The sequence below is a fragment of the Cimex lectularius genome, unplaced genomic scaffold (assembly GCF_000648675.2).
Source record: "Cimex lectularius strain Harlan isolate CLEC.00 unplaced genomic scaffold, Clec_2.1 scaffold8, whole genome shotgun sequence".
Classification (NCBI taxonomy): Eukaryota; Metazoa; Arthropoda; class Insecta; order Hemiptera; family Cimicidae; genus Cimex; species Cimex lectularius.
In genome coordinates this window covers 3,383,268-3,455,356 of record NW_019392656.1, presented here as the reverse complement: position 1 = coordinate 3,455,356, position 72,089 = coordinate 3,383,268, and the positions used below count along the sequence as shown (strand labels likewise).

Here is a 72,089-nt window from a genome sequence, read left to right as displayed (position 1 = left end):
TAAGAGACACAATGTTATTCCTGGCAATTCAATATGCCTTTCCGGCCCTCATATCTGCCGTACAATTACTATTAATCATTGTCAGTTCTAAATCGAATCGTTGGGGGAGGCGGCGGATTGTTATCTCTTCCCCTTTCCGTCTCCCAGGGTTGCCGTTGCCCGGTCGCCCTTCGAGAAAATCTCTTTTATACTAAAGTGCCGAGGGCGTGGGTCGTGCGTTTCCGAAGGTGGAGCTACGGGCAATTTCCAGGAAGGGTTGGTTGATGACCCGGCACGGAGGGCGAACAACCCTGAAATCCATGGCATCGCTTATTTACGCCTTGGGATGAGTTTGCGTCCGTAAATAGTGGATAACAAGCGTAAAGTCTCGTAGAAAAGTCAACAAACATGAAAATGAACAGGACACTGCCTGCCTTGTTAACCTTCCTGGGTTAACGAACTCATACATAAACTCTGCTTAGTATTTCCAACTAATTTTGCTTGAATTTATTAGATTTTAAATGTTATAGGCTTTCAAATCGTGGACAGACGTTCATATTTTTTTTAAACCTATTTATTATCAATTAAAGTTTCAAATGTCTAAAATACATTCCTTGAAAATTCTATGACGGAATTGTCTGTTTTCTGTTTGACTGGCCTCATCTCTGATTTTTTAATATATCGCACTCCTACAAGAAAAGTGGCACGACTCAAAAAAAGAAAATTTTACAGGAGAGACAGATGGAAGTTTACTTGTTTTACGTACACGCAATTAGGGTTGTTGGCAATAAAAACTGTATGATTCATCCATTTTGTCTTTCGTTTGTCCAAGACTTATGTGCAAAACTAAAAATTCAGCTGTACCACCTTAAAAAATCACCCCTTTTTGAGTTATGACACTTTTCTTGCACATATTGGCTCTCAGTAATTTAAGTTTGTTTGCACTTATGAAAATTGTGGTCAATGAATGACTGTAAGGACGTTCATATTTTTTAAAATTATCTATTAATATTGAAGTCTCAAATGCCTAATATATATTTCTTGAAAACTCTGAAGGTATTGTCTGTTTTCTTTCTGATTGGCCTCATCTCTGATTTTTTGATAGATCACACACTCACAAGAAAAGTGACACAACTCAACAAAAAAGAAAATTTTACAGAAGAGAGCAGATGGAAGTTTACTTTTTTTTACTTATGTATTAAGTACACGCAATTACGTTGTTGACAATAAAAACTGACATGATTCATCAATATTGTTTTTCGTTTGTCTAAGCTTATGCGAAAACCCAAAACTTTAAAAATCCAGCTGTACTACCTCTAAAGAACTATCCCTTTTTGAGTTGTGACACTTTTCTTGCATGTATTGGCTCTCACTAATTTAAATTTGTTTGCACTAACGAAAATGATGGTCAATGAATGACTGTAATTTTTATATATTAATTTCTTTGAGATATTAACAGACCACATAAAAAACCTAATGAACAAGCAAAAATATCCATGCAGTAAGTTTTACTAAGATTATTTTTGACCCAAACTAATGTGCTTTCCTCCTGGAGTCAGGGATAATTAGTTATTTAAAATATAAAATTAATTATTGAAATAAAGGATTTACCGATTATTAAACATGTATAATTAAAGCACTCAAAAAATCTGTGATTCTTAGTGACCTGTTGTTTCAAAATTAGTTGAAGTCGTGAGGAGCGGTCAAGAATGAGATAGTTTAGAAAAAACACCTTTTTCTTTTTATTTGCCGACGTTACGACCTTTACTCGGGTCATCTTCAGGGCTTGGATAAACTCGGCAGTAACAGCGGAATTTGCTTTTTTGTTCAAGACCGTACTTTGATCAAGTGTTCATGAGAGAAAAAGTGATCGTTACTTCTAATATTAAAACTAAAATAATTCTAAAACTCGCATTACTTTGCTCTTACAATGAAGAGAAAACGCAGCATAAGAACTAGGAACACTGTTAGTATGATTAAATTAATTAAGGCTTTTAGTTGAGATGAAAAAAAGTTTATGGCACGAGCAGGATTCGAACCCACGACCTTCGGCTCGAATTGGGTTTGAATCCCGCTCGCGACACTGACTTTTTTCATTTCAACCAAAACCTTGCATAAAAATGTTAATTAATTGAAAGAAGTAATTTGGTCAATCAGACCACTAAATATAATGGGGTTATTCTCAATATCACATGGAATGAACAAATGCTCCTGGTCAAACACCGCTGGCAAAACGAAAATATTACAAATTTGGCGGATGCAAAGGAACATGGATTATTTTATAATGTTATTATATATTGTAATTCACTACTTTCGTGGTCCGCTTGACCAATTAATACATGACAATTAATTAAGGCTTTTAGTTGAGATGAAAAAAAGGTTAATGGCACGAGCGGGATTCGAACCTACGATCTTCGGCTAGATACGCCGCTGCTCTATCACTTGGTACTGGTCAAGCGGACCATGAAATTAGAGAATTTAATGAATTAAAATGAAGTATACTTCACTAAAGCTCTCCGTCGCCATTTCATTTGTCGACGAGAATCCAATCCGATTACACGACATTTGAAAAATGGCAAAAAGGAGGGAAAATTCAAAAGATGGGGTTGAGATGGGAAGTTAGTGTCCGAGTGGATCGAAGTCAAGAGAGCTCAAGTGGTAGAGTAGCGGCGTATCTATCCGAAGATCGTGGGTTCGAATCCCGCTCGTGCCATTGACTTTTTTATCCCAACTAAAAACCTTAATTAATTGTAATATATAATTGGTCAAGCGGACCACGAAATTAGTGAATTTAATTGACATAATTTGCACATTTTAATTAAAATATGTACTACAATTTCAGGGGATGCAAAATCTAGAATGATGATGGATTATTTTATGAAGTATTAATATTTGTGAATTTAAATCATCCATACCTTCTTCTGGTAGCTTGTCAGTATACAGCCCTACATGAATATACAGGGTGAATTGCTACTCGTGCTACAAACTTCTCCAGTAGATTCTTCACCCTAAAATGAACAAAAAAGTTCATATTGTCCATGGTCCGATTATCAACCATTTCAGAGTAATTTCGCTTTTTATCGATTTTGAAAGATATCACGTCCTGGCGTCGGAAAATCGTGATATCTTTTAATCTAAACATTTCTCTTAAAATCTATAAGCACCGTTGAAATCCCCGTTAATTTTTAGAGAGAATCAAAATCATAATTCCATTGAAATTTTTTAATTTAATTTAATGCCCATTTAGTATGTAATGCTTAAGAAGTTTACAAACAGCTAGAAGGTCAAGGAAGAAAGACCCAAACGTTTTGCCACCTTCATCTTCTTATTGAAAAATTAACGGGGATTTCAACGGTGCTTATAGATTTTAAGAGAAATGTTTAGATTAAAAGATATCACGATTTTCCGACGCCAGGACGTGATATCTTTCAAAATCGATAAAAAGCGAAATTACTCTGAAATGGTTGAGAATCGGACCATGGTCAATATGAACTTTTTTGTTCATTTTAGGGTCAAGAATCTACTGGTGAAGTTTGTAGCACGAGTAGCAAGTCACTCTCAAACATTAGCAATCCTTGAACCACCATTTTTTCTCTTTTTGTCATCAACATCTTGGTCTCACAACCACTAAATAAGAAAATGACGAGTGCGTTGGAAGCGTTATTAAATCAGGTAGTTTTCCTCAAATTTGCTGCCTTCTGAGACTAAAATTAGAAACTCTGGATTACTTTATACACTTTCCGATTTACACAATTTTCCACTCTTTTTGTAGTTCTGGCTGAAATAAAACACAAAAAATTAGCCCAAACATTTTGCCACCGTCATCTTCTTATTGAAAAATTAACGGGAATTTCAACGGTGCTATTAGATTTTCAGAGAAATGTTTAGATTAAAAGATATCACGATTTTCCGACGCCAGGACGTGATATCTTTCAAAATCGATAAAAAGCGAAATTACTCTGAAATGGTTGAGAATCGGACCATGGACAATATGAACTTTTTTGTTCATTTTAGGGTGAAGAATCTACTGGAGAAGTTTGTAGCACGAGTAGCAATTCACCCTGTATACATATATATTTTTTTCATTTACGTAATAATTATAACATTGAATTGATGTTTCTAATCTCAATGTTTACTTTCAACTTTTGGTAGAACATCTAGCTTTGATTTGGATCAAAAACTATTGGATGAAGGTGTATTTTGCCGAAGGTCGTGGGTTCGAATCCCGCTCGTGACACTGACTTTTTTTATCTTAACTAAAAACCTTAATTAATTGAATGATATTAATTGGTCAACGGACCACAAAAACTAGTGAACTGTTAGTAGTTAACAATGTTAAGTAACATTAGCATAAAATATAATTGTGGTAATTCAGTATTTACAATATTTTGATTTTATTAACATTTTTGACCTGCATCTTTGAAGCTGTCCCTTCATGCTCACCAGATTTGTTGGTGAAATTTGAATAGCCAGAAGCATTATAGGTCAAACTTTTCTTCTCATTACCCGTTATCAAAGTGCGACGAAAAGATCCATTATCCATAACATTTTGCCCTACAGTTGCCAAAGGGGTGGAATTTGAAAACTGACAGATTTTATTATAATTATTGATGGCAGTTTCATTCTTGTTGGTCGTCAACAAATTTAGAATCAGTTTGTCTTCGTGATGTGAAAGTCATTTTTACAAATATTTAATATGTATAATAGATATGTATATATAATATGCAAATAAATTCTAAATCATGAATATATCTATGCTACAAATTGCGATCGTTTATCCCTTGACATAGAGGAATAGTTTATTTAAAAGATTGGTCAGTTATTATAACAACTGTCATTTTTCCTGATAAATACTCACACTGATGCTATAAAGCACGACACAGAACTATGACATGTCACTTTCGTGAAAGGTTGTATCAATTTTCCTGTAGCACACCCGAATACTAGAAAAAAAACCACACAAAATAATCCGATTTTTCGATTTGTGCCACTTTCCTTGTTGGTGCTTTTTGCACTTTTCTAGCGATATTTTTAAACTTAGGGAAGCAAATTGGACGAAAGACCGCCAAATAAACAATAGGACGGGATCGAGGGCGTTGTCAGGGTTGAAAAAAAAAAATATGGAGGGTCTCGTTAAATCTAAGGGCGGGACGCCACCTGAGACCAGGCCTCAATTACTAAGCGAAACGATTCACCCCTTTCACCCCCGAGGGGATGGGGCTGTTGCCCGGAGGCGGAGTGCATTAAAGCGATATCAACACGAGTGCAGGACCATTGTTGACACCCGGGTTATTACAGTCTATTGATTGTACAATAACAGATGTTATCATAACAACCCGTGTAATAAAACAGTTGACTGAAAGGGTTGAAAAGGATTTATCGCCGGCCTTATGTCCGGCCAAGCATTATGCTCATATGTTTGATTTCAATTATTACACTTTTTTTTGTAATACATAAAAGGTAGAGAGCCGTCTTGGGGCTATTTCACCTTGATTCAGTACGTCATTTATTTCTTTGTCTGTTTTATTTATTCATTGTTTTCTTTTAATTTAAATTTATTATTAATTTGTGATCATTTTACTTTGTTTATTCGTTTTATTTTATTTAGCTTTATTCCTTTACCTATATATTTTTATTCACTTATTTATTTATATTTTGTTATTTTTTAATTTATTTTATTTTATATATATTTACAAGTGTATTTTGGGAGGTTAAATACTTCTCTGGCTGTTTTGAAAAGTTGACATTCAGTTAGTATATGTTTTACAGTCAGAGATACGTTGCATTGTGGATTTATTTCTCTGTTCATGAGGTAGCCATATGTGTATCTGGTGTGTCCGATCCGTAGCCTGGTCAAAGTTACTTCTTCTTTTCTGCTTTGTCAGAAGGGCGAAGTCCAACACTTGACAGAATGTTGATGTTTCGTTGTTTATTTTCTAAGATGTACCAGGCTCCCAATCTAACTATATTTTTTTGTTTTAGTGTGATTCTAAATCCCCACGTGGGTACGCTATCACTGTTCTGTATCTGTTCTGTAAAAAAACTCAGTCGCACCTTGTGGTACGCCAGGTTTGATTTCAAACAAAGCAGAGTATTTGTGTTATTTAACTTGCAATAGTCTTACCAAAGCCAGATAAATCAGGATTAAAAAATAGAAAATCAGGCTCAATCAGCTGAAATCAATACATGTAAATTTCTCGCATAAAAAATAATTAGACCGTATTGCGTCGATCCACCCTTTACCAAATTTAATCAAATGGGTCGGTGTATACTCAGTATTTCAACGACGGCCTTATCGCAATACACATTCACGTTAATATATACAATCACAAATCAGAATCAATCAGAAATTAAAAAAAGAAAATGAAAAAACTTATTATCCTTATTGTTTGGACTTTTACATCAGCAACAAAAGAAAATCACATTAGTTGGTTTACGAATTTATGTAATGTCTTCGTCGTTGGTCTGATTGCCGGCAGTACAGAAAAATATGAACTTTCTCGGTTGGTTTTGTTAGTAACTCACTGTGCGTAAGTTCATTATGCTGTCTCATGAATTTATAATACTTATGAATCTGGTACTTAACAGTCGGGATTAAATGAGTTCGGAACACGACCGGACGCCTGGGCGAGCATTTGGGCCAAATAATGCCCTTTTAAATGGTAACTGCAACTTGTAATTGGCCAATAAAACGGGCAATTAAGCTTCGGAAAGTCAGTCCGACCGGGAACAGGATAAAGCGGATAAGTCAAGGATAAGGCAATGTGCAACTAATTGTTTAATAGGACCGGAGGGTGGTCCTTTCATCCACCCCAGATTATAATATGATAATAGACGGCCTCACCCTCTGCCACATGTCCCCAAACAAACCAATTACAGGGGCGGACCGGATTCACCCCAAACGTCCTGGATAAACGCTATCCGTTTGGGGCCTTGATTAAGTGGTGACGATTTTTCAAAAAATTCCTTTTTTTAAATCGATTTAATGGGTTTTATTTTAATTGACACTCTGCAATTTGATAATACAAAGGGGGTGATTTAAAAACAAGCTTGATCTTCAAAACTATTAAGTAGGCAATGAATCCGGTTGATCGGGAAGATTGATCAATATTGTCTGTTGGAATTAAACTAGGAATTCATAAAAGATTATGACTTGTGCGGCCCTCTATGTCTGCAAAGTGTCCATACACTTGGAGAGCCACCGGAAAAGGAAAATTTGTACTTTTCCTGGCCAACTTCGCAAGGCAGGTTGGCTCTTTTGTCCAGTTCTGATTCGTTTCGGGAGGCCGTCCGGCAATAAAACTGGCACTATTTAGTCAACAGCCCGAGGGGGGCTTCCTGTGGCTAATTGAGAGCCCTCAACCTCCCACAACCATCCTTTTCCGAAATCAGGACAACAAAGGCTGTCTCGCTCCGGGAGACGTGGCCGTTCTTCTCCCTTTTAGCCACATTTGTGCGGTCTTTCATCGTACGGAATGGGACAATGGTCAGACCGAAATGGTCAAACTCCCACCAACGCCTTTTCCAGATTGTTTGCTCTCGACTATAAATTCTTCTGAATGGACAATATTAAAATGACGATTCCTCGGCAGGACGTAAATCGCGAATTTTACCTTAAATTTTTTGGTCGATTCTGAAGATTTTGTATATCCTCGCTTTTCTGGTCTGTCAGATGCATCAGATGCGTTTTATCACCTTTAATTGAGCTTTCAGAATTGTGTTCGTTTTTGTTTAGTCTGGTCCCATTTGTCTTACCTATGTCTTTGGTTGATTATGTCTGAATTACATTTTTAAGTGTTGTAAGTAATGTGTAGAGATTAGTGACCGTTAATCGATAGTTATTCAGATATCGTGAGATGCGGTCGGGTGTGATGTAGGTTTCAGAAAAACATTTTCTTTATCGTGCCAACGTTTCGATCTTTTATTGAGATCATCTTCAGGGCATGGGATTTACAAACAATGTTTACATTTAACAAATACATTTAGGATTTGGAAAAGTGAATTTATACCATGCAAAATATATTTTATATTCAAACAAAGTATTTCTACACACTCAAAGTGTCTGTCTGCGTAATTGTGCCATCCTTGCGTGTCGTGTTGAGTGCCAGTGAGATTTTGCTGGTTTATGTTTATATATGTTTGGTTTTGAAGGGGTGGGGAAGGAAGTCGGTATATAAAAGACAATTTTGTGTAAGGCGTCGGCTTCTTTGAAGTGAAAAAAGTTGAAGTTGTAAGTAATGTGCAGTATTGTTGATTTGTGCATTCATGACGTTTTTTGAATGTCCTGTGTATATATATTTCTAGGCTATCTATTTATATGTCCATTTTTCTTCCTTTTTTTACGTCATGTAGTAGTTTTAAGATTGCCTGAATAGTTGAAGTTTCGCGGTTTTTATTGAAACGAGTTTTATTTTCGGCTGTTTTGATATAATGCCTAAAAAGCTTTATGCTCTTTGTGTAATTTATTTTCCTTTCTGTCTGTATGTATGTTCTCCTCATTCTGATATTGTATAGATGCCGTTTTTGATTAGTGGATTAACCTTGTCGAACTTTTGTCACGAGGACCTTTCCTCTTTTACGCCTAATTTGTTCAATATATTAGCTAGCTTTTACGATACTTGTTATTCTTATGTCAAATTTATTGATTTGATATCAATTTGAAAAGTATCGTTTTGGTTTTGTGTGTGTTTGGTTTTAGTTATCGATTGTCTATGATGAAGCCGTCGTTTTGATACGTATTTCGATTGTTTGTAGTTCTCATTGGTTTTTGATACTATTTTAGTCTGTCCGTCTTGTATTCGTCTGCTGCCATTTTGTTTCTGTTAGTCTGTTTCGTTTAGCTTTCTGCATTTTTGCAGGAATTTGTTGTCAAGTTTCGTAATACAGGAGTTAAAGGAGTTTTCCTGTTATTGTGTTCGGTTTCTTCAGTGTTAAGTTTTAAAGTAAAAAGTTGTTTTAGGTCTATGTTTTTTTTTCTATGACGAGTATCATCCACGCTTGTGTTATGTGTTTTGCTATAAGAAGTACTACTACTACCAATACTACTGCTACTACTGCTGCTGCTGCTGCTGCTGCTACTACTCCTTCTAGTGCTATTAATACTACTATTACTAATGCTGCTGCTGCTACTATTCCTCATATTAGTGCTACTACTACTACAACCACTAGTGATACTACTGCTACTACTACTACTACTACTACTTACTACTACTATTACAACTCATATTAGTGCTACTACTATTAGAACTACTACTCAAGTAATACTACTACTACTCACATTAGTGCTACTACTACTACAACCACTAATGCTACTACTGCTACTACTATTACAACGCATATTAGTGCTACTACTATTAGAACTACTACTCACGTATTACTACTACTACTCATATTAGTGCTACTACTTACTACTACTATTACAACTCATATTGGTGCTACGACTACTACAACCACTAGTGATACTACTACCACTACTACTACCACTACTACTACTACTACTACTACTACTACTACTACTACTACTACTACTACTACTACTACTACTACTACTACTACTACTACTACTACTACTACTACTACCTACTACTACTACAACCACTAGTGATACTACTACCACTACTACTACCACTACTACTACTACTACTACTACTACTACTACTACTACTACTACTACTACTACTACTACTACTACTACTACTACTACTACTACTACTACTACTACTTCTATATTAGTGCTACTACTGTTACAACTACTAGTGTTACTACAACTAATAGAGTGGAACTACTGCCATTACTACTTCTACTACTAAAATACTACTAATGCTACTAGTGGTACTACTATTTACTACTTCTACTAATTACTACTACTATTACTACTACTGCTGCCACTACTACTACTATGAACTACTACTATTATTACCATACTATATTACCACTACTTCTACAGTTGGGTGTAGGTAATACGATTAGAAATTGTAGTGATTCTATCCTAATCGTAACAAACCAAAGCGTAAACCTAAAAACGTTCAAAAAAAGCTCACTATCAAATTTATTAGCAGAACGCAGACTGTGATTTTGTTGTACATAAATTTTCTGCCTTGACACAATTGTTCAGTTTGCGTGAATATCCCTTTTATGTTTGTTTTCTGTTTGTGAAGCCCTAAGCTTCGGTATTAACTATTTCAGGCCTGAATAAACTATGAGTTTATTTGTCTTTGTCTCCAGAGTTGAGACGAAAGGCATTAACATTGACAGTAACACCCTTTTAAAATTGAAACGTCCGGCGAACAAATAAAAAGGTCTTTCTCGTATCACCTATTCGCTACGATCTTATAAACGAGGATGAGGAGGTATCGTCGCCCGTGGCCCTTCACAACCATGAAAGGGGGAATGGCCATAGATTGAATAAGGGATGAAAGTGGATTTAAAAGGGGGATGAAGGCGTCATAGGTGCCGTCGACGTATATTGAGCCTCTGATTTACACCTGACGCCTGTGATTGGACCGCTGATTTGTGGCCTGCCAATCCTCCATATACTTAATTAATTTATTTCTCTCCCGTATTCACTCTTCGGGTTATTTATCGACCAATAGTGTCCATACCTTTCACCCACACCATCCTATTTTGATCCCTCCGAGACGACAGGGATTCGTTAATTTTTTTCGATCCTATTTAACGAAATTTTGCCATGTCGACGCTCAAATTCGGATTGTGTTTTGATTATATCGTCAGAGAGGTCGGATTATGTTTAATAATGTGTCAAAAAGTTTTGCGAGTGGTTAATTACCAAATTGTTTTAAACGATTCTTGTAATTCTTACTTGATATAGAACATACTACAAATTAGTACTTATAGACCTTCAATGAATAAACATAATAAACATAAACACAACAAGAAATATAAATTATTCGGTATTAAACATATTTGTGCAGTACATAAACGGCACATTTGATAAAATAATCTTTTGTTTAATTTTTAATATAAAAATATAGTAAAGTGCTACTTCTTCAAAATGGCGTCATCTTCCTCCAATTTAGCGGTTTTTAGCTAGATACAGGTACAATGAGGACATTTTTGAGGCGTAATAATAAGCTTTACAATATAATCGTATAGCACAGATTAAATTTAAAAAAATCATAAAACCAGCCTTGCTCAATTTTCTTCTTTTTCTTGGTATAAGTCTTCGAATGATCATCAATTTGTATTTTATTTATATTTTGCAAATTTTTTATTGTTATTAATGAAAATAATAAAAAATAACCACAACTAACAATAGGCAGAACAAATTTCAAATAATTTTTTTTCGGTGCAATGGTAAAATGTCAATTTCCAAAAATGTGAGTAGAATAAATAGGTTGATAGATAGATGGTGGATAGATATCGATATATAGATTGAGGGTGTGCGTAGAGGAGAGAGAAGAAAAGAGGAGCCATAAAAAAGAAATAAAAGCAAAAAATCAGGGACTGAATTTCAATATACAAAGAGGGAAAATATAAAATAGAAATAAATAGAAAATGACACAGAATGAGAAACAGTGAGAGATAGATAGATGGGAGATAGAAAGGGGCAAAAAGGAAGATGTATTGATTGAAAGATTTATTTATTGATCACGCAGAGATAGATGGATAGATAGATAGATAGAAAGAAAATTATATGAAAAAAAATGAAACCCTGGACAGGTAGGCATATATATAAAAAGTGGGTATATGAAGAATAAAAATGAATTAAAATAAGAAAAGAGGGATCGAGAAAAAAGCAAACGTTTCTATATCACAAGAAATAAAAAAATGTAACTGCACATTAAAAAAAAAATATATAAAAAAAAAAAAAATAAAATAAAATAAAGAAAATGAACATGGGAGAGCCCAAGATAGTGAGGAGTGATAAAGATAGATAGAAAGAAAGAAGAAAATGAGATTTTGTATAAGAGAAATTAGATACGACGTAGATATACAGGGTGATTCAAAAACTATGCGTGAAACTCAAGGAGATGAGTCTGCAAAGAATAAATTTTTTTAAAATTCTCAATAATTTCGGAGTTATTTATAAATCAATTTCTTTTCTCCAAAACGCTGTTTTTAAGTTAAACCCATCATAATTTTATTTCGCTTGGGAATATAGAAAAACTGATAGCATCATTAGAAAGAGGGATACATTTCTCATTAGAAAGTGACAAATAAGTTTTTAAAATGATTCCTTTAAGCATTTTATGTTTAATCATGAAACAATCCCGTTTTTATTATTTAAGCTAGATTTCTAGTCTGCATTTAAACCTGAACTATTGTCAACTATGGGCTATCCAAGTAAGAAAAACTTCTTCATGTCATAAGCTTGAAAACCACGTGCATTTTTCCTAGGATAACATGATCAATAATGGAAAATGGGGTTTGAATAAGAATAATTTATATACAAATGAATAAATCAAATAAATACAAATATTTACAAAAGATGATTATTCACAGATCGTGAGATGCGGTCTGGTGTGATGTAGGTTTCAGAAAAACATTTTCTTTATCGTGCCAACGTTTCGATCTTTATTGAGATCATCTTCAGGGCCTGTGATTTACAAACATTGTTTAAATTTAGCAAAAACATGTAGGATGTGGAAAAAAGTGAATGTATACAATGCAAAAAAATATTTTTTTATATTCAATCAAAGTATTTCTAAAAACAAACACTTTGAGTGAGTAGCAATGAGGCAAACATTTTGAACAAGAATATATACCAATCTTTGTGAAACAAAAAACAAAAAGTGTATAAAATTTGAACAATGGTGTTTCTTTGAAATGTTTCTACGTATATCTGTTGAAATAACCTCATTTATTGAAAAATAAAACAAAAAACCCTGCACATGTGAATTTGTTTATACATAGTGGGATAGAGACTTTACTAACGGTTACCTACTTTCGTTTGTTATTTTTGTAAGTTTTGTTTATTTCTAATTCTGTTGTTAGTACAGAGAATATCCCAATTTACGATAAAAGAAGGAGATTTTATTGATCAATTTATTGTACATTTGAACAAGGGCGAATCAGCGATTTAATAATAAATAATAAAAGGTTCTCCCTTATCCGATCTTTAATCGCAGAAGAGATCGCTCTTTAGATGTCTCGCTCGGTTAAACTTGAAAATTGGAGATTTGGAAGTCCAATTAATTCAGCAACTGATAAGCAAGCGGCAGCAAGCCTGCGGTCCGAGCCTTGAGAAATCGTATAAATCCAATATGAGGAAAAAGGGGAGAAGAATGGGTTCCTATAAATCTAATAGGTGTTTATTTCTTTTTACCCCAATATATCTTAGGGGTGGAATGAGGGAGCAGGAGGAGGGATGATGGGGGGCCTTCCCTAGCGGCACCCCCAGGAATGAACAAGTATATTTTCCTTTATCAACCTCCAGAAACTACATGATTACATTCCATTGTTATTCATAGCATCCTTGATTATCTCTTCTACTTCCAAACTGGATCCAATTATTCTGGAATCTCTCCCGGCCCTCCCTTTCCGCCATTTAACATAAACAGACCGGAATTGTAAAAGTGAATAAGTTTAAAGAATTGGCTCTTGCCGAGTAACGTTAAAAAACGACTTTTGACAATTTTCTTCTCAAGGGAATTGGTTTAAATACTCGATTCTTGGCTCTGTCGAGAGATTTTTACCTTCCGAGTCGTTTCGAGGTCCGGTTAGTTCCGTTCTGTTGTAAAACGGGTAAGAAGGGAAGCGGGTGCAGTAAAAGCATAAAGTCGGACTGTGATTATTTGAGCCGGTGACAATTGGACATTGGGGTTTACAATCAGGACCCAGACATGTCCCTTATAAAAATATATAGTCACTAAACCACCTCGGTAATGGCGTCTTCAATAAACTTTCCTCTAGATTAGCTCATCGGTTCTTCGGAGAAAATCGACGGGCTTTTAGCAGGGGTATTGGCATGATTGAGCACAATGATTCAGCGTAATCATGATTCCATATCAGTAGACATTTTGGAAAACAATTTGTCTCTGGAAAACGCTAGACAAATAAACGAATGTGGTGCCTTCTAGTAGTAGATAATCATTCATTTGATCAAATATCGACCCCTACAATTTAAATTTCTAAACTTAATTTGTCACAATTAATTATATTACGGTTACATTATTAACCAATACTAGTACGACAAACAAATAACACAATCGACTCCTGACCTTTGTGAAACTCCGAAATACGCTTAACGAGACACGACAAGAGTGTCTATCAAACTTCTGAGAAAAATAAATCTGTCCTCGTATAAATTTATGATTGAGCACAACGATTCAATGCAAACATGATTTGATATCAGTGACCATTTAGGATAAAGAACAATTTTGCTTTCCAGAAAATGCAAGAGAACAAAAAATGGGGGCGTTGGCAAGGGGCTCATCACTGTAAGGTAAAGGTCCCGGGTTCGAATCCAGCGGCTCTGTATTCCAACCCGACATACAAATGGACTTTTTTCAAATGCAATGACCCCCCACCGATATAAAATAATATATACATATATTAGTAAATAAATATTTATTTTATAGTAATTATACTACTTGACTACTACTAGCAATAAAAGTAGCACTATTACTAGCAGTGCTTCAGTACTAGTAGTAATTCTAGTAATAAACGAGATTTCATTATAATATGGATACATTTATAAATTATTACATATACGAGGTAATTTGTATTATTACAGTGTTAAAATTATTAATTCCATTTATGGTTAGTGGTCTAATTGACCATATTATTTATGTCAATTAATTATTCTTTTTATGTAAGGTCTTGGTTGAGATTTGAGACGAGCGGGATTCGAACACACGACACCAACCCCCATCTCACCCCGAAGCTCGTCGGTTCGAATCCCGCTCTTGGCACTTCTTCATTTCAACCAAGACCTTATATAAAAAGAATAATTAATTGAAATTATTAATATAACTCATTTTTAAAGAATTTTTCATATATTTTTATATTGCTCTATTATATTATGTTGTCTCTCTATACCTCTATATCTCTCTCAAACACACAAACACGTACTCTCTGCCAATATATTTATCTATTTATTGAAATATCTATCCATCTTTTTCTATTTTGCCCTTCTTTATCCCTTTATATATATCTTTTTTGGATTTTTTGTAAATTTATTTTCCTTACACTTTTTTCTTCTCATTCTATCTATCACACTAGATCTTTGTCTTTCTATTTTTTGAGTTTTCTCTCATTCTACATACACTCCAACCTCTGTTTCTTTTTCTTTATATTTTTTCACTTTTCTTTACTCTCTCACTCTCTCTCTCTCTCTCTCTCTCTCTCTCTCTCTTGCTCTCTCTCATTCACTATTTCTCACTCTCTATCTTTCTAACTATTTATTTACATATCACTTATTACTTATTTATCTATTTATCGTATATATTTTTGGATCAATTCTATCTCTATTTAGATATCAATATCTTTATCTATTTCTCTCTATCCCTTCTCTCTCTTTCTCTGTCTTTATCTTCTCCTTTATATTTCTATCTATTTATCTATATCACTTATTTCACTTTTACTTATTTATTTTCTCTACCTGTGTATCTATCTTATATGCATGTATATCTTTATTTCTCTCTCTCTTCCTCCCTCTCTCTCATTTACTATTTCTCATTTTCTATCTTTCTATCTATTTATATTATTTACATATCTACCTATCACTTATTGCTGATTTATTTATCTGTTTTTGGATCAATTCTATTTTTATTTATATATTAATGTATGTCTTTATCTATTTATATCTCTATCCCTCGTCTCTCACCACTCTCTCTCTCTCTCCTCTCTTTCTTTATTTACCATTTATCTTTCTATCTATTTATATATCTACATATCACTTATTGCTGATTTATTTATCTGTTTTTGGATCAATTCTATTTCTATTTATATATCAATGTATGTCTTTATCTATTTATATCTCTATCCCTCGTCTCTCTCTCCTCTCTTTCTTTATTTTACCATTTATCTTTCTATCTATTTATATTATTTATATATCTACATATCACTTATTACTGATTTATCTATCTATTTTCGGATCAATTCTATTTCTATTTATGTATCAATTATGTCTTTATCTATTTATATCTCTATCCCTCTTCTCTTTCTCTCTCTCTCTCTCTCTTCTCTCTTTCTTTGTCTTACCATTTATCTTTCTATCTATTTATTTATCTATATCACTTATTTTACTTTTACTTATTTATCTTCTCTACCTGTGTATCTTTCTTATATGCATGTATATTTTTACTTCTCTTTCTCTCCCTCCCCCTTCTCTCTATTTCTATCTCTATCTCTATCACGCTCTCTCTCTTTCTCTTTTACTATTTCTCACTCTCTATCTTTCTATATATTTATGTATCTACATATCAGTTATTACTGATTTATCTATCTATTTTTGGATCAATTCTATTTATATTTATATATCACTGTTTGTCATTATTTATTTCCCTGTATCCCTCATCTCCCTCTCTATCGTTCACCCTTTCTTTATCCTACCCATTATCTTTCTATCTAATTATTTATCTGTAACATCTATTATTATTATTACTTATTTGTCTTTTCTATCTGTATATCTATTCTGTATCTATCTGTATATCCATGTATATCTTTATTTCTCTGTCTGTCTGTCTGTCTGTCTGTCTGTCTGTCTGTCGGTCTCTCTCTCTCTCTCTCTCTCTCTCTCTCTCTCTCTCTCACTCACTCTTTCTTTCCTCTCCCTCTTTTCTCCCTGACGTAAGTAAGATTAAAGGAAAGGAAACAGACGTTGACTTGTTCGTAACTTTTTGTGAAGGACATAAGCTGAGTGGACAGCATGAATTATTACGAATTTATTATTAGTACAATAAAAAAAAGCAATTGAAACACTTAGTTTTTTTTTTCAAACGATAAAGTTAAAATCGGTGCTGGAATTGCACATGAAAAGCCAGGAAAAGAAAATTGGAATATATATTGAAAACAGTGGAACATATATTGCTACAAAAAGTCTTTTATTTCTCGGCTGGCCTAATAAAATCGTGGGGTGGCCGGGATGCTTAAAATAGACAATTAAGAGTGTAACCGTGCTGAACGTTATTTCAAATGCGTCGTCAGTATGCTTCAACTCGGGCCAGGACGTAAAAGCCAATTTCCATTTAAATAGGCCAATTATCATTCGGGCCAATTAATTACAGGTGCCTCCATAAAACTCTTACAATTCTATTTAACATTGTGCGGATAAGGGATTTAATTAAATTAAAAGAGGTACGGCACAAAGAAGTTTATTTTGCAATTGTTCCACCCATGTTTTAACAACGAATTGGCATACAATGTTTAAAAGAAAAATTATCTATTTCATCAGTATCATTTTATTTTACATATAAATTCATTTCTGTGCAAAATTATTAGTTTTGCAAAGCATTTATATAAAATTACCAGTTTTCTCTTCAAGAAAATGCATTTCAGAAGGACAATCCAAAAAGGTGGGTAACGTTGGAAGTTAATGAATGGGAAACGTGATGAGAGAATATAAGAAGCTCAAGGACTTTGTAGTTATTAACAGTTACCGATCAAACAGTTTCAAAAAATCCAAATTTCAACATGTTTAGATTTTCTGAATTGTTTTGTACCGCAAATTTAACATTCTTTCAGGTGGCATAAACCAGATTTATCTACGGTCAGTAATTTTGAAGTTATACGCAATTTAATGAACCTAAGTCGAAAAAACCCATGAAATTACTTCTTTACCGTTGAGAGTCGGACAGGGGGTTTATAGAAATTTTTGTTGTTGCATATGGTGAGCATAAACACCTGAAATTTTCGGCACATAGTCAGTCACCCTTTATATTATATCTTCGGCAGATAATCTACAAGTTCTTGTTGTACTTGTCGATACGTAAAAAATGTAGTTTGAATAAAACATATCTATCCACCATACATAAACGAATATATCGATAATAAACGAAATAAGGTAGTATTCGATTCTCGGCAGCCATCCTGATTTTGACATCTGAAAAATGACAAAAAGAAGGGAAAATTCGAAAGGTAAGTTGGGATGGGAAGTTGGTGTCCGAATGGATTGAAGTGACGATAGCTCAAGTGGTAGAACAGCTATGTATTTAGCCGAAGGTCGTGGGTTCGAATCCCACTCGTGCCACTAACGTTTTCATTTCAACCAAAAACCTTCCATAAAGAATAATTAAAGTTAATAATTACAATTGTTCATATTTTCCTCATCATATTTCTTTTATATATCTAAAAATATTTTTCTGTTTTCTTATATACGCATGTGTTTTTTTTAAGCATACAATTATATAAATAAATCATTGAATAAATCGTTTTCCTGTCTTTTTTCGCCGGCCACAATTCGATATGATTTACGACCTTGCACACTGTAATTGTGTCGAGCTAAAAAATGCGACGGGTAGTCCTTTTTTAGGGTGTAAACATGGGGGCCAAGGGGATTCGCTACTGTTGGACCTAGGCGTCCTACTTTCTCCAAATATTGACCCACTTTCGAGAAAAGGAACCACCCCTCAAATTTTTCAAAGGGCCGTTTTTATTTTCGACGTTCGAGACTACAAGTGAGACTAATGATTTGGTCACAGTTTTCTCTTTCTGTGTGATTCACTTTTACAAAAACAACTTTCTTAACTAAAGGACTTTGGTGTGAGAGACGTTTGGATATTTATTGGGTCAAGTCACATTTTAAAAGCACAAGAATCTAGGACAATAGGTAGTACCGTACTAAATTCTGACTACGTTTTATACTCGATAATCTATTTAACTACCAGTCAATTTAAAATTGGTCTTATTTAGTTTATTGATTATTTGTACAATTTCATGGTTTAACATTACTAAATAATCAAAATCAGCATTTGCCATACAGAAATGTGTGATGTTTAGTGACCGTTAGCCAATGATTATTTGGAGATCGTGAGGTGTGGTCTCGTGTGACGTAGGTTTTAGAAAAACATTTTCTTTTTCGTGCCGACGTTTCGATCTTTATTGAGATCATCTTCAGGGCCTGGGATTTATAATCATTGTTGAAATTTTACAAATACATACAGCGTATTTAGCCGAAGGTCGTGGGTTCGAATCCCGCTCGTGGCACTGACTTTTTTACCTCAACCAATACCTAACATAAAGATGTATAAACATTGTTTAAATTTTACAAATGCATGTAGGATGTGGAAAAAAATGAATTTATACAACGCTAGAAATTCATTTTTTGTTCACATCGTACATGTTTTGTTAAATTTAAACAATGTTTATAAATCCCAGGCCCTGAAGATGATCTCAATAAAGATCGAAACGTCGGCACGATAAAAAAAATGTTTTTCTAAAACCTACATCGCATCAGACCGCATCTCACGATCTCCAAATATTCTTTTGTCATACATTTATGTACGAAAACTAACTTCAAATGATCTATCTGTCAGAATAATTTTTTAACTTTTTATTTACAATTTAACGATTTTTTTAAATTGTTCACAAGACCGTCATACTCGGTTGTCTGCAAGCAATATTTACAATATGAGGGGTGAATGTATCATGATAAAATAACTATTTTTGAAAATGAATTTCGATAATGATACAAGTGTAATAATGTCAAGAATGAAAAGTTGTGAGAAATTAAAGTAGACTCCGTTTATAGTAGGAGATAAATCAATGTTAAGGAGTAACAAAACGGATGTCGGCCCTGCAGGGAAGTATTGATGAGCCGCCCGCAGGATCCGTACAGGGAGCGTGTGTTGCGGTCCTGGGTTAGACGTGTGCAAATAACAATTAATGGTCGGGAAAGGGAGCTGGAAGCTATTAAAGGAGCTATTATGCGTTGTAGCCTTCCACGCACCTGCTATCCTGAATTTATCCTTTTCATCCCCTTTATCTCCCCGCCTGAGGTTGCCATGGCCACCGGCCTATTCATTACCCTCGCTCGTCGACGGTCGATATTTAAATGATGGCTGCGTTAATTTGGCACCCGATATGAAATGGCCTTCCTCCAACCCTACCTGCTTCATCCCTTATTCATACATTGCCTTATTTCGGTATCACTTCGTTCTGATTGTCTTGATTCACTTCTTGATTGAAAAACATAACCGTAAGGCCTTACACTGAGAAATCTATATTTTTCAACTACATATTTTCTTTTAAATTACTTCCACTTAAAGTGCAACAAAATCCTGAAGAAAGTTGAAAATAAAGAATGAAATAAATTAGTCAGCAAATAATTTCAAAATGTACGTGTGACCAGAACTCAACACACTTTCTTTGCTAAATAATCCAAGTATCGAAAAAATATAAATTATTTTTTAAAAATAATTTTTCCTCTAGGTTGGAACTACTTTGGGAAACTACTTATTCGGCAGACCTCTAAAAGTAAATATGAACTCGTAACAAATAATATTGTAATAACAATTTAATTGGTGCTTTGTAAGTATTCTTTGTTTGCATGTGTTTGCCTGCCTGTCATTCTAGCCCTCTATGTTTATCTCTCTCTTTTATTCTCCCCATGTTCGCTTTCTTTCTAACTTACCTTTCTTGTCTCTATTTGCAGTTTCTTATATGCGTGTTTTTTAAAATTTATTATACTTTTCTGTACTACTATATTATACTTTTCTTATTTTTCTCTTTTCACTCTCGCTCTCTCTCGTCTCATATTCTTTATTTTTACTTTTCTTTTTCCCGCAATATACATACATACCTACATTTCCAGCCCTTATTTTTAATTTTTTCATGTAGGTTGGTGTGCTCTTTCTCTTACTTGCATGGTCTCCCATCCTTTATCTATCTCGATCTCTCTCGCGCGCAGTCTGTTTATTTCTTTTTACTGTATCTGCTTATCTTCTCGCTTTCACTCTTTCTCTCTCTCGCTCTTTCTCTCTCTTGCTCCCTCTCGATCTCTTTATTGTCTCTACCAAATTGTTTTTAATTTTTAATTTAATCCCACTTGCGATTGCCCTTCAAATCCTTCCCACATAATTTTTGAATGTCCAGAATATGAAAAATGAAAGAGACAAACTGCTAAAAAATCTGAGCAAAGTCCCAAACATTCCAAAACCAATAAACTTAGAATCTGTCCTAATAAGCAACAATCCATCAGCTTTCAACATAATCTATGGATTTCTAAAGTCGATAAACGTTTCTTTTTGATTATCTTCAAGCATGAAAATTTAGAAGATGAGAAGATGATGGAGCTGAATGAGTGGTGCGGGCGCGCGGCGAAGATCTGGCCCTGGTCGGCCGATCACGCTCGACAGTAAAATGAAAATAGAAGAAAACTTCATGGGTAATATGCCAGCGTAAATTCAAAAGAAAAAAAAAATTTTACCTTCCGCATTAATACACATCTTTCTATAAGTTCATTTTTTCCATTTATTTTTCTTAGTACGTTATTAATTTTTTCTCTATCTGTCACTCTAGATTCCTGTCTATGTATTTTACTTTTTTCCCTCTTTCCATATACAACACCAGTCTATTTCTCTCTTTTTGTTTTTATTTTAATTTTTCATTTTTCTGTACTTCCTTGTTTTCAGTCACAATATCTCTCTCTCTCTCTCTCTCTCTCTCTCTCTCTCTCTCTCTCTCTCTCCTTTCACTCTCTCTATATCTCTCTCTCACACACAAACAAGCACTCTCTGCCAATATATTTATCTATTTATTGAAATATCTATCCATCTTTTTCTATTTTGCCCTTATTTATCCCTTTATGTATATCTTTTTGGATTTTTTGTAAATTTATTTTCCTTACACTTTTTTCTTCTCATTCTATCTATCACGATAGATCTCTGTCTTTCTATTTTTAAGTTTTCTCTCATTCTACATACACTCCAGCCTCTGTTTCTTTTTTCTTTATATTTTTTCACTTTTCTTTACTCTCTATCTCTCTCTCTCTCTCTCTCTCTCTCTCTCTCTCTCTCTCTCACACTCTGTCACACACACACACACACACATGCACACTTATCTATTTACTTAAATATCTATCCATCTATTTCTCTCTATGTATGTACGTACCTATCTATAAATTTATCTATCTATCCGTTCTATTTACCTATTCATCCTTTTTTTCTATCGTTGCATCTGCCTGTCCCTCATTTATCGTTTGCTCTCTCTCCCCCTCTCTCTCTCTCTCTCTCTCTCTCTCTCTCTCTCTCTCTNTACGGTTCAAATATTGCATATGTCTCAATTTGATCGAACGAACTGCCCTACTCTGAGGTCTGCGATAATGACGGACAGTGATTGCAATTGTTCTCCCTCTGGGGATGAATACTTCAAAAACGTACTGTTTAAAACCTAAATAAGCCAATAGATATTGTTCACTATATTCCGAGTATCAATATCACACAGCGTAGGTTCGCCGTCAAATCGACAGCTTCTCATTTTCTTAATCGTCAGGAAGGACGAGTAAAAGTGCTATTTGTTTTCCGGCGGATTTGTCACGCTCGGTCAAATTTGTCCGGCTGTCCACGCCTGCGATTGACGAGGGTTGACAAGCCCGGTATTTCGGAGTCACCTCTGAGGACGGCCGAGGGTGGTGCCGGCGGCCCGTTGGATGAATTTGTTACGCTACCGTTACGGATCCGGCCCAAACAAATAAACACTGCTCCTAACGAAAGAAGAGTTACTGTCATTGTAAGGAAATACAGCTTTTTTTTCACCCTCAATATTTGTCCCACGGCTACCGCTTATGGCACCTTCCAGTCAGAATTGAAGCACAACCAAACTGAAACTTACTGAAATGTCACTAAGGGGTTGAGCATCTCAAACTAGACGATGAGATCGTTGGTTTCTTAAAAATAACCTCATGTTTTGTTAAATGTTTAGCTTAAAAAGCCTAACTTTTGTCTAGAGGTTTGATTAAAAAAAATTACAAAAAAAAAATTAAAAATTATAAACTAATAACACAAAACCTTGCTGTTTTCCCTACATAAAGTGAAATAAAATATATTATTAATAACTCAACCTTTTAAATTTTCGGTAAATTGCTAAGAACAGTCGACACATCATATTCTACCAAAAGTTTTAATGATATTCTTCCTAAATTATAAATTTCAACTTGTGGTGTGCGGGGTGGTTAACATGTAGTTTGGTCGTTTACGGTACTTTTGGCATATGCACAAGCATCACCGTTGTGGTCAATCGGACGAGTTTCAGAGGTGAGGTTTTTTAAAAATAAAATCATGGGTTTATGTAGTCGGATTTTGTCATTATACGCACTTTCACGAACTTGTAAAAGGGTCTCACAGACTGACCGCTGAAGATGGCGAGGAGCCGAAACGGGTCTGTCAGACCAAAATAACGAGAATCTGTATGCAAAAATTATGGGAAAAGACCAAGATATACATAATTTAATTTCAAATAACTTAAAAACATAGTTTAAAAAAAATATTTTTAAATGATGTAATGATTGCTTTAATCTTTTATACATATTTTGTTGCGAAGTCGCATAACGTATTTTAGTTAGGGTGACTTTTCGAAAAATATATGTTTTTTAAATTTTTCTTTTTTTTGTTTTAAGGAACGATTCATTATGTGAAAAAACATTTGTTTTAATTATAGACAGATCAAAAGAAAAGTTTAATGTCGCATGTTTGCTACGATTCAGTTGGCATTGATTTAGTGTCTGCGAAGTGTTTTATTTTTTTTTTATTCCTCCATCTAATCCCATTGCCGAGTTTTTCTCTGGTTTGCTGAGTGGTGGCAACCCGGTCGTCTGAAATGAAGGTGTACTCGTCGAATCGTTTACCTGCGGTGTACAGTCTTTGCTTTCAGCGCCGCCTCCAGGCCCTCCATCGCCTCCAATACCGCCTCCACATCCCCCTCCTCCGCCGCCTCCTCCACCTCCTCCTACTCCGGCACCGCTGCGACCTGATTCTCCAGGCCGACCAGCCGAACCTCCTTTTCCTCCTGCACCTTCGGGCCTTTCTTCTTCAACAGAATATTGGCTGGAATCGCTGACTCTTTGTTGCGAACTTTTTTGTTCAGCGATTTCGGCGTAGTGGGTAGGGCTGCCGGGTTGGCTGGGTCCGGTCTGTTTTATGGCGTGTCGACGTTGACTTTCGGTACACCCAGGAGCACCTTCATTTCCTGTACCGCCTCCGCAACCTCCAGCTCCACCTCTGCTGCCACCGCCGCCGCCACCGCCGCCGCCACATCCACCATCATCATCCATAAAATGTTGTTTATTCTTCTATTTTATGATCGTATCGGTACTATTTATTTTTCTTGCAACTTACAGATGAAGTATATTGTTCCATTTTGTATCAATCGAAATTTTTAAAGAGTGAATTACGAGCTAACATGCATGGATTTGTCTATTTCACATTTATTACTTTTGAAGTTGCAGAAACATAATCAACCAAAATGTAAACCGTATGTTAGTGCAGCGTACCACCAGGTGATCAACATAGTTATCTATTTAATTTCCTTTATGAGTTATTTGAAAGAAAAATTACCAATGTTGGATTTACCAGCGAACTTTAAAATGCATGTACAGTAAATATCGTTTACAACGTATATGAAGCGACCTCGGGTTTTTGTACGTTGTAACCGATGTCTGCTGAATCGAATACATCGTTTACAACGTACATTGCTAAATCCGTTCGGTAGTAATACGAGTGGATGTGTTGCGGAAGATGGGGGGTGTACCCAAACAGAATGTATGTACATATGTATGCATTGATTGAAACAAAAAATCTCCTTTAATGCATAAGAAATTTCTTCTACATTTACATTCTTCACTTAGGTAGGGTATATGATCAAAATTTTTTACATATTTTATACATTTATAAAGAATTCAGTGATTTTCTTTTGTGATTTATTTTTACATTCTCGATTGTTGACGAGACGATCGAAAACGCTTCTCTAACGGCCTGAGAGGTTTCGTTGGTGTGTATGAATGCCCGGAGTGTCGAGCACGCTGCACACGCTTCAGCAGTCGATGGAATTTTGCCGAAAACGCCCTCGTCGTCTTCTGTTTTGGGTATGAATACAGCGTGCTGTTGATGAGGCAACTTTCCCCTTCGAAAGAGAGATTAACACTAAGTTATCATGTGCGGTGTTTGGTGTCTGTTAGTTAATGATTATTTGGAGATCGTGGGATGCGGTATGGTGTGACGTAGGTTTAGAAAAACATTCTTTAACGTGCCAACGTTTCGATCTTTATTGAGATCATCTTCAGGCTCAGAGTGTTTGTTTTCCGAGTAGATGTGCCATTCTTGAGTGACACTCCCAACACGACAGACAAGAATGACACATCTACAAGGAAAACAAACATTTTGAGCCCTGAAGATGATCTCAATAAAGATCGAAACGTGGCACGATAAAGAATATGTTTTTCTAAACCTTCGTCACACCGTACCGCATCTCACGATCTTCACATCATCACCCAGAGCCAGAATTTGCGTGCGTTGTACGCTGTTACCGATATTTCCCCCCAGGACCCAGAAAAGTGTACGCTCTAAACGGCGTTAATGTAATTTTTCCTGTACCATTTCACGGTGCTGGAGATTTGGTATGCTTTAACCGGTTGAAAGTTCTATCCCGTGGTGTTATAAACGATATTTACTGTACTGTACTTATACTTTTAAATATATCAAATGCTAAGGAAATCTGGTCAACCGAAATTCTAGATTTTTTCTAAGACAAATGTGCGAACCGATTGAAACATTACTAGCCTGGAGTTCAGAAAGAGATTTCTATTCCAACTAAAATAATACCAGTTGTCAAGATCTCGTTGAAAATTTTAAATTTTAACAAAGAACGCATAAAATTTAACCAGTCCCGATTTTATCTTAATTTTTTATATCTACCGAGAGGCTATTGAGAAACCCACTCGGCTATGCCGGAGGGCCCCACTAGCTCCTACAAGACTAACACGATCCACAACCCACTAAAAGTGACACCTCCTTCTAGACACACATGAAATTGAAGTGGTTAGTATTGGGAAAATCGATATTAGGACCTAGGCAATATCCACATTGGAAAGCTGTGACTAGGCCGAGTGTGATATTAAACCGAAATCACCTAACAGGAAAGCCCGACGCGATTAAATGCTGCTACGAGACAGCAACTGCAGCGTTACCGAAGTTGTGTACACAGATGGGTCAAAGTCAGACAAAGGAACGGGCGCAGCAATAATGACAACAGAAGGCACAGTATCTCAAAAATGGAAGCTTCCGGAAATCTATTCGGCAGAGAGCATTGCCATAACTACGAGCTCTTAAGTCTCTAGCCCCAGAAAAGCTAACACACGACGACGCAGCCATCGTATCAGACAGCCTTAGCGTACTAACGGCTTTAGAACAGGATAAAACTGACGAAAACCCACTGATAGAAGAAATACTAGAGGTACTTGCCGAATTGAGGACAAACGAAGTAGAAGTTCACTTCATATGGGTCAAAGCACACGATATAAATAAATACAACAAGGAAGTAGACCTATTGGCAAAACATGCTGCAAAAAAATGGTAGCTCATTGAAATTGATAACAACATGCGATATCAAAGCACATATCAATAAAATGGCCAAACAGAATTGGCAAAAAGAATACGTCGAATCTAAACGAATTAAAGGGAAATACTATGCAATAATCCAACCCGCCATTCCCTACAAGCCATAGTTCCACAGAATTACTAGACCAAGGAACTTTTCAACTACCATTATCAGACTTAGACTTTACCACAACCAACTTCCACACCATCTAGCAAAAATATCCCTCATAGAAAACGCAAATTGCTACTGTGACGGAGAAACATATGCCGACCCGGAATATGTCATATTAACATGTACCAGCAGAAACAGAGGTAGAGAGGAATTATATGAGAACTTAAGAAAGCTCGGAGAAGCGTTCCCAACAAATGTGGCAACTATAATGAGCGACACTAAAAATATTCCAGTATTTGACAGTTTAATAACCTTTATAAAAAAGAATGACATCAAAATATAAAAGGCAACAACAACACGTAGTGAAAGAAACATAGTAAATTCTATAGACCGCGGCGACGCCGAAGGAAAACGCATGGCCGATGCATTGAGGAAAGCCAAGAGAAAAAAAAGAAAAAATCTTAATTTTTTATTTGCCAATTTAATACTTCTAATCTAGGCAACTTTTCCTAATTGAGAAGTATGTTAAAATTAGTTTTCCGACAATTAAATCATCTCTCCCCAACTTTTCTCAAACCTCATGACATATTGAACCCTATAAATTTAAACCCGATTCACCTATGACAACTAAAATGTCTATAATATCTGCCATCAATAACTTCAAAATAAGTATCACAAGAAGTAAGACCACTTTTTAAAAATATCACCTAGACATAATTTGGCTGAAGCTCTTCAATAACTTCAAAAAAGCAGTAATATCTCTTACCTCATTATTTACTGCAATATTGAGAATGCATGCAATGGAAACTTTCTTACATAAAAATAACCCCAAAGCCTCATAAAAATAGCTCCTATCATCTTACCGACATGTTAGTTTGTTATCCTTTCTAAATTATTCGACAAATTAATTCACAAAAGAATATCTCTATTGTTAATTCGAACGTATTACCGGACTTAGATTTCGAGCCCATCATTCAACGTCATCAACTTCACAGTTACAGATTGTATTACTTCTCAAGCATTGTACGCGTTTGGAGTGTTTTTAGATGTTTCTCAGGCTTTCGAATAAGTAAGCCATGAGGGACTATCATACAAATTAAAAATATTTTTACCCCAGGACTATTGCTTTCTACTCGATGCCCCAAGTAGTAGAGAACTTCATGCACGACGTCTAGAAACGTCTCTGATGACTGTTTTAGAGCTCACACTTACACTGGGGACCGTTTGAAGATGACCTATCAGGGAAGCCGTTAAATGAAGGTTCCGTAGTGCGGTAAGAACAATAAAACGATCGCCTCTAGCTGTCGTACATCGCGGTCGACCATTACCTTCTCATCGATCCGGACTACTAGTGCCCCTAAACCAGCGTAGACCATCGTGAATGGCAGAGTGCGGCACACCCATGACTTTGGGCTATGTTACGGACGCTCGTTAGCCAAAACATCTGCCCGGGTGTGATCTCGACTTCAAACTTTTATGAAATGTATTCCATCACTGTTTAACAATGATGTTCCATCAAAGAAAAAAAAACTTATTAATTCACTCGACAAGTTGATTGATTTTCTTTATTATTATCTCTATGGTGTAAAAGGATTAGTAATAACAATCTAGATAGACAACAAGCTATTAATGTTGTGTTTATGTAAGAAGTTATTTAATCTTTATACCTAGGTCTTACAGAAAATAAATAAATACAAGTGTCCGGTCTTTTGTCTTTGAGTGTATTATAAAGTGTTCGTCTACTCGTGTTACAAACTTTGCCAGTAGATTCTACATTCAGAAAGGAACCAAAAAGTCCTAATTAACTATGGTCTGAATCTCAACAGTTTCGGAGTTCTTCCAGTTTTTATGATTTTTTAAGATTTCAGGACCTTGCTTCAAATAAACAATGATAACTTCAAAACTAAAAGGTTTTTTGACTAATCCATTGATACCATTGAAAACTACGTTAAATTCCCAATAAAGTGAGATCAATACGAAACTTGTAAACATTCGGGAAATGAGCGTTTAGTAGCCAGATCTTTGAAAAACATATTTTTTTTCAAAATTGAAAAAGTTACAATTGCGATTCTAAACTACTATTTCCAAACCTAGAAAAGAGCAAATTTCAGAAAACGTACTCCATTCAATATCCTTTTTAGTGGTGCAATTACTTTTTTAAATACTTGTTCAATGATGAAGAAATTAATGAAGGAAAAGAAAAAGCCGTGGTTGAAGGATTCATAAGATGGAAATATCAATAATAATAAAAAAAACCTTGAGGAAATTTTGAATGAATTTATTAAACGTTTTTTTAATTTGGGTTCAAAACCGAAATAGTGTTTACTTATTTGATCAATTTCTTCATCTTTGAAAAAAGTAATTAAAAAAACAACAGCAGCAATAAATTCATTCAAAATCTCCTGAAGGTTTTTATTATTATTAATATTTCCACCTTATCAATCCTTCAACCACGGTTTTTCTTTTCCTTCATTAATTTCTTCATCATTGAAAAAAGTATTTAAAAAATCAATTGCACCACTAAAAAGGATATTAAATGAAGTACGTTTTCTGAAATTTGCTGGTCTCTAGGTTTGGAAATAGTAGTTTAGCATCGCAATTGTAACTTTTTCAATTTTGAAAAAAAAAATTTTTTCAAAGTTCTGGCTACTAAACGCTTATTTCCCAAATGTTTACAAGTTTAGTATTGATGTCATTTTATTGAGAATTTAATGTAGTTTGCAATGGTATCAACGGATTTGTCCAAAACTTTTTAGTTTTGGAGTTATCATTGTTTATTTGAAGCAAGGTCCGGAAATCCTAAATATCATAAAAAGTGGAAGAACTCCGAAACTGATGAGATTAGGACAATGATTAATTAGGACTTGTTGGGTCCTTTTTGAATGTAGGGGCAAAGTTTCTAACACGAATAACCGAAGTTCCTTCTAATTAGATTTTTAAATTTTATTAGCATTAATTTCAATTCAAGAATATTCTGGCGTCTTTCGACAAAAGGGAAAATTTGATTACAGATTGTTAAATACATCTTTAATATAAATAAATAACAAATAAAAAAAAAAGTATTTTTCTATTTTATTTGAATAAAAAGCGTACACAAATAGAGATTATATTAATTATAACATGTAATTGAAAAGCATACAGGGTTGTATAATAACTCAAGCCGCAAGGTGAGATGGGTTCCATTGAAAAATAATCACTTTCATAAAAGCCGCTTAAGCCGGATGAATCCAGCGGTGAATTATGTCAATCATAGTCGGGTGGGCGTAGGAAGGGGTTGATAATAGGGAAAACGGCGGGGGCGGCTGGGGGTGGAAGAAGATTTAGCCAAATTAATAGTGTAGACGGTCGTGGATGGAGAGGGTGGGTATGGATTATTTCGGGACGCCATGTTGAGCAAGCGCACTTCTCTCCAGACCACCATCATTTTATTACGATAAGTCCCTTTCGTAGAAACCTCGTCGACTCTTAGATCTAATCCGCAGCGGAAAGCCCTTTTTCCCTCGTTAAACCCGCCTTAGGGGCTTAAAAGGAAAAAAAAGAGTTTGTTTCTGGAGGATCTTTTTTATAATCGAAGATAAATTATAATTCTTAGATACAGCTAATGTAATTACTAGATAGTTGAAGATCTTCAACATTTAACTCATGCGATTGTTGTTTTAAAAGCTGTTATTTATGCAGAACATGGTCAACAGATAACTAAAAATCAAGTAGACTAATACATAACAAAGCATACATCAAACAGACAGACCAGCCAAATCCTATTCTACATTTTAACGAATGATTATTCGGAAATCGTGAGATGCGGTCTGGTGTGATGGAGGTTTCACAAAAACATTTACTTTATCGTGCCAACGTTTCGATCTTTATTGAGATCATCTTCAGGGCCTGGGATTTACAAACATTGTTTAAATTTAACAAATGTAGGATGTAGAAAAAAGTGAATTTATACAATGCAAACAAATATTTTTTATATTCAATCAAAGTATTTCTTTGCATTGTATAAATTCACTTTTTTCCACATCCTACATGTATTTGTTAAATTTAAACAATTTTTGTAAATCCCAGGCCCTGAAGATCTCAATAAATATCGAAACGTTGGCACGATAAAGAAAATGGTTTTCTGAAACCTCCATCACACCAGACCGCATCTCACGATTTCCGAATAATCATCGACTAATCACCACACATTTTAACGAATGTTGCCCATTATTATTTATGTAAAACTAACTTAAACTTACCAAAAACCTGAGTTCGACCCTCCAGAGGAAGATAGAATCTACCACAAGGTTGAATGTCGGTTTAAACCTCAAAACTCAAATGGTACCATAATCATTCGGTAGATACGATAATAGGCTAGTATCAACTGTCATAGCTGGAAACGAATTACGGGGATCTACATTAACAAATCTTAAGACTGTGAGGATGAAGAAGGAACTACTACAGGTACAAGTAAACGGATGCAGGAGAGGGTTTAAACTCCAAATGGAACTTCAAAATTTGTAGTATGTTCAAGTTGTATCAGTAATATACAAGAAGAAACTAATCTGAAGAGTCTGATAGGAGAAGAATCTACAAGTAAGATGGATGTAGGAGACTGCTTAGTATATTATTATATATAGAATAAAATATATTTTATCTAAATAGTATTTTAAGTACCAACTACTGACCTCAAACTTGAAATTAAGGCCTAATCTAAAGTGGTTTCATCTAAACTGGCTAACACAATACCAATTAATAAAAACAATCTTAGACCAGTAACAGACCTGCTGTCAAAACAGGAAGAGATCTACAAGAATAAACTAATCTGAAGACTCTTTGCAGGGGAAGAAGGTTAGGGATAGTCATTAAATTCACTAATTTCGTGGTCCGCTTGACCAATTAACATATTACAATTAATCGAGGTTTTTAGTTGAAATAAAAAAGTCAATGGCACGAGCGAGATTCGAACCCACGACCTTTGGCTTGATACGCCGCTGCTCTACCACTTGAGCTATCGTGACCTCGATCCACTCGGACATCAGCTTCCCATCTCAACTGCACCTTGTGAATTTTCCCTCCGTTTTGCCATTTTCCAAATGTCGTGTAATCGGATTGGATTCTCGACGACAAATGAAATGGTCACGGAGAGCTTTAGTGAATTATACTTCTATTCAAATCATTAAATTCACTAATTTCGTGGTCCGCTTGACCAATTAACATATTACAATTAATCGAGGTTTTTAGTTGAGATAAAAAAGTCAATGGCACGAGCGGGATTCGAACCCACGACCTTCGGCTTGTTACGCCGCTGCTCTACCACTTGAGCTATCGTGACCTCGATCCACTCGGACATCAACTTCCCATCTCAACCCCACCTTTTGAATTTTCCCTCCTTTTTGCCATTTTCCAAATGTCGTGTAATCGGATTGGATTCTCGACGACAAATGAAATGGTCACGGAGAGCTTTAGTGAATTATACTTCATTTCAAATCATTAAATTCACTAATTTCGGGGTCCGCTTGGCCAATTAACATATTACAATTAATCGAGGTTTTTAGTTGAGATAAAAAAGCCAATGGCACGAGCGGGATTCGAACCTACGATCTGCGGATTGATACGCCGCTGCTCTACCACTTGAGCTATCGTGACCTCGATCCATTCGGACTTCAACTTCCCATCTCAACCGCACCTTGTGAATTTTCCCTCCTTTTTGCCATTTTTCAAATGTCAAATGTCAAATGTTAGGGATAGTAGTAGAAACAGAGCCGGACCCAACTGAGAACCCTGGAAACGCTCTCATGGATTTCAAATTGAAAAGAAAGTACAGACTTAATTTTAAATTTTGTAGGCGATTGTTTAAAATGCGAAGCACCAAAGGGGCCACCGAAGCCCGAATCGGAAATGCTTCGCAATAGAAATGATAAAAGCGTGGTGAGTTTGCTGTTTAATCCCTTTAAAAGATAGTTCTTACTCACAGTTTATTGTTTTCAACAACCTTTGAGTAAGAAATATCATTTAAGGACACTATTTAGTACTACCTAGTATGCCAGTCTCGAGCATAAGCCAGAAAACACTGAAGGATCTGTGAAATAGGAAAGAGGAGTTATGTACCAACGATTTAAACTTTTTCAGTTTAACTGGGTACCTCATTAACAGACAGTAGAAATCTATGTGACAGCCTGAAGGCTACGAAGAAGAAGGATCTGCACCAGTAGATGGGTCTACAACATAAATCCAAAGCTCGAATCGGTTCTGTTAATACTACCCAGTAAGCGTACTTATCGATGAACTGAGGAAACATAAAAAACCACGATCGAAAGCAATCTTACACTTCTGATAAGCCTTTTATAAATGGAGGAAGCATAAAATTGATGGTTTTACAAAAATAGTAGCGAACAGTTCTGTTGGAAGACGGACAATCAATGATTATGGATTGTGATAGTGGATCAACTCTCGAATCTCAAACGGTACACCCAAGTACATACTACCTATCAGACTCTCTCTAAAAAAAAATAAAATCTCAAGATAGCTAAAAAAGTTTAATATCTAATAATAAGATCATTTCCAATCTTGATTGGATTTTTGATCTAATTACTTTATTTGTGATGTATGAAAAATATCCACTTGAAGCGTTAATTTATCATCTCTGAGAAATCCATGAAGTTCTTCTATTATCCTCTGAGGATGTTTGGAGAATACAGCTAGGTAAACTCTGGGTTATACAATAAATCTTCTGAAAATCATATAAAAAAAAAAAAAAAAATGCAGCGACGCTTTTATTTTTACACTTATCTTCTCTGACCAGTATTGTCAAATTTAGGCTGTTGGTTTGATAAATTTTTCTAGTTTTTGATAATAATTATGAATAATTTTATTAGTCTAGGAAAAATAGACCCAGGGGAATATAATTATAGATGAACGGCGCAGAAAAGTGCTTGAAGCATGTCCCGGAATGCAATAGCAGGGTTGAGATAGAGGAAATAAAACTGAATATCACTAGTGGGGCTCGCTTATTTGGCGGGATGTTATCATCCGATCTCCCAGTCGTCCCTTCCGAAACGAAATAAAAATGTAGTCGACGAAACAGGGCTCGTAAAAGAAGGCAATAAAAAGGGAAAAGGGATCCAAGGAGGGGACAAGGCATCGGGAGAAAGGGGGTGATAACAAAATTATCGCACCCTATTTACTCCGCTCAGCTCCGCCTTCATCTCAGGAAAATAAGGGTTAAAATAACAATTTCCTCCCTCTCAGGAAACGTTTCTCTATCTTTGAATAACATATTTCGAATTGAGCAAGAGTGGATTTGGTTTCCCAGGTGAATTTTTGAATGAAATCAGCAATAACGTCTCAATGATGTCTTTTTATCTTCAGAAAGTTTTCAGAATCTTAAAAACCCAGTAAGCTATTTTTGAAGTGTTTGTTTCATAAAAATCCTCCATATTGCTTTAAATTATGTTAAAGTGAAACTCAGGGAAACTAATCAATTTGGTTGTGAATATTTTTGTTTTTAATTGATTTGTTACCTATACATGATAGTATACTATACAAATTTGTACACATGATTAATATATCACACATCGCAACACTAACACTAATGCCAGCTCTGCACCGGTAGAACACATGCTTTGAGGATCCAGCCATTGCTGGCACTCAGTGTGTATGATTAGGGGTCAAGGAGGTCCCGAGGTCATCGTCGGTTAAGGCGACGTGGTGGGTTGTCAGGATGGGAATGAGTGGAGAGGGCTCGAGCATTGGGATGGTGTGGAAGGTTTCGAATCTGGACCGGATTAGTTCGTTGTCAAAAGGAATGTTGAGGTCTTTGTGGATAGTGAAGTTAGTGAAATAATAAGATGCTTTGACAATTTGTCTAAGAACTTTCAATTGGAAGGATTGGATGCGCTCGATATTGGAAAGCTTGGCAGTACCCGACAATTCCACTCCGTATGTCCATATTGGTCTTGGTAAAGTTTTGTACAGTGTTAGCTTTGTCTTAATTGTCAAAGTCGATTTTGGTCTTAGAGGTCTTCGTAGTAGTCCAAGTCTTGTGTTAAGTTGCTGTTTTTTAAGTCTCGTGTGGGGATTCAACATCAGTTTGCTGTCGAGATATAGTCCCAGATATTTGACTTGAGTGGAAACTGGTATCTCTTTGTTGTTGATGTACAAGACTGCTTTTTCAGCGTAAAAGTACACTGAGTGCATTTTTCTTCGTTCAGCCTTGTCCTCAATTTTTTACACCAGTCTTCGATAAGCTCAAGGTGTTCCTGGATGTTGGAGGTAGCTTGGACAGGATTCGAGTTAGAGGGTAGGATTGCGGTGTCGACCGCGTAGGTAATGATAATAGTGTCAGGATGTATTGGTAGGTCACAGTATAAATGATATGTATGATAAGACCAAGGATACTACCTTGCGGCACACCGGCCTGTATCTGTTTGACTTCCGAGAATTCATTGCCGCGAACCTGAAACAGCGATCAGTTAGGTAGGATTCAATAAAAAGTAATAATGAGAGGGTTTTACAGGGTCTGGCATCTAGGCATATTTTTAAGCTTAAGCTTCCTAACCTCTCATTATTTAAAAAATCGCGGTGTCAGTAGTTAGGTTTACTACGAGAAAAAATGAAACAATATGCAATTGGAAACTAGGAAAATTTGTTTATTATAAACTTTTAGAATTTTCCAAACATACGTAAAATATTCTAGGCAAAAGGTGAGTGATTTATGCATACTGTTTGTACTCTGCTTGCCAATGCAGTCAATTAGGTTTTTCATACCTCCAGAAGCCCAGACTAGAATATCATTGTTTGGTTATTACAGTAGCTAAGAATGCGATATTTCGTAGACAGCTTTGTACTTCCAATTATTTGATGATTTTCCAAATTAAAGAAACAAACCAACCTGTGACACCAGGTTTATCAGAAATCTAAAATTGTTTCTGCTGATTGATAATGAGTTACAAAAATTGAAATTGACTAAAGGTCATTACTTTATTACTCCTGGTTTATATTTTATCAATCCATTTTAATTTTTTCGATAGACTTTTCAACCAATATTCCCCAGGGAAACATAGATAGGTAGTGCAACCATAGTGATTATTTGGAGATCGTGAGATGCGGTCTGGTGTGACGTAGGTTTTAGAAAAAACATTTTCTTTATCGTGCCAACGTTTCGATCTTTATTGAGATCATCTTCAGGGCTCAAAGTGTTTGTTCACATGGCACTCTCAACACGACACCCAATAATGGTACATCCACACATAACACTTTTAGCCCTGAAGATTATCTCAATAAAGATCGAAACGTGGGCAGTTTAAAGAAATTTTTTTTTCTAAAACCTACATCACACCAGATCGCTTCTCACAATCTCCAAATAATCATTAACTAACGGTCACTAAACACCACACATTTATCATACTAATGGTAGATTCTCCTTCGATCCAAAGACTGTTTCGTTCTTGTTTCTGTATTATTATCATTCTTCTACTCCCTGCCCTGGTATCATGCCTATCGGAAATACAAGATTGTTTACATTGATTGATCATTAACCAGATTAACTTTAGATTATTTGCTTATAACGTTGATCTTCAAGAGGTCACTAGGAGTAGTTAAAATGTACTATTTGGGTTTAGACGTGAAACAGGTTCGTACATCTTTAAGAAGATACTTCTTCCCCAAAAAATCTTCAGATTGGTTTTTCCTTGTAGATCAAGGGTGATTTGCTTCGTGTCAGACAGCAGGAAGCAGGACTCATATCGAGTTAGTTTAGATTAAAGTCAAATCATTGTCATATAATTAATAGAAAAAAAAAACTACTTTCAACACGACAGACAAGAATGACACATCTAGACGGAAAACAAACACTTTCAGTGAGCACAAATACTTTGGTTGAATCTAAAATTTTTTAGCATTGTATAAATTCATTTTTTTAAATCTAAAATTTTGTAGCATTGTTTAAATTCATTTTTTCAATCTAAAATTTTCTAGCTTGTATAAATTCATTTTTTCAATCTACAATTTTCTAGCATTGTATAAATTCATATCTTTAATCTAAAATTTTTTGGCATTGTATAAATTCATTTTTTTATCTAAAATTTTCTAGCATTGTTTAAATTCATTTTTTTAATCTAAAATTTTCTAGCATTGTATAAATTCATTTTTTTAATCTAAAATTTTCTAGCATTGTATAAATTCATTTTTTTAATCTAAAATTTTCTAGCATTGTATAAATTCATTTTTTCAATCTAAAATTTTCTAGCATTGTATAAATTCATTTTTTTTAATCTAAAATTTTCTAGCATTATATAAATTCATTTTTTTAATCTAAAATTGTCTAGCATTGTATAAATTCATTAATTTTTTGTCAACTCCTACATGTATTTGTAAAATTTAAATAATGTTTATAAATCCCAGGTCCTAAAGATGATCTCAATAATGATCGAAACGTTGGCATGATAAAGAAAATGTTAAAAAACCTACGTCACACCAGAACCTCACGATCTCCCAATAATGAAAAAAAGTTGAATATCTGCGAAAGGGTTGAGAATTGGACCACGATTCATACGAATTTATTTGTAGCATTTGAGGTGTAGAAGGAACTGACGAACTTGACCCTGAGTGATCAAACGGCTAGCGAGTGACCATCTCACAGTCAAAACCCCATATTTTCCTTTTAATTTAGAATTTAGTAAATGTACATTGACACCGGCCTGAGTGCTTGAAAGTTAAGTCGCCTTTAATGTTGAATGCGATAACTAAATAACATATGAGAAGGCGCTTTATTTTCATAAGTAGCTGTCGGCCGTTTATCTGGTGATAACGTCGATAAATCTTTTGTAAGATTTGTTGTAGACTTTGAACGATAAATCGCGTTGTATTTGAGGTCTTTTTCGATGAAAAGCTGGTTGATCCTGGAAGATGAATTTCGACAGTCATTTGCAACGCAAAACACGATGACGTTTTTCAATTCATATACTACCGAAATAATAAAAATTGGAAGTTATAATGAATTTATTATGAATTGTCCTGTTTGGTTTATACGATGGTGTAGATTGTTATTTCGTTTATCGCTCAATCGACCTAATAATAAACATTTGAACTTTCATCTCTTTAGTATTATTTCTATTTTCGTTTGGATCCTCCGATTGGAATTACCGGATTGTTTTTAATATTAACTTGTAAAAGGCAAAAAACACCTGTATTATTTAATCCACTGACAAGTTTCGAGATAATATATATACTATAGAGAGAAAAATAGATACGGAGAGTGGGCGAGTGAGAAAGAAAGAGTGAATTGAGAAAAATCGTGATTTATATGGTTCGATGTAATTAAAAAAAGTGTATGCAGCTTGGAAGCATATTAAACGAAGAAGTTGCTATGAAATTTTCCAAGCTCTACCTTGAATATTTCCATCGAGGTTGCTAATTTAGTATTTTTTAAATTTTAAATTTAGCAGTTGTTGAATGATTTGCTTTTGTATCAAAAATTAAAAATTAAAGTTTGAGATTGGCCTTAAAGGAAATTTAACGGCGTTAATTTTTCAACTCAACCTCGCTGAATAAAAAATAATAAATCAATTATATTAATGTGTTATTTAGCGACCGGTTGTTCGATAATTTGTTGAAGTAGTGAGGAGCGGTCAGCAATGAAATACAATATTTTATGGGGAAAAACAACACGAAACAAACATGACACCACAAGAATAGCACCACATTTTATGTGAACATGAAATATTTGGTTCATAATTTATATTTATATTATTTTTGTATAATTATGTTTCCCAATCAACCTATGTTTTGTAATTCACGCAGGTCGTTTTTCTCTAGTTCAACAAATTAAATATATTGATATTACATTTTTTCGTTATTTAAAACGTTTTTTTCGTACTCTATCCTTGATGAAGTCCACTTGTTTATTGATTTTATTCAGTTTTGATTAAAATTCTGAAGTTGATTTCAAAATTTAAGACTTTAAATTAATCGCAATTGTGAAAATTTGATTGTTGCAAATTCACAATAATCCATTTATGCCTAGTGGTCTAATTTGACCAAATTACCTATTTCAATTAATTATTCTTTTTATGTAAGGTCTTGGTTGAAATGGAAAAGTTAGTGTCACGAGCGGGATTCGAACCCACGACCTTCGGCTCAATTACGCCGCTCCTCTAACCACTTATCACGATAGCTCAAGTGGTTAGAGCAGAGGCGTATTGAGCCGAAGGTCATGGGTTCGAATCCCCCTCGTGACACCAACTTTTCATCCCAACCAAGACCTTACATAAAAAGAATAATTAATTGAGTTAGCAATAATATTGAAAAACTATTACTATCATAACCCATTACACAAGCTGCTCCATGTAAAAAGCAGAAGAGATAGGAGAGAAAATATACCCATTTAACACATGAGAAATTTTCTAGATTATTTAATTACAGTTAAAAATTACAATTCAGTGCCTTAACCCATAATTAATAGTTAATAAAGTTATTAATTATTATTTGTAGGCAGTAATGAAGGTTTGATACCTAATTTAATTAAACCTCACCTATCCAAGTTCGTAATTCATCGAGTTCGATCACATGTGTTCATAAAAGTTTTGTAACTCATTAATTTTTATTTAAAAAATTAAAAATTTACGCCATTTTGAACAAATTACGCGTTAAATTGACGCGATATTTCCATAAAAAATCTACGAACGGTAATTTAGCATAACGTAATTATTTATTCAAATAAATAATAAACTGAATAATTAGCAGAAATGTTGAATATGACTACGATTAGTAGTCTAGTTTAGCATGATCCCATGACATTTCTTTTATTTCTTTTTTTCTGTCCACACTAAAAAAAAATTTGTCTCATTTATTTATTTATTTTTTAAATCATTACGTTAATAACCTGGGGTATTTTATATTAGTATTCTAATTCATAATAGGGGGTGGGCTGTTCAGGGAGTAATTAAGGCTTGTTCAATGTTGAATGACATTTATTAATCCCTTATAAAATAGAGCCAGGTCAAACGGAACATTTTAATAAATATTACAGCATAATATATATGTACAAACAATACACAATTTCTCAGGTTTTAACTATAATAAAACAATATTTACAAAATAATATACATATTATACAACTACATTTAAGGGGAACAAAGCCATTTCTCTGGGCTCACATAGAACATAAATTTATTATTTACACTTTAAAACAAAGTGTACGTGTTACTTAAGGAAAAGGATGTGCGGGGGTGGGGAGGCTTTGGTAATTATCGAAAGGGAGTGCTTTGAGTTAGCGCTTTTCAAGTAGGTCTTCCTTATACGGTTGGAATAATTTCTTTGGCTGAGGAGTCCTCGTGACTCCTGTCGGTGAAGACGAGGGAGGTGGTGGTGATGGCACTGGATATCCACCCGTGGCGACGCAGTTGATGATACCGCACCGGCAGGACGAGGAACCGTCGCAATCCTGTTGCTGAGGTTCTTCTCTGTAGGCGGAAGGCTGTTGTGGCGGCGGTGGATAAGGATAACGGGGGTAATATGCCGGATAAGGGTAGTGCAGACCTGCTGCGGCGGCTTGGAGCAGGGATGCTGCAAGTGCTGGGTCCGTGTACACTGCGTACGGCCAGGCCATCGCCATTCTCTGTCGTTTGTCTTTCATTCGTCTATTTTGAAACCATACCTAAAATTAAAAAAAAAAAGATTAAAAATTGACATTTCCCATGGGATTAAATGTTTTATAATGGGCTATTTAAAAAGAAATCCGAGATCTGTCGTGAACCCTTAGCCGCAATACTTTTCCTTTTTCATAAGCTTATCAGGATTATTACTTCATTGTCATTTTATTTATCCCTGTAATGGCTTTGAGGATACCTGCGAGTTTCCGTTAGAAACGGTACCTGATTAACTTGAGAGAATCAATAACTATACTTATGAGCTTAAGAACTTTCAAAGTAAAACCGACCGATTGAACAGAAGCCGATTGGTTAAACCTTTCGATCTGGTTCAATTTCTATTCAAATTGAACTACGAAAAGCTTATTATAGCAATTAAATCCATTTTACGGCATTGCTCGAGAACTATTTAAGAAGCGTAAAGTTTACCGGGTCGAAATTATACAATAAAACGTCCTCTAAAAAAAGAAGTTTTTGAAAGCTCCGCCTCGGCGGATGAGGAAGCACATGGCCCGAAATTAATTTTAAGTGAGGAGATACGAAGACCGTTTTTGTCGGTACCATTAGCACATTTTCTTTATCTGGCATTGGGATGGAAGCCTTTGAAGTTCCGACACGTGTGATCTCATCCTAGTAACTCGGCAATACGCGCTACCGGGATTGAAGGGCGGTTATCGTTTTATGACCCATTATTACTCAGATGATTTTATGTTTTAGGACGGCTTGGCAGCCGGGTACTAATTGCTTTATTATTCACCTTGATCGTCGACTCGGGAAGGCTGAGCTGGGCAGCCAATTCGCACCTCCGAGGTCTCGATACGTAGTTCTCCTTGAAAAACTCTTTTTCCAAACGTGCTAGTTGGTCCCTGGTGAACGCCGTCCTGTACCGGCGGATGTTGCTTTCCTGGTTGGGCGCCTCTTCTGTAAATAACAAGTTTTTATCTTTAGAAAAAAATATACCAGGACGAACTGTCTCCAAGGCACTTAGCCACTCCCAACATCCGGGGGGGACGGGGCAGGATGGCTCGCACAGCAGGTGAGGGTGGACAGATGAGCCAAATCGGTAATTGTACGCGGAATTAATGGGTCGGATTGACCGGAACCCCCATCTGCCGATGTTTGACAAATCGACCAACCCCCCCGAGTGGCCGCGCATTCACTTTCACGCGTTAATATCCCACAAATGTATGTCCAGTATGATATACGCGTCAATAACTCTGATCAAAGCAACAAGTCCATTCATGTAATACACCCCAGTTTAATTTTATCATCTAATAATATAATCATAACGATTATGTTTCAATCAAGCAACATGCAACAACATACCCTAACCAATAACACATAAATTTCCCTCATGTCTACGGGGTGATGTTGAAGTTTAGTTTTTTCAGATCTTTTTGGTTTGCACACTCTGGCCGTTTTGGCCAGGCGCATTTCTCCTTCTCGACATGTTCAGTGGTCGTTCGTTGGTTTGTCAAATAGTATCCGTTTTTTGACTATATAGACCACTGAAGATGGCGAGAACCTGTAATGCATCGACCAGACCAAAAAAGCCAGAGAAGGCAGACCAAAATGATTGGGAACTGACAAAACACAAACAGTATGAAAACAAAACTTTAAAAAATATAATTAAAGTCAATTAATTATTCTCATCCAAGGCATTGGTTGAGATGAAAAATTAATTAAGTTAAAAAATTCATTTAAAATTATTTAAAAAACTGTTGATACAAAATTTAAAAAAAATTAAAATTTTTCATGTTCATAAGTATGGTTTATAATATACGTATTGCTATTGATCATTAGAAAAAAAATATCCATGATTTACGTGAAATATATTTATTATCCCGCTTAAATTTATTAAGGCTTGATGAATACTTTCTAATATTTCTATATAACCTAATAATCTTATTTGGCCCTATTACTCAAAGTAATTATTTCAATTAATTATTGTTTTTATCTAAGGTGTTTGGTTACGGGATCCCGCTCGTGATACTAATTTTTTGTGTCAACTAAAAACTAGATAAAAAGAATAATTAATTGGAATAATTATTATGGTGAATTATGACGACTAAGCAAATAAGGATCAAAGTTAATTATTTTAAGTGATTTTTATTATTTTTTATGCTTTTATTGTAGTGTGGCTGAGTCGAAAAATTAGTGACACGAGCAACTGGAATGCAAGAGGATTTTTTTTTAATGTGAGACAAGTTGTAGACAAATTTCGACAGGAATAAGGCTTAACAATTTTTTTGTTAGGACATGCGGTAGTTCATGTTTTTAAATTATTAAAAATTTAAATTCTAGATTAAAGTAGGACGTGATTGAGGTCTGTGTTTTGGTTATTGACTTGAATTAACGTTTTTGTGTTAAGTATAATGGAATGTACTTACGTTTTAAGTGATCGTCCTTTTTCGGAGAGTCTAAGCTACTGTCCTGGCTGTTTTGGGACTGGCCCAAAGAGTTCTGGTAGCCAGGAGGCAGCAAGTCGACGACTATAGAAGGCGGGACGGCGTTACCCTTCAGCATAGCGTTCGCCTGCTGAGCAAGGTGATGCTGCCTGTCCGTCTGCATGACCTGTTCCGGGAGCAACCTATAGACTTGCATGTTCACCACTGGCTGTCGGCGTGTAAGAACGGGCGGGCGCTTATAAAGTCCCCCACTACCGTACGGGGCACCATTAGGGCCTATCATTCTGGTGGGGGCCCCGCCCTCGGCCGCCCCATTGGCCCTCGCCTGCGACCCACCCCCGCCCCGGCGATTTCATTCATGTGATAATGCCCCATTCCGAGGCCCGGGGGATCCACCCCCCTCCCGGCACACAATATCCACCCCTATTAAACCCTCTTCGCCCTTTTACAAGCCGCCGTCCCTTTTATAAGGCTCGCTTATTAGAGTTCCGAGTTCCCTTCCAGTTACAATATAATTAGGGGAGAGGGAACGCGAAAGGGCCAGCCTCCTAAAACCCTCTCATCACAGTCCAATCAACCCTTTTCGTCCACCTACCCAACATTAACAAAGATTAAACATGACAAATTCCTTACATCCACGCCAGTTCCACTTACCAACTAATGACACATTCCACCGACCGCGTAGGTGAAAAACAGTCGCTTTCCTGAAAAATTATCATTTTGCTACAATTGATCCTTCATAGCGGATTAACGGAATATTAATAAAAGCAATGATTAATTACTCGTTTACAATGAAATGATTTTGGAATGAATAACTAAACACCAAGTAAAACACCTACTTAGATGTTTCACCAGTTTTTTTGTAATTTTGTGTACAATTTCTGGAGCAATTGGTATCTGAGATTACAATGAGAAAACAATTAAAACATCTACTTTTCCTATTTGTTTAGATATATCACCAGTTTTAAATTTTTTTTTGAATTTTGGGTACCATTTCTGAAGCGATCGGTATCTGAGATCTAGTAGAAATAGTCGAATACATCAAAACTTAAACACATCCACCGGCAGCTGAAATAAATCGAGAAAACATATTTTTTAATTTTTTTGATATTTAGATGTTTCACCACGTTTAATTTTTTTTGCATTTTGGGTACAATTTTTGGAGCGAATGGTATCTGAGATCTAGTAGAAATAGTCGAATCAAAAGTCCAACTCGCAACTAACACTTCCATCGGTAGCTAAAAACTAAAAACCAAGTAAAACACCTTTTTAGAAATTTTTCGATATTTTAGGTGTTTCACCAGTTTCAATTTAATTTTTTTTTACTATTTTGGATGTTTTACAATTTGTTACAATTTTAGGAGCGATGTTTTTGTTTTCTTAGATATTGCCTAAGCCCAAATTGCTGGATAAAACAATTTTTTTTATAATAGTTATGTCCTTACTATTAAATTTTGTAAAATTCCTCCTGGAGTCTGCTGTGTGATGATCTTTTAGTCTAGTCTACTCGCCTTTTTTTCGCTTTGTTCAGACATGTTTTTGGCTTATCTTCAGCGATGGGCAATATCAGGTTGTCAGGGTTATAAGCAGGGAGAGACACCGACAATACCCCAATCATATTCCAATCAACCCGTTTCTTCCACCCACCTACAATGATGACTACACCATAGATGAAAAGTACACTATTTTATTTACCAAATAATGATAAATTCCACAGATCGCTTAGACGGAAACAAACCCCTCTGAAAAGGGCGAGAAGTCGAAAGAAACGAGCAAAAAATACGGAAATAATAGGAAACGACTAAACTGCTGGTTCAACCCTCCGCAGATATGTGCAAACCTCGCAATTGCATGTCTTAAAAATGATAATAGTTGTGAAATATTGTTGTGATGTCTGCATAAGATATCGTAGAGAACTGACTAAACATAAAATCAACCCAATTTTAATGTGAGTGGAAATCCATCATAAATCAATAATTTAAATAATTTATGAATACTGGGAACCACACCGAGCCAGCATTGAAGATAGCGAGAAGCCAAAACGCTCTCACAGGCAAAAGAAATGAGCATATGGACGAAAATGGTCGGAAACGACCAAACTGGTTCATCACCCCGCAGACCTCAGAAGGAAAATTCTCGTTTTAACAAAATGTCTCATGGTTAAATTTCCTTAACTTGTATCTAATTTCTGATTAGTAGAACAAACGCATAAACTTAATAATTAACTAATTGGAACTGTTAGTAATTTATTGCCCATAACAAAAAAATTGTATTAAAACCTTGTAGGGTTGCAATATTAAAGTAACCCAGATTTCCGTGCTTTTTTTTCTTTCGTCGTGAAAATAGATTTTTCAGATTTAAAACTGAGATTATAACAATTATTTACTAGGATAATTTTGTTGTATTTATTTTTACAAATATTTATACTTATTTTTAGAGGAAACATTTACACGAGGCTGACCATTTCTAGGACAAGCATTACCAGCAGGCAGCCAGTTATTGGCCATCATCATAGGGCTTTTTCCAGAAGGAGAAAAAGTGAAGCCGCTCCATAAATCAAGGCGTAGGAAGGAAAACTGGCGTAGACCTGAGAAAATGGCGAGGGCCGGTAGCGGGACATATTTTCAAGTTATTAAAGACTCTTCCAGAAAGGCACAACTCAATAAACGACAAAATCCTGGGAAAACTGTAAGATTTATTGGGCCGGCCTCTTTGCACCAAAAGAACCCTTCCAAGGGCCGGCCCCGCAACGATTAAAAGCGGCGTACGGTTCAAAAGGAGATTTGCGGATTTTTCCAGCAACAAAACGGGAAATAGTTGAAAATCTAACTAATCCTGGCCATCGATTCAATCCAACGCCGAAACCAAAACATATGGGAGTTTTGTCACGTTTGAAAATTGCCGACAAGTTTGGTTGTCTGTCTCGTGAAACCTTCGTTAAATTTCGTTTTTTTTTTCTTTTTTTGAGACTGGTTGTTTAATAATTTGTTGGATTGGTGAAACGCTGTCAAGACTGAAGTAGTTTAGAAAACAACTTTTTCGTTTTTTGAGACGATCGTTCACACAATTTCACACAACACCAATATCACACCACAAGAATAGCATCACACTCTATGCCCTGAAGATGAGCCGAATAGAGGTCGAAACGCCGGCAAAACATGAAAAAGGTTTCTTTTCCAAACTACTTCATTTTTTAGGGTTCCTCACGAATCCAACAAATTATTCATTATGATGTGTGTTATTTTAGTGACCGTTTGTTTAATAATTCATTAGATTCGTAAGAAGCTGTCAAGAATGAAGTAGTTTAGAATGAAACCTTTTTTCATTTTTTGAGACAATTGTTCATCCAACACAAATATCACACCACAAGAATAACATCACACTTTATACCCTGAAGTTGAGCCGAATAGAGGTCGAAACGTTGGCAAAAAAAAATGAAAAAGGTTTCTTTTATAAACTACTTCATTTTTGACAGCTACTCACGAATCCAACAAATTATTCATTATGTGTTTTTTTTTGTTAGTGGCCGGTTGTTAATAATTTGTTGGATTCGTGAGAAGCTGTCAAGAGTGAAGTAGTTTAGAAAAGAAACCTTTTTTAATTTTTTGAGACAATTGTTCACTCAACACAAATATCACACCACAAGAATAGTATCCCACTAATGCCCTGAAGATGACCCGAATAAAGGTCGGAACGTCGGCAAAACCTGAAAAAGATTTTTATAAACTACTTCATTCTTGACAGCTCCTCACGAATCCAACAAATTATTCATTGTGATGTGTGTTTTTTAGAAGTAGTTTAGAAAAACACCTTTTTTCAATTTTTGAGTCAACTGTTCACACAATTTCACAAAACACCAATACCACACCACAAGAATAACATCACAATTTATGCCCTGAAGATGACCCGAATCAAGGTCGAAATGGCGGCAAAAAAAAATGAAAACGGTTTCTTTTCTAAACTACTTATTTTTGACAGCTCCTCACGAATTCAACAATTTATTCATTGTGATGTTTCCAGCTGCCGAATTTAAATACTTTATGCCTTTAATTAAAAAATCGTTAATACTATTATTACTAGCAATTTCTGAATAACAATATTGCTTGTTTGGAGGTTCTTCAGAAAAAGTTCCTATTTGTTCTAGCAGGTTCAATTGTAACTTGAGTTTGAACATTATTTTAAATCATTGGATAGAAGGGTTAAGGATTTACATTTTGTCGATAACAGAAATCAATGTAAAAAAAGTTTAAATCTGAAAGCATCTGTTTTTTATTTTTTTTCCCCCGATATGAATTAAGGTTTGTTTGAGATTTAGAAATGTCTGTTCCCAAATTAAAAGACGAGTGTTCGTATGATTTTGATCCATAAAATAGAACAAGAGGAATGATTGACAATTAAGATAACTCATGTATTTACTCAAAATTATTTCTAGAAAAGGTTTCCAAGGATGCCGTCGTGAAGTGAAAAAAGTTGTATGACCCATTTGTCGAACGACGAATACCGTGCAGGCTGGTTTCTTTCTCCTTCCATGATGAGTACTTTGTTGACTTGATCGATTTTCCCTTTGATTGTCTTGTCGAGGATGCAAGAGACTAGGAGTTTTTCAACTTCATCGTCCTCGATGTTGAGCTGCTTGGAAATATAGGGTATCTTGAGTCTGCGATAAGGCTTGATGATCTTGAGCAGAACCTGGGAACGGCAGTTTTTCGTCAGCAGTTGCAAATGATCCCGTATAAAGGGGTCTTCCGTCAGGTGTTCCTTGTTCGAACGGAGGACTTCCTCGAATTTGCTCAGATTTCCGTTTTGGTACGCCGACACGAGCTTGGTCATGGCGAGGATCTCCGGATCGTTTTTATAAGGTTTCACCTCTAAGCAGTCGAAAGGGTTGATGTCCGAACTCATCAGCATGCTTGCGAGGACGAGGTACTTGAGACAGCTCGTCCTTCTCGAACTGCCGGATTCGTCGTAACTCCTGAAAGCTTCGAAGAAATCGTGGCGGGCTTTATCGTATTGCTCTTCGGACAGGTGCAGCTTACCGCCGCATTCTCGGATCACGCCCATTATCAACGGATGCGGGATCGCGGACTTGATCCTCAACGACTGCTCGTAAATCGCTTTCAACTTTTTCGTGTTCTTCTGACTCGTATACATCTGTATCTCCAAAGCCAGGATCTCCATCAGTTGCGTGCCCCTTTGCGGATCGTCGTCCCCGTCGTCTTTCTGGCAAGCTTGTTTCAATTGCTTTATTATTGCAGGCAACTTTTTGAACTCGCCCATTTCATAGTACAGTTTTCCTAACTTGGTGAAGATCTTGAACCACAGCCTGTTGTTCTTCGTCTCTTTCAGAGCTTCCAAGGTCATCTCGTAAAATTTCTGCAACAACCCCATGTCGTTGGAGGACGAGATGTAGTCCAAAATTGCGTTTATGGACTTTTCGCTGTGGTTCTTGCTCACCGTCGTTTTTATGTACTCCAAAAGCCGCTTGTAATTGGAAATCATGTCCTCGTATTTGCCGAGCTTGAACAAAAGTTTGATCACTTGCTTCAACGCTTTGAACCCCCATTCGGTCTTCTTGTCGCCCTCGAGCTCGACAACTTTTAAAAAAGATCCCAAAGCCAAATTCGGCTCTCCTTTCAGAGCTTTGGAGTTGTAGTACTGGTTCTCCAAAACCGGATCGGCCTCGGAGCTCTCTTCAGTGTACTGCAGATCGCAATCATCGTATTCCTCGCCGAAACATAAGTGCTCAGACATTTTTCGACCTAAACAAGACAATGAATAGATCCGAAGTCTACAAATTTACACGATTGCTCCTTAAAAATTTATATAAACGGCCAAAATAAACTATTCATGCATTTTATTTACTTTTTAAAATTTTGACAATTTTTGTCTCAAAAAATTTTTTTTTTATGTGTTACTATTATTTAATTTTCAGTTTATTGATCATGTGTTCCATTTCGCAATTGTTATTCAAATCGTTAATCGATTTTACCTGATATATTGAATTTGTTATACACTGGGTCATGCACTTGGTTTTATTTTTTTAAAATGTTTTTTAAAATTTTTATTTGACAACAAAACTATTTTTTAACAATAAACTAGACTAACCAACACGTCAAGAATTATTAGTTACAAGATAGTTAGGAGTTATATTGGAATACAAAAAAGGATTACATTTTTCGTAAGGAGTTTTTAGTGTTGTTGATCTAAGAAATAAGGCCCAATCACAGATAAGATTTGTTTGAGTTGTTATTTCTCTAAGATGATTACATTATTTCAATTTAGAATTTGTGAAAAATGGTCCGACAATCAGCAGAATTGAGTTCCGTTTTAAAATTCATTTTTTCAGCAATCGCTAAGTAGGGAAATAATCTGAACGTTCTCATTGCCCATGCATGAATGTCGAATGGAATGAATGAAAATCATGCATGTCAAATCATGAGATAAAAAAAAAGTTTAAGACTGGTCGAGACCAAGGAAAGTTTAGATGATAAGCGAGAATTGCTTAGACAAGCCTCAAAACAACCGATAATAAGTGCCCACATTAAAAATCTAATCAAAACAAATTTTATCTGTCGTCTTTCTTTTTGTCATTTTCCTTTGCAATTTACATTTTTTTACGGTTTTAGACGACTCAATTTTTAGTCGTTAACAAACGTGAAACTTTGATTAATATGTGTAGTATTTCACACCAGACCGCAACTCACGTTCTCCAAATAATCTTTGATTAATATATAAAAATATATATAAATCAAGTTATATTACAAGTGGGTGGATTTGTTTGCCTGTCACTGTATATTAGGTTTAATCTTCGAAAAGTTTTGTTGTTTATAAGTTGTAATTTGGTCCTTTCCGATCATTTTAGCCTGCCTACCTTGGCTGTTTTGTTCTATAAGACGCGCTTCAACTTCTCGCCATCTTCAGTGGTGAGTCTATACAACTGTAAAAGAAACACTGTTAACCAAATAGCACAGGGAGGAAAAACGAGGAAATGACGAAACGTGTTTGACAGGCCGAAGAAAAGAGGATAAAATAATTAAATAAATCAAATAATTAATTTTGCTTGTAATCACAACTTGTAATATATGTTATAAATTCCAATATTTAATTATTCACTAAAAGTAATATTAAATATTAGTACTGAATAACAAGACAATTTTGCTAACATACCATAAATTAATTAAATTTTATAATTAATAAGTTATATACAAATACTAATTTCAAATTAATTAATCTTTATATTCACTAATTTCGTGGTCCGTTTGACCAATTAATATATTACAATTAATTAAGGTTTTTAGTTGAGATAAAAAAGTCAATGGCACGAGCGGGATTCGAACCCACGATCTTCGGCTTGATTCGCCGCTGAACTACCACTTGAGCTATCGTGACGTCGATGCACTCGGACACCACCTTCCCATCTCAACCACACCTTTTGAATTTTCCCTCCTTTCTGCCATTTTTCAAATGTAGTGTAATCGGGTTGGGTTCTCGACGACAAATCGTGGGTTCGAATCCCGCTCGAGCCATTGACTTTTTTATCTCAATTAAAAACCTTCATTAATTGTAATTAATCTTTATGTAAGATATTGGTTGAGATAAAAAAGTCAGTGTCACGAGCGGGATTCGAACCACCGAAAATGATAAAAAGGAGGGAAAATTCGAAAGGTGGGTTGAGGTGGGAAGTCGGTGTCCCAGTGGATAGCTTAAATGATAGAACAGCGGCGTATTTAGTGGAAGGTCTTGGGTTCGAATCCCGCTCGTGACACTGACTTTTTAATCTCAACCAAAGACTTAATTAATTGAAAAGAATTTATTTGGTCAATAGGACCACGCAACCTAATAGATATATACATATTATTAAATATTTTGCTCAAAACGCAGGATATCGTATGGCTTACTTTTGAAAAAAGGGACCTCTAAAATCGATTATTGAGTTGTTAATAAATTTTTAATTGAATTTTAATTGGACCACGAACTCTAATGGATTTAACAAATACGAATATTTGATAATTATTGGGTTGTCCGGAAAATAATGCAGGATNAATGAGTAATCCTGTAAACGTAAACAGAATATTTTATATAGATTTTTTTTAATGAAAACTTAAAATCCTGCATTATTTTCCGGACAACCCGATAATAATAACATTTACACATATCCTTACAGTACATATCTTAAGTATCCTTACAATTCATGTAAGAGATACAGATATATACCGATGTGTGGTGATTAGTGACCGTTAGTTGATGATTATTCAGAAATCGTGAGATGCGGTTTGGTGTGATGTAGGTTTCAGAAAACATTTTCTTTACCGTGCCAACGTTTCGATCTTTATTGAGATCATCTTCAGGACTTGGGATTTATAAACATTGTTTAAATTTTACAAATACATGTAGAATGTGAAAAAAATGAATTTATAGAATAGAAAGGATTTATAAACATTGGATGAAAAATGGCAAAAAGGAGGGAAAATTCAAAAGGGGGCTGAGATGGGAAGTTGGTGCCCGAGTGGATCGAAGTCATGATAGTTCAAGTGGTAGAGCAGCGGCGTATTTAGCCGAAGGTCGTCGGTTCAAATCCGCTCGTGGCACTGACTTTTTTACCTCAACCAATACCTTCCATAAGGATTTATAAACAATGTTTAAATCCCAGGTCCTGAAGATGATCTCAATAGAGACCGAAACGTTGGCACGATAAAGAAAATGTTTTTCTGAAACCTACATCACACTAGACCGCATCTCACGATTTCTGAATAATTATATACCGATATTTAATTATTTACTAAAAGTAATACTATACTATACATCCTCAGCACTAAGTAGCATTTTTCAGTTTAAAAATTGAAATTAAGAATGCAACGATAAAACCTAAACAATTTATTACTTCAGAATTCAAATTAGATGGAATAAACATTTTAAATTCAGTCAAAACTAAACATCGAAAAATCCTTTTTCTTTGTTGTGGATTAAGGATTAATTGTGTTTACCTCTAATGGATATTCCCAATTTAAAACATAGCATAAACAAATATTTATTGGTAAAAACAATGAGACCAATTAAGTGCAGAATTTTCTTTTATCGAGAAAATATATTAAAAAAATCAATTGGGTGGAATTTTTTGCCCATCAGTGTATATTCAATATTAGAAAATCTTTTACAACATCTTCAGTCTTAATTCAAGGTATGTGTGAACAACAAAATTCGAAAAATCAAAATTTCTCAAGTCGATACATAACACGATCCACAATAATAATCATGAAATAGAATTTTTATTATTAGACGTACTATTATTAAAATATGGTAAATTAAAAGTAGCTAATATCGTACCAAAGGTACGTTCTTAAATCAGGCTATTTTAAAAAAATCAGCTGTCAAAAATCATTTGTTTTTGTATTGTAGAGTGAAGTTGGCGAGAAGGAGAAACTAGTCTGCAGGTCAAAATGATCGGAAACAACTTTCGATTTAAAATTCCTGGATAATTTAAAACGTAGGCATGTAAACAAATGAAAGTATTATTGGATTTTGAGGGACTTTAAGTTTATAATAGGGAGGAAATCCTGGATAAAGGTTTACCTAAGATAAGAGCCTTGTCCTTAAATCTACCTGACGGACAACAACGAAATGAACTGATCGGTACCAGCTTTTTCATTCCGTTTTTAAATGTCCATTGATTTTAAATTCTTTAATGCGCTTTATTGAGCTAAATCTTGTAAGTCGATGTTATTTGATGAAAAGGTTGCGAAATCTACTTTCCTTTAAAATTATAAATAAACAAATTGATTCTTGGTTGAAGAAATGGGAAAAGATTTTGTTATTCCGAAAGTCAAAGTTGGGAAGTATTTTTTTAAAATTAAATAAAACGTGTGGTGATTAGAAATACTTTGATTGAATATAAAAAATATATTTTGCATTTTATAAATTCACCTTTTTGCCACATCCTACATGTATTTGTTAAATTTAAACAATGTTTGTAAATCCCAGGCCCTGAAGATGATCTCAATAAAGATCGAAACGTTGGCTCGATAAAGAAAATGTTTTTCTGAAACCTACGTCACACAGACAGCACCTCACGATCTCTGAATAATCATTAAATAAAACCTTAAGAATTTTCGAGACACAATATCGATCGCATATATATTTCAGGAGGAAAACCATGAGATGTTTCTTTTTTTAAGGGGAATCCGACAGATTGGTAATTTCAACCGCGAGCGCATGCGAAATATAACAACACACATTCAATACGCCTTCACGCAAATAAATACATTCACACCTATATACATTGCACAGGGATTTTCGATAAAACTCGAAGGCGAAAAATCTTATTGAAAAAAAATTTATTATCACAAACATTTGTCTTCAGGGTTTTATTGAGTGGAAAAAACGAATCTCAACTTTGTTTATAGTAGACAATTTTTTTTAACCGACCTTCCTACCTCACACTGTGGGGCAAAAACCAAAAAAATTTAAATCCTCGTAAATTACCTACCTCAGCAATAATATTTACATATTTTTTGTGCTTATGCTGAATCGAATGGAACAATTTTCGAGTCAATAAGACCATCTGGGCTGCACGCTATGCTGATTAATTAAATTTTATTATCCATAAAACCTGTTGGAATAATGATAAAATTAGTACATTTTTAAATGTATTTTTCATCCGTTGAACTGTTTTTGTGCCACTAGCATTCATAAATATGAAAATACAATAAGAATTTTATTTCAAAAAGAAATTTATTTACATCACTATTATTTACTAAATCCATTACAGTTCGTGGTCCGATTGACCAATTAACTTTTTTCAATTATAATCTTTATGAAAGGTATTGGTTGAGATAAAAAAGTCACTGACTAAAGATTAATTAATTGAAAAAACTATTATTTACCTTGATTATTCAGAAATCGTGAGATGCAGTCTGGTGTGATGTAGGTTTTAGAAAAACATTTTCTTTATCGTGCCAACGTTTCGATCTTTATTGAGAAAATCTTCAGGGCCTGGGATTTACAAACATTGTTTAAATTTAACAAATACATATAAGATGTGGAAAAAATTGAATTTATACAATGAAAAGAATATTTTTTATATTCAATCAAAGTATTTCTACTATTTGTTAGATTTAAACAATGTATGTAAATCCCAGGCCCCGAAGATGATCTCAACAAAGATCGAAACGTTGGCACGATAAAGAAAATGTTTTTCTGAAACCTACAGCACACCAGACCGCATCTCACGATTTCTGAATAATCATCGACTAACGGTCACTAATCACCACACATTATTTACATTGTTCATGTAAAACAAATACAGCTTGTTATAACAAAATTAAAACTTAAAAAACCATGTATTTACGAAATCATTTTAATTGTAAATTTGTCTTTTTATTATGCAGAAACTGGTTAACTTGCAATTCATGTAAGTACATAAAAAAATCCATTTATTGCTATACAAAGATTTTCTGCTTTTGCAGGATATAAAAAATCTATAAATTTTATTTATTTGAGCACTCTTCACTCTCTTGTGATAAAGAATAATAAATAATAGTTTTTATTTATAGGATATGCAAAAAATAATCGATGACACACTGATCATTCTATTAAATTTCGATTTAATAAAAAAAAAATTCTCTAAGGTTCTTTTTCTCTTTTATCTATACTAAATTCAGGACCACGTGAAAATTCGATATAAATTAGTTTTAATTCTTTTTGTTTGGCCTGATTTTATCTTGTCTTTGTTGGTCACTGTCGGAAACTCTTTGCCTGTCTCTTGTTATTGTTGACATGTACCGTTGACCCGGTAAAACGTTTTAATTTACTCTTTGGACATCTGCGATTGTACTTAAAAAATTAGAACGGGCTTGGCTTTGTGAATACAGATGCTATTAAATTAATCCTGTAAAGGCACCTGTTAAAAATATTTGTTACTCAATTATGTAAAAATTTTTAAATATTAAAACAATTTTAATTAAAAAATCAGGGATAAGGCCAATTTGAAAGAAAACGTTCAGTTTCTTCGTCAAGCTTTTGAGGCTTCCTCTTCGTTAGGACTTTGAAAGTATTATTAATGTTCATAAGGTTAACAAATTGAACATGTACTTACAGTTTTGAATCTTAGGGCTTCAAACTGAATTTCTGAGAATTTTTGACACTAATATATTTTACACTGTCCAAGTCCTGATTGGCACGCGTTTCTGGAATATTTGTGTAAATATAATATATAAATTATACTCTGATGAAAATCTGCGTCGACTTTATATAGTGAATTAGTTTAAAAAATTCTTTTTTGAATTTTTTATATTTGAAACTATAAGTTTTAGTATTGTCAATATAAGTTCATATTTTTTAACATTGTGAAAAATTAATTAATCTTTTTATGTAAGGTCTTGGTTGAGACGAAAACGCTAGTGTCACGAGGGGGATTCGAACCCACGACCTTCGGCTTTCATTTCAACTAAGACCTTACATAAAAAGATTAATTAATTGAAATAATTAATTTGGTCAATCTGACCAATAAATATAATGGATTTAATTGTGAAAAATATTAACAATAATTTGAAAGTCCTGATGAAGGGGATGTATTCCTCAAAGGCTTGACGAAAGAACTGAATGTTTTCTTTAGTTTGATTGACTTGATTTTTTTAAACAAATTTGTAGAGAAGATATGGTGATATTAGTGCACAGTCCTCAAATATTATTTTTAAAAAAATATTTATTCAATTTGAAAATATGTCAAGACCTGTAGTTTAAAACACAATAAAAATACAGAAAATTCCGGAATACTAGGGGGGAAAGAGCAAAACATGAAAAGTGTTTCATTCAAAATGAAAGATTTGAGGTTATTAGCGACTAGAGTGAAGAACATAGGCGTAACCCTCTCATCCAAACTTTTTTTATAAAAATATGTTTTAAAAATATTAATGCAAAAACGAGGATTAATGTCCATGTATAAAGATAGGCTATCTTAAATATGATTATTTGCACTCTGGTGTTAGTTCCCTAATAAAGGATAGGATAAAATGTTTACATATTCCCATTTAAAAACATAAAATTCCCAGGCATTCATGCTCCTGAAACCAACACTGAGCCAAAAAATTTCTCTCCTTGAAATTGCAATGACAATATCTAATAAGTCCTCTCACCCCAACCAGGAATTCAACTATACTAGCCAAGCAAGCAATGAAACTTTGGTTCAAGAGATAGCATCATTGATGATGACATGTCGTATATTCTTTAATGACTTTCAAAGGACCCTAAAAAAACAAAAAAATAATTTATATAATTTTTTAAATATGTTTACATAACAATATAATGATTACTAATGATTATTCAGAAATCGTGAGATGCGGTCTGGTGTGATGTTGGTTTCAGAAAAACATTTTCTTTATCGTGCCAACGTTTCGATCTTTATTGAGATCATCTTCAGAGCCTGGGATTTACAAACATTGTTTGAATTTAACAAATACGTGTAGGATGTGGAAAAAAGTGAATTTATACAATGCAAAAAATAAATATATTTTTTATATTCAATCAAAGTTATTTCTACTCACTCAAAGTGTTTGTTTTCTGCGTAAGTGTGCCATTCTTGCGTGTCGTGTTGAGAGTGGCCAGGCCCTGAAGATGATCTCAATAAAGATCGAAACGTTGGCCCGATAAAGAAAATGTTTTTCTGAAACCTACACCAGATCGCATCTCACGATTTCTGAATAATCATCGACTAACGGTCACTAATCACCACACATAATGATTACTTTAGTTTCTATTTTAAAATAAATTAATTTTGTTAGGCTAAGAATGATATTGTTATAATTTAGCAACATTGTGGTAATACTTACTGGTTTCTTAGATTTTACTCTTTAACTATTATTACAGGTATATGCTTACATATTGTTTAATATTTTGAATTTAGTAATAAAAAACATTGATAATAATAACATTAGTAAACAACCGTGTGAGTGGTGCTCAGTATATGAGGAAAAGAAACGCTCGAAGAATTTGTTAAATCTTTAATAATAATTATGTTTTTTTGGGATGACTAAAAATGTAAATATTTTACAGTTTACTTTGTATAAAACTGAATTGGAATAGAAAGAAAAATTCAACGAGATTCAAACCGGCTCCACGAGGGAGGCATAACCCGTATTTACAGGGTGGAGCCACTTCAACGGATTAATCGGATTATCCGGCGAGATTCGAGGAGGAAAAGGCGGATCAGAGCCCTTCATCCACTCTTCATGACTCCGACTACACCTCGTTTCGTTATTAACGCGGCTAATTGCGTGATTCTCGTTTCAAAAACGGCTGAAAATCAAGCCGGGAAACCGGTGCAAGATGGATATTTTATTAGGGGAAAATTCTCTAGGATGGGCTCTTTGAAAATTTTCGAATTAGATTGGGGCGAGGGCAACGTTTGGAACAAGGGCCGTTTTGAAAACACAACAGTTGCTCCCCCAAGGCATAATTGAATTTAAAGTGTGAACTCCCCCTCGCTGAAAACGGACGGCTTCTGTCTACCCTCATCCTCAGTATTAATCATTCTAAACTGATTCGCTTTGATTTATGAGGGATCGTTTTTTAAACGGAACATTTAACACTACTACAATCAAAACCTAGTTGCGATTTTGCGCTTATAAATTCTTCAATGTATCTTGTTTTCTCCCTGTATGACCTAAAATAAGTAGCGTCTATAAAGCGTTAATGAAACACTCAGGAAACCTTGTAGGGCATATAGATGCTATGAGAAGGAGGAAACAGCCACCCACATCATCTTCAAATGCGAAGCAACGGCTCAATGGAGATTTAACCTAGCATATAGACAAAAAACCAAGAGAATGAAATTGTTCCAGCAACAGTCAATGACCTCATATTTCGTGAGAGAAAGGATTGCGTCGATTGCACTGAACTAGGGAACTAAAAAGGTTCAATAAGCAAGAAGGCCTGGGGAGCCCAAACCCTGCTTCCTTGTATCCTCATCACCATCATCACGACATGTAGAAGACATAAGCATTTCTTTAAGAATGATAATAAAAAAAGTTAAAGTAATTCTCAAAAAGGCGAAGAACACCCGAAAACCAACTTATATTCCTAATCAGAAATACACATAGCATTGGTATGGTATGGTAATAAGGATAAGTGAAAGATAATTTGTTATAAAGAGTTTCTTCTTCTCTTGCAGTATTTTTTTTTCTTCAAATTATAATCAAAAACAATTAACGAGTGTGCCAAGGGTGGATGATCAAGTGTAGGAAATTTGGTTGTCTCCAGAAGGCGAACAACGCACAGGAAGGGCGATGGCCGGAGACGAAAACCAACTTATATCCCTAATCAGAAATACACATACCACTACAATGATTATTAAACATTTCTTATATCGGACATTTTATGAGATAAATAATTTTTATCCTGGTAGATTGTGGGAGGAGAAAAGAGATTAATTTGGTATAACAATAGTGACTAACCCTTTTATTGGAAATTTACCAATGATCTTGACTTAAGTGAAGGATAATTGATTATAAAGTGTTTCTTCTTCTTTTCTAGTATTTCTTCTAAAATTATAATCAAAAATAATTGACAAGTGAGCCAAGGGTGGATTGTCAAGTTTAGGTAATTCGATTGTCTCCAGAAGGCTAAGAACACACTGGAAGGGCGATGGCAGGAGACGAAAACCAACTTATGTCCCTAATCACATACACATTCACATACACATACAAAAGGATAATAGATTATAAAGAGATTCTTCTTCCCTTCTAGCATTTCTGATAAAATTATAATAAAAAACAGTTAACGATTGCCAAATATAGGTAATTCGATTACCTCCAGAAGGCGAAGAATACACAGGATGGGCAATGACAGGAAATTACAACCAACTTATAATCCTAATCAGAAATAGTACCAATAGTATTTAAAAGAGCCTCTTATATCAGACATTTTATAAGACAAGTAAAAATCTTTTTCTTAGAAGATTTGTGAGAAGGGCAAAATGTTAATTTAGTGTAACAATAACGTGTGGTGGTTAGTGACCGTTAATCGATAATTATTCAGAAATCGTGAGATGCGGTCTGGTGTGATGTAGGTTTCAGAAAAACATTTTCTTTATCGTGCCAACGTTTCGATCTTTATTGAGATCATCTTCAGGGCTCAAAGAGTTTGTGTAATTGTGCCATCCTTGCGTGTCGTGTTGAGAGTGCCTTTTTAGAAAAAATTTTTGGTTTTGGTGTATGTTTGTTGATTTGTAGTGAGGTGTGTAAGTGATTTGTTATTGAGTTAATGCATTTTGATCGTGTTATGTCTTTTTCTTACTCTGTTTTTGTGGATTTTTGGATTGCATATTCTACATCCGTAATTAATTTAGATGTCGGAAAATCTGTTTTGTTGTAATGAATGGAATGTTTGGGACCAAGTGATAGGAAGTTCTGTATTTCTGGAGGAATGTTAGTTTTGGTTAGGTTTAGGAACCATTTGTTGTTTGTTGTTTAGTTGTTTAATTTTTTGATGTGTTTGTTTTTAATTTGGTCAAAATGGACATTGTATGCATCTTTTTGATGTGTGTAAATATTTTTTAAAATGTCCGTAGGTATTATGTTGGCGGCACTGAGTTTTAATTGGTGTAATTTTTGTGTTACTGTCTTAATGTTTTTGATGCTTGTGGTGATTTCAATGTTTAAAATGTTTATTTTGAAATGTATTGTGGCTTTATGTATGTCGTTAATTCCGGTGTTTGGCTGTGTTAGTTTGGCATTTGTGAAGTTAAAATTGTTTATGATGTGAGTAGGAAATACCTTGTGTTGTCTACATTTTAATAAAAAAGTTCCCTGGTCGATAGCCGATGCAAGTTTCTTCTCCTTGTTGGCGATGTCCTTTAGAATACTTTTAGCTTCGGGTCCATATGTAGTTGAAATTTGTTCATAGAATCCCATGTTCTTCGTTCTTCTCGGACATGGGCACTCTCAACACGACACGCAAGAATGGTACAATTACACAGAAGACAAACACTTTGAGCCCTGAAGATGATCTCAATAAAGATCGAAACGTTAGCACGATAAATAAAATGTTTTTCTGAAACCTACATCACACCAAACCGCATCTCACGATTTCTGAATAATGTAACAATAACCTTTTCTAAGGACTTTAATTACTTAATTGAAGGATAATTTATTACGAATTGTTTTGAAAAAAATTTACAATTTCTTGAAATTAATTAATATAACCAAGGAAAAAACGGAAGTTTCAAAGACCAAGGAAATGACTCGGAGGTAAACTTCGCACGCAGGAACACACACGTACAAAACACAAATTAAAGAAAAATTACACAACAAACGTAAAAAAACAGAATCACACACATATCAACAAACAAAGAAACAAACCAACACACTATGCAATAGAAAAAAAAAACATTTGACGACATGATCAACACTGGACCATCAAAATCTTACCTGAAAATAAACAAACATTGATTATAGGGAAATACATATTAAATAGTTTGCATTATTTATAAAAATCAATTTATTTTTATTCAAGCTCTAATTATAACAAACTGAGCGCATTTCCTGGGCAACGACAAGAACAAACAATGGAAGCGGCTGTACGGAGTGAGAGGGTTTCATTAAAAAGGCACTTAGAACGGGACGTTACGGTCGGCCCTTTTAAAGTGAGTGTGTGTGTGTGAAAAAAGAAGAAGGAGATGAAGCTAATAGAGGCCTTGATTTATAGTCCTACTTCCCCTACTTAACCATAGATGTGTTACCACTATTTCCTCCTTATAAAGATAACACAAAATGGCTTCGCCGTCTTTAATTCTCAAAGATGAGGCTGCTACTGATTCATAAATTATCTTTCAGCTTACCGCAGCATATTTTATTCGTCGGGACAAACGCACACAGAGGAAGGGATCAAGTGAGTGAGGAGAGAGAAAGATATATATATATANGAGAGAGACAGAGAAAAATTAGTAAAAAAGAGAACGTAGCAGTAAAGAAATAGACTAAGAAGTAGAAAGAGGATGATAGAGAAAAAAGGTCTAGGTAGCTTTACGTAAACCTTGAAAAAATACTGAAGATGAATATAGGAATTAAAAAGTCAGAACAGTAGTAAAGTAATAAAATTAGTGAGATATGGGGTGGAGAGAGAGAAAGAGAGAGAGAGAGAGAGAGAAAGAGAGAGAGAGAGAGGGAGAGAGAGAATCAGACAGAGAAAACAGAGAATAACAACTTAATATTTAAGTAAATTAGACACGTGTTTACAGTGGGAAGTGGTTATGAATAGAATTAATTACATGTTTTCTTCATTTTTTAAAATTTAAAATGTATATTTGTGTATGACTTTCATTATCCAATAAGTTAATTAAATGATCGTTATTAAATTCGTTTTTTTGAACAAATTCCCACTCCGAGTCTTTACCCGGATGAGGTAGGAAAACTAGATTAATCTCGTGCTCTGGTTAAGCAGGGGTTTTATAGGGGTAGTTAGCCGAAAGGCGTGTGGGGGCGGCGGGGCGGGCGCTGCGCAATTATCCCAGAGAGGGAGAGATGAGAAGGTCCATGATGAGAAGCCCAGAATCAAGCCTCCGGATGCATAATTAACTCCAGGGCCTTAGTTAGTCTCAACTTGCAGCCTCACCTACATAATTACAGTTATAAGCTCCTCGACTCCATCCCTTCATACATCACCGCCGGGAATTAACTATGGTTCCCCGGGGATAAACTTCCACAGCTCCATCCCCCAAATGGTGTACTCAACTTTCAACTAAACAAATCCGCTCTTGAGCAGTAAACTTTCCCATGACCTTAATAACTCTCAAACAGAAAGGTTTTTAAAGATCTTTTACAAGGAAAATTAAAATGAAAAAAAACTTTATATTTCAACCGTATCCCTTTGCCGGTACAAAGTTCCTACCTGAAAAGAAACTTTCAATCCTATCATAAAATAATTTCAGGATTATCCTTACCAGATTTACTACCGATAAAATTTAAAGCCGTATTTATCTACTAATTATTTACTCATTAATTATAATAAGCGAATTGTGTTTCAACAACGGTCGGCTGCACAAACTTCTTATACAAAGTAAAATTATGAAATCTAGATTCTACTCCCTGAAGCTCCATGGGTCTACTTCCGAGCCTACGTCCTTACGGTAAAATCTTTGCCTAAAAAGAAATTTATTATTTATTTGTTCTTTTCCGATCATTTTGGTAGTCCTATCCTCCCTGTTTTACTCTGTGAGATGTGTTTCGCCTCTTCGCCATTTTCAATTATGGGTCTGTGCGTTTCCCCTTGTTTACGTCCTTTTCGTGGCTTTTAATGTTTAACGAATTACAACGGTGATAAATAATCGAAACTAAGCACATCAGAGCGTGCTATTGTTATTTAGACCTATGTAGTCTTGCTTGGGCTTCTTTTCATATAACAGGGATATAAGCAGGGCGGGGCAAGACAAATACCCAGCTATGATAATACGAAAAGCCGAAATACTTCTGACAGATCAAAATGGTAGGAAACGACCGAATCATAATCCCCCAACAGACCTCAAGAAGAAATCTCTCAAGATGAACTTATTTTCAATAAAAATCCAATGTTTCACCATATAATTGAACAGCAGGATTTGATAATCAGCGCATTATGTTTCCTCCATTGAAAATAAATTTTTAAAGGTATTAAAATGAATGTAATATTTAGTATTAATCAATATACAGGCTGTTCGGCTACTCGTGTTACAAACTTTACCAGCAGATTCTACATTCAAAATGGAACCAAAAAGTCCTAATTAACTATGTCTGGATCTCAACAGTTTAGGAGTTATTCCAATTTTTCTAATTTTTAGGATTTCACGACCTTGAGTCAAATAAACAATGATAACTCCATAACTAAAAGGTTTTGGGCAAATCCGTTGATACCATTGAAGACTACGTTAAATTTCTAATAAGATGTGCTCAATACTAAACTTGTAAATGTTGGTGAAATAAGCGTTTTAGTAGTCAGAACATTAAAAAATAATTTTTTATTCGATGTTGAAAAACTTACTATGGTGATTCTAAACTACTATTTCCAAACCTAGAGACGAGCAAATTTCAGCAAACGTACTCCATGTAATATTCATTTTAGTGGTCCAATTCCTTTTTAAATTACTTCCAATTACTTTTTTCAAAGATGAAGAAATTGATGAAGGAAAAGAAAAACCGTGGTTGACGGATTGGTAAGGTGGAAGAAATAGTGCAATTGTTTAGTTATTTACTAACAAGACTGTCACTTTGATGATTAAAAGGATTTTTTTTTATCAGTATTCCCCGGAAAAAAAAGTTTTAAGATTCAAAACGTTTTTAGTTTATTCATTTAAGTTTCCTTAAGTGTTTTATTTTTTATTATTATTAATCTTCCGTCCTTACCAATCCTTCAACCACGGTTTTTACCTTTCCTCCATCAATTTCTTCATCTATGAAAAAAATAATTAAAAAAGCAATTGCACTACTAAAAAGGATATTAAATGGAGTACGTTTTCTGTAATTGGCTGGTCTCTAGGTTTGGAAATAGTAGTTTGAAATCGCCATAGTAAGTTTTTCCAAATCGAACAAAAAATTATTTTTCAATGTTCTGACTTGTAAAATGCTTATTTCACCAACGTTTACAAGTTTAGTATTGAGCATACCTTATTAGAAATTTAACGTAGTTTTCAGTGGTTTCAACGGATTTGTCCAAAACCTTTTTGTTTTGGAGTTATCACTGTTTATTTGATGTATGATCGTGAAAAAATTATAAAAAAGGGAAATAACTCGGAAACTGTTGAGATTCAGACCATAGTTAATCTGGACTTTTTGGTTCCATTTTGAATGCAGAATCTAATGGCATAGTTTGTAACACGAGTAGCTGAACACCCTGTATGTTTATCGGTCATAATTGACCATATTAATTATTTTAATTTTTTTTTTTTAATCTAAGGCCTTGGTTGAAATGAAAACGTTTCACGAGCACACCTTCGCCGCCGCTCTGACCACTATTTATTGAGCAGAATGTCGTGGGTTCGATTCCCGCTCGTGAAACTAACTTTTTCATCTCAACCAAGCCTTAGATAAAAAGAATGATTAATTTAATTAATATTTAGTCTTGGCTGACCAAATTTGAGACGTGTAACAACTCATACTTTTATGTTTTACTCCTTAAGACTAAAAGGCGTAATAGTAAAAAATTGTAATAATTATCTTAATAATTATCTTTGTTAAACTCTTCACGTAAAGAGACAAACAGGTAAAATGTCAATAATAAATTTTGTCCTAGTAACTTTTCCTTCATATAAATAAATTATTCAGAAATCGTGAGATGCGGTCTGGTGTGATGTAGGTTTCAGAAAAACATTTTCTTTATCGTGCCAACGTTCCGATCTTTATTGAGATCATCTTCAGGGCCTGGGATTTACCAACATTGTTTACATTTAACAAATACATTTAGGATGTGGAAAAGTGAATTTATACAATGCAAAATATATTTTTATATTCAATCAAAGTATTTCTGAGTTCAAAGTTCAAAGTATTCTTTATATAAATAAATTGTCTATGCATATAAGTCAATTTTACTCTAGTGACTCGCTGTTTTTGTATTTTTAATCGGCGTAAATAAACACTAGGAATGTTTTGCATATTAAAAATAAATTAACTAGGCTTGGAAACAGTATCAGCACATACATTCGGCCGTAACGAGTTTGTCTTGTTCCACCAGAAGTATACATTTTTTTACCCCGCGAGCCTAAAAATAAGATCATGCCTAAAAAAAACGTTCCGCCCCCTCGTATAAATAGGAACGGGACCCATGTAGGCAAGGTATGATTACTTCTTTTCCTTCAAAGAAACTAGGAAGTACTTGCCACATTTTAATTTATAGACAAAACAAACTAAGTGCTTAACTAAGAGCGGAAGATGTTCTTTACGGGATCTAACTGACTGGTTCAGACCAGGGTGATGTGTTCGATCTTTTCCCCTTCAAAAAGCAGATTTTGGAGAGTAATTATCGTTTCTATTAACTTAATTTTTTTTATCATGCCTGTTTTTAACATCCAGTGTTGTTTGGATGTTGTATTATAACTTACCTACATTTACAACCATCTTTATAATAATAATGTTCTTATTTATTAGTGTACAGGGTGTTCGGCTACTCGTGTTACAAACCTTGCCAATAGATTCCATATTCAAAATGGAACCAAAAAGTCCTAATTATCTATGGTCTGAATCTCAACAGTTTTGGAGTTATTCCCCTTTTGCTGATTTTTTAAGATTTCACGACCTTACTTCGAATAAACAATGATAACTCGAAAACAAAAATATTTTGGACAAATCCGTTGATACCATTAAAAACTACGTTAAATTTCTAATAAGACGTGCTCAATACTAAACTTTAAAAGATTGGTGAAATAAGCGTTTTAGTAGTCAGAACATTAAAAAATAATTTTTTATTCGATGTTGAAAAACTTACTATGGTGATTCTAAACTACTATTTCCAATCTATAGACCAGCAAATTTCAGAAAACGTGGTCTATTTAATATCCCTTTTAATGGTGTAGGTTTTTTAATTACTTTTTTTCAAAGATGAAGAAATTGATGAAGGAAAGGAAAAAGCCGTGGCTGACAGATTGGGAAGGTGGAAAATTAAAAAAAACTTAAGGAAATTTTGAAGAAAAAGTAATTAAAAAAGCAATCGCAACACTGAAAAGGATATTAAATGGAGTATGTTTTCTGAAATTTGCTGGTCTCTACGTTTGGAAATAGTAGTTTAAAATAGCCATAGTAAGTTTTTCAGTTTTAATTTTTTTTTCAAAGTTCTGGCTACTAAAATGCTTATTTCACCAACATTTACATGTTTAGTATTGATCACATCTTACTAGAAATTAACTTAGTTATCAATGGTATCAACAGATTTGTCCACAACCATTTAGTTTTGGAGTTATCATTCTTTACCAGAAGCAAAGTCCTGAAATCTTAAAAAATCAAAAAAGTGGAATAACTCCGAAACTGTTGAGATTCGGACCATGGTTAATTAGTACTTTTTGGTTCCATTTTGAATGTAGAAACTATTGGCAAAGTTTGTAATACGAGTAGCTGAACACCTTGTATATTGTTAGCAGTTAGTAGCAACATTTGCATTAGTTTAATTTTAAATGAATACTGGAAAGTTTTTGTTTTTGTAATAAAGGATTTCCATTTGAAAATTTTCATTATTTCATTTTATATACACTTTCATTTTGCGCATTTAAATTTTTAGTACTAGTAATTTTAAGATTAGAATACATGTGTTGCCTTTTAAGGCTGCTTGTGAATCGTGTGAGCTAAATTCTGCTTAAAAGCTCCAAATTTAATTAATGGAAACTGTTTTGTCAATTTATTGTTTTTTAATTATAGTTACTTGATCCTCTTCTGTTGAGGTAATATTGACTTGATCAATTTCTTCAAACTCTTGATTACAAATTTATTTCTTGTTAACAGTACCTGACAAAATGAAAGAAAAACTCAACTTTGACAGGCCCTTCCAAGTGGTCGTAGATAATGGAACTTTTGGAAGAAAGGTAGACCTCAATTTTCAGGAAGAGGCCCTATAGTACACAGATGGATTCAAGATGGAGCAGGGAGTAGGCATGCGGAATAAGGGCCGAACTTAGCCCCTTTGTTCTAATCCTAACAATTTTCCAAGCTGAGGTCAACGCAATACAACTCTGTGCACAGGAGTTAATAAAGAAAAATATGAAAGATGCATAGATTTGCACACACTGAGACAGCCAGGCAGCTACAAAGACACAAAATGCGTATACTTTCAATTCTAAACTTGTCTGAGAGGCAGACCAACAGTCTAAAAAGAGGCCAGCCCTCTCACCAATCAGTGCAACTAGGTGCACTGGAGTGTGTGCTTAAGTTGGAACTGGAAAAGTGGCTTGGGAAAGAATAACTTAAGAACTGGACACAAGCATCAGATACGAGGCAAGGTAAGAGATTTATAAATCACTCAAAAAGGAAGGTGAGAGAATTCCTCTCTCTCAGTAGGTAGGATTTGAGGAAAATTATAGGCTTCCATACCAGAGTAGTATACCTCTATATTCTCTCTTAACCACCTAAATAACACCTAAGATGGGCAAAGCAGAGACAGAAACCCAACAGCAAAACAGACAAACACACTCTGTCAGGAAGAGTGAGCACTCTGTTAATGTGATGCAATAGCCTGGTTATAGTACAGCCACTTCAGTAAGGTAATTTCACACCAAAAAAAGTGCATGAAGAGGCATCGAGGAAAGTGCTTAGGCTTAAAAGAAAAAGTGCACTTTCCAAGCTCACAGTGGAGGAAATTTTTTTACAAATTCTTATTCCCCCCCCCCCCCAACACCTAATAAAAGTATTTTTACATTACTTTCTAAAATATTTGAGAAGATATTACTAAAGAAGACCCTAAACCAATAAATCATGTTTCTTCTTATATTAACATATTCTGTAAACTTAACATTCTACCGCTTATAAATAAACTCATACTTTATGTTGGTATGAAATGTTTGGCTCAAAATTTAAATTAATGACATCTGTATTGTATTTTTTCCAATCAACATACATTTTGTAATTTACTTAAGCCCTGAAGATGATCCGAATAAAGGTCAAAATGTCAGCAAAAAAATGAAAAAGTGTTTTTCTAAAATGATTCATTCCTGACCCCTCCTCCACAACTTCAACAAATTATTGTATTTAATAGCCAGGATAAATTTATTTTATTTTATTTATAAATGTCTATTATTGTTAACTATTGCATATTATTGTATGTAATGAAGGCCAACCATACCATCCACAGCTGTTTGTCTGATACTATAACAGATTAAAAAAATGTCAGTAAATATATCATCATTACCTGAAAATTGATATAAAAAAAGCTATTTCTTGATTTTATATTGATTTACCCCTTTTTATTGTTGGATGTTTTTCAGATTTATTTGGGTTTGAATAAACATATTAAGCTTTTCCAACTGTGTTTTACAATTTTTGTACGTTACTTTTTGATTAGTCTCGACATATTGCACACCCACAAGAAAAGTGACACAAGTCGAAAAATTATAAAAACCGGATTATTTAGTGGGTTTTTTTTCTAGTATTTGGGTTTGTGATGCTGTAGGAAAAATGACACAACTGGACTCAGCACCAAGTGTCACTTTTGTATTGATGGGAGCGCACTGGAAAGTGTCATACCTTAGTTCTGTGTCAAGCTTTATACCATCGGCATGAGTATTTATCAGGAAAAGTGGCACATTTTCAGTTATGTCAGTTTTTTCTTGTTTAATGAAGTATTTTATGCTATACTGGAGTTACATTTTCACATTATGAAAAACAATTATTAAATCGGGGGGAGGGGGGAGGCCGCAACGGTTTAGGCGTTGACACGATACTCATCACTGTAAGGTAGAAGTCTCAGGTTCGAATCCAGTGGTCCTGCATTTGACCCGACATACTTACAAATGGGTTGTTTTTTTTTCAAAAACACCGGCACCCCGAGGGTTGATATAACCTCTGCTGTGGTGAACCCTCGTAAAAAAAAATATATATATATTAAATAAATTGTATAAATATGTTTTTCATAATGTGAAATTAATATAGGCTCTGATGATGACCTTAAAATAGTTCAAAAGCTTGGAAGTAACAACTGAATTTGCTTTCTTTTCACCTTGATCCAGAGTGATCATGAATTATTTTATTATTTTAGTTTCATTTCTTTTATTTTAATAACATTCTGAATTATAATTTTTTTTTCATAATTGTTTAATAATGTTGTCTTTTAACTTCTAAATTATTTTAGTTTCAAAGATTTTTTTAAATGTTTTAATTACAACTTTTTAAATAATCAATAAAACCTTTACTTCAATAATTAAATTTGTATTTTAAATAAGTAATTAGCTCTGACTCCAGGACGTCATTCATTGATCATTATTTTCGTTAGTGCAAACAAACTTAAATTAGTGAGAGCCAATATATGCAAGAAAAATGTCAAAACTTAAAAAGGGGTAGTTTTTTAGGGGTGGTACAGCTGGATTTTTCAAGTTTTCTGTTTTCTAATTAGCCCTGATTCCAGGAGGAAAGCATATTAGTTTGGGTCAAAAATAATCTTAATAAAACTTACTACATGGATATTTATGCTTGTTTGTTAGGTTTGTATGTTATCTGTTACTATCACAAAGAAATTAATACCCTTACAGTCATTTAATGACCAACATTTTCATTAGAGCAAACAAACTAAAAATTAGTGAGAGCCAATATATGCAAGAAAAGTGTCACAATTCAAAAAGGGGTAGTTTTTTAGGGGTAGTACAGCTAAGTGTTTAAAGTTTTGTATTTTCGCTTAAGTCTTCGAGAAACAAAATACAATATTGATCGATCATGACAGTTTTTATTGCCAACAACTATAAATACATAAGACAAAAAAAGTAACTCCCATTTGTCTCTCCTGTAAAAGTTTTCTTTTGCTTTGGGGTGTGCGAATGACCCAAAATTTTCAAACCCTAAGAAAAAAAATTATTGGTAAATGGCTACAAACAAACACACTTAACACTTTAAGTCATTTCTTTGGCTGATGTGGCTGCTTATAAAATCAAAAATATAACTGCCATAAACAACACCGTACTTATAATTATTGTTCATGAATTAAAAAATCAGTCTATCATATTCTGTAGGTGGCCTTATTTTTACCAATGAAATAAATAAAAACATGACAAAATGTATGTAGTTGTATTTGTCAGTTGAAGAGTGGGTGAAAACACGATGAACTGAACGAAACAGATCATTTTACTGAGTATACAACGGATCTGTGTCGATCAGTTCAACATGGCAAAACATTATCCTGCAGAACTTTAAAGAAATTTTCTGTTAAAGAAATGCTATTGATACATTAACAAGATTATAAGATAAAAGACAATTTAAAATTAATAGATATTCTAATTTGTAAAAAATTCCAACTTATGGGTGTCATAGTTTATATGTATTAGGACATGAATTTCTTTATAAGAAGACAGCAAAATGGATTTTGAAAGAAGTGGTAAATTTTATGCTAAGAAGGGAAGTTTAAATATGTTGGAGTAAGTGGGAACAATGTTTTTGCTACAAAGAGAGGTTTAACCAACGAACGTTAACCTGATGGATCATAAAATTCTTCTAAAATTCTATGATACTGCAGAAGTCTAGAAGTTGAGGATGATAGTGAACATTACCTTTCTGTAGGTATGCTTTGTATCTTACATCGTCGTTATTGGGGATTTTAATTAAATAATTAGATCATGGCAAATTCAGCTTTGGTGTCTGTCGTGCCACCTCTGTTTGAAAGAATTCTCTCCATTTTCCCCCGACAGTACATCAGATTTTGCTTTGCCTATGGCTCAGGGGTGTTCAGGCAAGGTGGTGTGTCAATGGGCAAGCCGATGATCGATTTGATTTTCTGTGTCAACAACAGCGTAGGGTTTCACAAGGAGAACATCGCCACGAATCCGAGTCATTATTCAGCGCTCAAGCACTTAGGGCCGTATTGTATCTCTTTTATTCAAGAAAAACTACCTGCCAATGTTTATTTCAACACTCTGGTACCGTTGAAGGAAGTAGATGTTGTCATTAAATATGGTGTCGTGCTCGAATCCGATCTCATCAACGATCTTCTCGATTGGAATTCGCTCTATCTCTCCGGGCGTATGCACAAACCGATCAAGATACTTGAAAAACCAGGTGACGAGTTGGACATGCCGCTGAGGCAGAATCTATTCAGCGCGCTGCATACTGCATTCCTCCTCCTTCCTGAAGTTTTCAGCGAGAGGGAGCTTTACCACACCATCGCTGACTTTTCTTACAGGGGAGATTTCCGAATGCGTTTCGGCGAGGACAAAAACAAAATCAACAACATACTTGACAAACAGCTTCTAAAGTTTAGAAAATTATACAAGCCTTATTTGAAAACGCTGACCGACTATGTTGATTTACCTGCCGAAGATGAGGTGGACAAACCTATGATGCAGGACATGTCAACTGCGACGAGGATTTACCATCTGTTCCAACTTCCGACATTGCCGCAGAAAGAATTGGTCAAGTACTGGCGGGCGCACGGAGGAAGACGGAGAGGAGATGCGGAAGACGTTCTGCAGGATCTTGCTGTTACTACTAAGTTAAGCAAGATGCTGGAGCACTGCCTGTCGAAAATAGTTTTAAAATCTAGTATACAGCAGAGTCTCAAAGGAATCCTTACTGCTGGAATATTCAAATCCATACAGTATAGCAACAAAAAGATAGATAAAATGAAAAAATCAAGGGTCCAGGCTCAGACTTAAATAATCTAGTCTTCATTTTAAAACCAATATCTGTGATTTTATATAATGTAAAATAGTTCAAATAAAAACAAGAAATTGTTCATTTTAATCCATAGTTTTTTTTATTAATCATCCCTTAATTACATACAGAATGCCAATTATTCAAATAATTAATTACATTTAATTTGTTTTTGATCATTTTGATTTGTCTGTCCTTGCTGGTTTGGTTTTCTAGGCACATTTCATGTTCTTGTGATCTTCAATGCTAGGTATGTTCAAAGTGCCCAAGTACTAATAGTTTAAGATAGCTGTATAATTTTTTTTATTTTTTAACTGAAATATTTTTACTATACTGAAAAGTCTTGCAATTGAGACATGGATTCAACCAAGAGATGCAACAGTTTTGATAATAATAATAATAATAATCACCACACAGTTTTGACAAATTTGAGCAATACTTTTAAGAAATGTTCTCTTTATTAGAAATTTGCACCCAAGCAAATCGAAAATGCATAATTCAGCACTTATATATATATACAATATAAAATGAATTGTGATGAGGCTGTGATTTAATCAATTTATTTGGTCGTACTCATCCTGCTTGTATAATTTCACCTTTTTCTAAACATCTCACCATTTTTATTTTAATTCTGCCCCAGCATTTTTGGATACTGAAGATGATGAAAGGCCAAAATGCATATGATAGACCAACCCAGTGAGGATAGGCACACCAAAATGTTGGTAATGACCAAATTTCAACACATCATGGACCAATCTGACAGATTATATAAATATTAAAAATTTGTGGTAAGATCTGCAATTGAATCGACCTATTTGATAAACGCTTTTTGTCAATTAGACGCAAAATGACTTCATTGATAATAAACTTGTCATAAAGACCACATTAAATAACTGTGTGACGTTTAGTGACCGTTAGTTAATGATTATTTGGAGATCGTGAGATGCGGTCTGCTGTGACGTAGGTTTAGAAAAACATTTTCTTTATTGTGCCAACGTTTCAATCTTTATTGATATCCTTTAGAGACCTGAAGATGATCTCAATAAAGATCAAAACATTGCCACAATAAAGAAAATGTTTATCGAAGAAAGAAAAGCTTAAGTCAAGTCTTGCATAAAAAGTAGCAATTAAAGTTTCGGGGAGAATTTCAGGCAGACAAGGTACTAGGGATGCCTGTTGATGTT

At 34.6% G+C, this 72,089-nt stretch overlaps 4 protein-coding genes and 1 non-coding gene across 6 annotated transcripts; 1 reads left to right on the top strand and 4 right to left on the bottom strand.

The window, feature by feature from the left end:
- Positions 1-23,611: 23,611 nt before the first annotated feature.
- On the bottom strand, positions 23,612-24,148 carry LOC106664425 (glycine-rich protein 5-like). Its single transcript, XM_014390127.1, has one exon. The coding sequence runs from the start codon at positions 24,146-24,148 to the stop codon at positions 23,612-23,614; it is 537 nt and encodes a 178-aa protein (XP_014245613.1).
- Positions 24,149-31,821: 7,673 nt separating this feature from the next.
- Trnav-aac lies at positions 31,822-31,894 on the bottom strand. The gene has a single exon. It is a non-coding gene; the product is annotated as a tRNA-Val (tRNA).
- A 7,618-nt stretch (positions 31,895-39,512) lies between these two features.
- On the bottom strand, positions 39,513-42,935 carry LOC106664662 (homeobox protein prophet of Pit-1). 2 transcript variants are annotated; one of them, XM_014390591.2, is made up of 4 exons: positions 42,599-42,935; positions 40,966-41,129; positions 39,810-40,216; positions 39,513-39,766 (listed from the first exon to the last, which is right to left on the bottom strand). In XM_014390591.2, the coding sequence occupies exons 1-3, from the start codon at positions 42,897-42,899 to the stop codon at positions 39,830-39,832; spliced, it is 852 nt and encodes a 283-aa protein (XP_014246077.1). In that variant the 5' UTR covers positions 42,900-42,935; the 3' UTR covers positions 39,513-39,766; positions 39,810-39,829. The 2 variants fall into 2 exon arrangements, with proteins under 2 accessions (XP_014246077.1, XP_014246075.1); XM_014390589.2 differs by having other exon boundaries at positions 39,560-40,216.
- Positions 42,936-47,000: 4,065 nt separating this feature from the next.
- LOC106664644 (COP9 signalosome complex subunit 2-like) lies at positions 47,001-48,531 on the bottom strand. The gene has a single exon (XM_014390562.2). The coding sequence runs from the start codon at positions 48,365-48,367 to the stop codon at positions 47,045-47,047; it is 1,323 nt and encodes a 440-aa protein (XP_014246048.1). The 5' UTR covers positions 48,368-48,531; the 3' UTR covers positions 47,001-47,044.
- A 21,166-nt stretch (positions 48,532-69,697) lies between these two features.
- Positions 69,698-70,995, top strand: LOC106664427 (phosphatidate cytidylyltransferase, mitochondrial). Its single transcript, XM_014390129.2, has one exon. The coding sequence runs from the start codon at positions 69,873-69,875 to the stop codon at positions 70,905-70,907; it is 1,035 nt and encodes a 344-aa protein (XP_014245615.1). The 5' UTR covers positions 69,698-69,872; the 3' UTR covers positions 70,908-70,995.
- Positions 70,996-72,089: the final 1,094 nt, after the last annotated feature.

What these genes read in the sequence shown, in the direction of transcription:
- LOC106664425 (XM_014390127.1), bottom strand. Translation starts at nt 24,148, where the DNA reads ATGGATGATGATGGTGGATGTGGCGGCGGCGGTGGCGGCGGCGGTGGC.
- LOC106664662 (XM_014390591.2), bottom strand. Translation starts at nt 42,899, where the DNA reads ATGATAGGCCCTAATGGTGCCCCGTACGGTAGTGGGGGACTTTATAAG. An exon ending in AAAGGACGATCACTTAAAAC is followed by an intron (nt 41,130 to 42,598) that starts GTAAGTACATTC and finishes TGTTATTTACAG; the next exon opens with AAGAGGCGCCCAACCAGGAA. An exon ending in TTCCCGAGTCGACGATCAAG is followed by an intron (nt 40,217 to 40,965) that starts GTGAATAATAAA and finishes TTTTAATTTTAG; the next exon opens with GTATGGTTTCAAAATAGACG.
- LOC106664644 (XM_014390562.2), bottom strand. Translation starts at nt 48,367, where the DNA reads ATGTCTGAGCACTTATGTTTCGGCGAGGAATACGATGATTGCGATCTG.
- LOC106664427 (XM_014390129.2), top strand. Translation starts at nt 69,873, where the DNA reads ATGGCAAATTCAGCTTTGGTGTCTGTCGTGCCACCTCTGTTTGAAAGA.